Here is a 51,019-nt window from a genome sequence, read left to right on the forward strand (position 1 = left end):
CTATGGACTCTGTACGGTAAGAGCAGTGAGACTATGGACTCTGTACGGTAAGAGCAGTGAGACTATGGAACCCTTTGCCCGAGGAGGTGACAGTAATATTACAGGTCCCCTCTACCTCACTGGGTATTTTGCCTTACCCTGGATCTGTGTTGCAGAACAGGATGGGCGGAGGGCTGTATCCAACTACATTACTGTGTTAACCCGTCAGGACTCTGCTTTCATCTTCCAAGGGGACAATGAAAACCGAGAGGTGGACGCGATATACGTCTCGCCTCCTGCCAGCGCAGCCCGATGGGAGGAGACGCCCCCTGATTAACGCCCACAATACCCCATCCCCAGATATTTCACCAAAAGTGTTTTTTTGTTAAACATTTTATTATAAAAACATAGATAGCAGCAGCGTGGGGACAGACGGATGGCGGCAGGGGAGAGGCTTATTCCAGCTCCTTGTAGCGCTCCAGGATTCGCCTCTTCATGTTATCCCGGTACGATGCTCCCGCTTGCTTCTTCACTTTAGGCTCGCTGTAATGGAAGCAGAAGAGACTGTGGGAAGTGAGGCAAGTGCAGGCGGAGCTAGAGCCCCGGCGCTCCAGCAGTCATCACACCGCCATAGATTAACCCCCGCCCTGCTGGTCTGCAACGCTGAGCTTCTGAAGCCCTGTGATGGATATGGGGTATTGGGGGGGTGTAGGACCCCAGTAGCAACCAATCATTTCTTGCTGCATGGAGACTGTGACTGAGCGATTCCTGTTTTGGCAGCCAGGCGGCCATATCGGACACATCGGACGACCTCTCTTGTGCTCATGAAGAGCTTTAGAGAAGTGGGGACGACTGAGTTTCCGTTTCGTACAGTTTACAAGATCTCTGCTTGCAGTTACTGATTGTTAAAGTTAAACCAGTCCTGACCTAGTCTTGCTCACAGCTGAGGATTTGTTACAATGCAGCCAGCTAAACACAGCAGCAGCACAAATCTGTTGGGCCCCCGTCACACGAGCGATGCAGACTGTCAGGATCCATTCAAGTCGAGTCAGTTTTTTCCACGACTGCGTTCAGCGTGTGCGTTTTTCCATCCGGATTGCTATTCTTCACACGTGTGACAAACCTGTGCAATCTCCTAGCACCCATCAGTGTAAAACGCATGGCATCTGGACACCTTCCGTTTTTTCACACAACCTCATTCACTTCTATGGAGTCAGAGCTGTGTGAACAACGCCCAATCTAGAAGCTGCGGCGATTTCTCCTGGACGCAGAGATGATGCGCACAGGACCATTGAAATGAATGGTCAGGATTCCGTCTGGACGCCATGCGTTCTCACATCTCATCCACACGGAAACCTCGCTTCTGTGAAAGAGGCCTTAAAGTATCGGCCTGAATATTGTCCACACATTGTAACAACCCCTCAGCTGTGAGCAGTGCCCGGTCTGTATGGGGATCTTGAAAGCAGCGAGGAAAGAAGGCTTCAGTACTGGGTGGGGGAGGTGGCACTGTACCCGCTATGTGGTAGGCAATCGCTTTACCTGCCGGGATCAGAACCTTTCGGTTTCTTGTTTCCAGGAGCTTGGAGCTCGGAGTCCAGACCTTCCCTTTCCTGTCAGAGAGTAAAGGGACAGACAGGTGTGTATCTCCACAGCTGCGGTGGAAGTGATGGGGGAGGGCGCATGCAGGGCTGGGTATGAGCTAGGGGCATGCAGCTGTGTGCGCGCGGTGTTCCAGGACTGCACCTGCTGCGCGCCTTCCTCCTGTCGCTCCAGCTTCTCCAGCTCTTTCCTGGCCTGCAGCAACCTCCGCTGTATGGACTGATTCTCCTGCCGATAACATCCACACTCAGTGGCAGCCAGGTAGGTAACACTCTGCCCTCCCTACCCACAATCCCCAGCGAAGCAGGCATCGGGCATGCAGAATGGGGTACACAGGGTATCACAAGGGAGCGATTTTTGCAGCCAGCAGTTCGGTTGTCAATTTATAACTCAGATTATTATTAAAGTTTTCTCAGTGCAGCCTGCAGTGTAAAGAATGGAGGTTTTATTCTGGTTGCATCCGGGGTCACGTGGATCTCCATCCGCCTCAGATAAACCAATATACATAGGAAGCATAAAGACGCTTGAGGGAGTGCCGACAACGACAACCTCCCAACGTGCGCTCCATGAGGCCAAGCAATCGTCAGGATTCCCACCTCTGTCCACCTGACATTTCCCTCCAACGGACAGTGCATTCCGCTGGCGAGCGCCATCCTGATTACATCCGATTGTGGGGTCTCTGCACCTCCAGCGCTCATTTTATAATTAAAGGAGGCCCCTTCACAGGTGATTCGGACAAGTCGGGGGGGCACCACCTATAGGGGTCAGAACTGGGCTCAGCGACAAATGGGAAGAGATTTACAGCAAAGGTCGCTCCTGCTGGTGCTTAACTACAACTCTCAACGTGCCCTGACAGCTGCAGGCTGAGAGCTGTAGTTTGGGGCGGGTGATCATGGTGGCAGAGTAGATAAGGGCCCCTACCTCTTGCTCCTTCAGGTAAGCCAGCTCCTTCCGAGACTTCCTGGCCTTCTCCTGGATGGCAAGGTTTTGCTGTTGGAGGGCAGAGGTGACAGAAGGTTATACACAGGATCGGGGCGGGGGTTGGGGGCATATTCTGGGGTACAAGTCATTACCTTGTGCAGATCCGATAACTTCTGATGCCGGATTAACGCGTCCTTATTGGGGAACTGTCGCCGACACAACAGGCAAATCATCTTCTTCCAATCCGTTAACTTTTCTTCATGGGCGGCGACGGGGCTGGAGGTGGGCGCAGCTGGTTTAGGAGCAGGGGCCGGAAGCGGTGGGGGCGGAGCGGGCCTTTTCTTTATTGGAGGCAGGAACTCTTCCTCCTCCTCCTCCTCCTCACTGTCATCTCCATATTCTCCAAGCAGCTTAATCAGAGGGTTGTGCTTTGGCTAAGGAGAAATACCACGGTGATGGTCTGCAGCACAACTACACCTCCCAGCATTACCTGGCGGCTGAAGGTTGTCTGGACATGCTGGGATTTGTAGTTTGCAACAGATGGAGATGCACAGGTTGGAGAAGATTCCGTTAGCAAGGATGTTCCCATACACAACCCCAGGAATTACCTCCAGAGGCGGCTCCTCCTTCTTGGTCAATGGAGGGGGCAACGGTCTCTTAAAGGGTTCCTTATCTGAATCCTTCACCTGAGAATAAAAGCGCCCATGAGGAAGTGCCCACCGAGTCAGAACGGGGGAGGGGGTGGGCTGGCGTCCTCTCACCTTGTCCTCGGTGAAGCCCCTCCGCGGCTGGCTGGAAGGCTCCTTCTTCCCACCGCCTGCAGCTTGATCGTCCTTCTTGCGCTGACGAGAGACATAACAGATATCAGACGGGCGGCGGCCGGTGCTGCGCTCGTCTGCAGAGGTTACTCCGTTTTGTTTTTTGCCGCCCTTTACTAGAGTTCTCAGCCTCTAAGGAGTACATCTGGTATAAGCCCCATTAACAGAACTAAGGTTCAACTGTGACAGAAGAGGCGTAAATGACCAAAACATCACATTCTTGTGCAAAAATACTGCAAACGTGTAACTTTTCTGTCTGCCAGAATTCAGACAAATGCCCCCGAGTTTATGAACCACCGCGTCACTGTATAGGTATATTTTATACACCAGAGCTGCACTCACAATTCTGCTGCAGTTGGAAACAGTCAGCAGGCTTGTGGACTGACAACCCCGCTAACAGCTTAGCCAAGACCCTAGAATGCGGGGTGTAAAGATGAAATGACAGCGTCTGAGCTGGAAATGCCCTGAAGGGGTAATTAAAGGGGTTTTCATACCGATGACCTATTCTCGGCGGCCGTGCTTAACATTGCGCTCCGCCTCGTAGAAGTGAATGGGGCCGAGCATGACACCAAGCACGGCCGCCATACATTGTACAGCGCTGCGCTTGGTAAGCTCATAGGAACATCGATGCCTTCTGAAACAGACAATCGTCGGGGGGCCTGGTGTCGGACCCCCCACTGATCATATTCTCAGTATAGGTAATCCGTATAAAAAACCTGGAAAACCCCTTCAATATGAGGTGCAGAGGCGGCATACCTGGTTTCTGTTTCCACTGTAGACCGTATTGGTCAGGGGGTCCACATACGTGCCAGTTTTGGGGTTATAGACATAACTTGGACCGGGCGCTGCAGAACATAAGAATGACAGTAATGAACACCAGCGAGGGGCACCAGTGAGGGCACAGCTTGGGGGGCTTCCTGCTCACCTTTGAATCCGGGATACGTGATGGATCTTCTCTGTGCTCGGCGGTTCCGGCTCTGTAATCAGACAGACAGCGGTCAGGGGTGGTGGGGGTTGCAGGACTCGAGGGGACGAAGGTGAACTCACCTTTGCTGAACTTCTATTGCGTTTCTGAGTCTTTCTCTGTTCGCTCCTGTGGAGATGGGACGGGAACATTTAACAGAAAGGTTTGGTTTGTGCTTGCTCTGGGGTTACCATGGTAGCAGGCTTCTGATGTAAGCGATGTAAATGCACCGGTCTCCTCTAGAGATCAGCAGATTGCCGGGAAGGAACGCTCCCCTCCTGACAATCTTCTGTAATATGGTCCCATGTAAAGGGACGATCACAATGGAATTAGTCTGTTGGCGCTACCATGGCAACCCCAGAGCAAGCACACGCTTAACGTCTCGCTTGCCATGCCTGATGCTCCCGACATGGTGGGACAAGCTTTTCCATGACACGGGCAGGATGACATGATATACTAGCTCACCTCCTCTCCCCGACAGCCAGGTCCACGGTGATCGGTTTCCCATCAATGGTGAGCGGAGGTTTGAGTTCACGAACCAACACTGTCAGACGGATCGCCTCCTAGAGTAACGGGGGAAAAGAATATACATGAAGGACAGCACGGGAGATGTACAGAGGAGGGGTAGCCACGCGGGTCAGCACAGAGGAGGGGGAGGGGTAGTCATGCGGGTCAGCACAGAGGAGGAGGAGGGGTAGTCATGCGGGTCAGCACGGAGGAGGAGGGGTAGCCACGCGGGTCAGCACAGAGGAGGAGGAGGAGGGGTAGCCACGCGGGTCAGCACAGAGGAGGAGGAGGAGGGGTAGCCACGCGGGTCAGCACAGAGGAGGAGGAGGAGGGGTAGCCACACAGGTCAGCACAGAGGAGGAGGAGGAGGGGTAGCCACACAGGTCAGCACAGAGGAGGAGGAGGGGGACCCCCGCAGGTCAGCACAGAGGAGGAGGAGGGGGACCCCCGCAGGTCAGCACAGAGGAGGAGGAGGGGGACCCCCGCAGGTCAGCACAGAGGAGGAGGAGGGGTAGCCACGCGGGTCAGCACAGAGGAGGGGGAGGGGTAGTCATGAGGGTCAGCACAGAGGAGGAGGAGGGGTAGCCACACGGGTCAGCACAGAGGAGGAGGAGGAGGAGGAGGAGGGGTAGCCACACAGGTCAGCACAGAGGAGGAGGAGGGGTAGCCACACAGGTCAGCACAGAGGAGGAGGAGGAGGAGGGGTAGCCACACAGGTCAGCACAGAGGAGGAGGAGGAGGGGTAGCCACACAGGTCAGCACAGAGGGGGGGGGTTACCCACGCAGGTCAGCACAGAGGAGATGTACAGGTGAGGGGTATACACGTAGGTCAGCGCGGAGGCAGATATGTACAGGTGAGGGGGCAGGGGGTTTGGAGATGTACATGTAAGCGGTATATATGTAGGGGGAGGGGGGCTGGAAGTAATTATAATCCCACAGTCGCCCCTCCATGCCCACTCTATTCCGCTACCTTGTGATTCCTCAGGTCAATGAAGCCAAATCCCCGATGGTCGCTCTTGCGGTTTTTCATGATGCGGATGCTGCGTACAGAAAGCTGCACGTAAGGCTGAAGCGCTTTCACCACACTATTTGGGGTCGTGTTCACGCCGATTCCCCTGATGATGACGGCTGTGGGTGGACAAGATGGAGAGTCTTGATGAAAAGAGAACAGAGATGTGAAACTCGCCCTTAACGACCCGCACGCTGCCACGGCTCATAGTGCCGCCACGTCCCACTGCACGTACAAGAAAACCTCTGAAACTAACATTCACATGAATCTGTGGACTATGCCGATACACTGTAACAAGGTCATCAGCTGTGCATGCAGAATGTTCTACAAGCTAAAAGTAAGCAGAGATCTTGCTTTAGTTATTACACAAACCATCTAAAGTACAACTCCCAGCATCCCTCCCCGTGTGGATTTAGGAGACTATGGCTCTCACCGTCCACTAGGCGTTACTCACTTGCACTCTCGGCCTTGGCAGGCTTTCCCCCTTTTTTGCCCTTCGGCGGGGGGCTCCGCCTTCTCTTGCTGTCATTTCTGCTGGGGGTGGGGGGGCTCAGCTTGGCATTGCGCTTTTTGGCACGTCGTGAAGTAGGGAGGGTTGGCGTCTTGGCGTCTTTTAGGGCTTCTCGGACAGGCAGGTGGTCAGACCCTGCACGGAACAGAAGGAGGCTTTATGGCAGCACAATGTACTCCTGGTGTCAGCTCTTCGAGGAGTGCCCCTTTATATAGCCCGCTGTAGTAACAGTCCTTATTGCCGTACACTCCAGTCACCCCCAAAGCTGCTCTCGGTTATCGCTCACACCTCCCTGAGCAGTGTATGTGTCGTGCCGGGGTGGAGAGGGATTGCACCATTACTACCTGCAGATCTGGATGGCACTAGAGTAACATGAGGTATGAGGAGTACCTACGTCAGGACCTACCTGCCCGGAGCGCACTGCACTGCCAGCATCTTTCCTTAGATAAGACGTTCACCCCCTTGCACTGCAGGAGACACAAGCAGAAGAGGGTTAGAGGCGGCGCGGCGTCCCGCAGCGCAGCGCCTGGGCGCGGACTCACCTGCTGGCAGCTCCACCGGTCTGAATTGGGAATATACTTCAGACTGATCTTTTTTCCTCTAAAATTGAGGACGCCCTAAAAACAAGACAAGAAGAACTGAAAGGCAGCAGACGACAGCGAGAAGAGCGAGTGCGAGCGCAGGACAGCGCTCCGCCGGAACATATTCCTTGTGCAGAAACCGATCAAGTGGACAGAAGGCGGCAGGAGCCGGGAAGGGACCCCAAAGATGGACCTAACCCCTAACCTACTGCCTCCGGGGCCGCTCACAGGCGATGGATGGTGCTAAGAATGTCTAATAGTCCCTTGTATTATTACCACTGCTTTCAGTCAGCAAATGGAAGCACTCTTGTTTAGCTCCTAACCTAGTCTTCCTAGCACAGTGGAGGGATTGTTACAGTGTATCAGTGTGAGCTGAACACAAGTCCTGCACTCTGGGCTGATACACTGTACCAAGTCCACATCTGTGTGAGACAGCAGAAGGACTGAAGTCCCCAGCGATCACCTCCTGTGAACATCTCCATGTCACTCGACGCGGCCGCTCTCGGGGGAGACGGAAAATCGACGACGTGCAGGACAAAGAGCCATAAGGTGTCGGCTCAGCAGCGGGCGCCACGTAACGGCCCGCTATCAGGCGGCTGTCAGATTCCAGTGGGTGATGAGGAGACGCAGCAGATAACGGACACTCAGCGCAGTCACACCATTATTTACAAGGGCGCACTCTGGCCGCGAGATGTAAATGACGACTTGTGCCACTTTCCCAGACTTTAGGGGGTAGTAAGCGACTGGCCCCATTTTCCTGGCATACATTTTGGGGCCACGTCTGCAGCACAACACAGAACTTTTTACTTCACTCGTTACTTTTGCAAAGTGCCAAGAAAATGGGGCCACAGTCGGACAGATTTACTATACTCCGCGGCAGCAAGTGGTTCACAGCGCACAGCCATGCCACCCGCATCTCAGCACCTTCTTACATTTGCCTCTTTTTATTCCTCACCGTTTTCCAGAACTCTACTTGCTGTCAGTGAACAGGACCACCACTCACAGCTGTCACTTTGCTACCATGGTATCCAGTCCTGATGCATCACTCCGGGCTGTCAGTCTACCTCACGGAGGACTATCCTGGCTGCATACAATGTAACAAACCCTCTACTGTAAAAACTATCAGGTCAGGAGCAGCTTTCAAGGACGTTTGGATTCATTGACAGCAAGAAGAGGAGAAAATGATGAGGAAGGTGCAGAAGGTGGGGGTCTGATCCTTCTCTTTCCATACAGTCTCATGCAGACACCCAAGCGAGGATCACTGCAGGCCACGATTATGGGATGGAATAACCAACACAGACTCATAACGTGCATACCGATTAGGCTCCATTCACACGTCCGTAAATGGGTCCGCAATTTTGTGTAACAGGTGCGGACCCATTCATTCTCTATGGGGACAGAAAAGATGCAGACAGCACACAGTGTGGAAAACATGCCGCCTAATGGACACAGCAAACAGCAGCAGGGCGTTAGGACTTCAGGGCTGCGGCCGCCATGTGCACTAGGCTTAAAGGGGTTCTCCACTTCTAGTTCACAGGCTCCCTAGGGGCTGATTCACATGACCACAGTCCATGTGCTGCCTGCATCTCCCGGGATGCCCGCGGCTCCACAGCGATTTATGGTACAGTCAATCGGATGGCGGGTCTATGGTATACATGATGAGGCGAGTACAGTACAATAGACCCGCCATCAGACTGTACCATAAATTACTATGCCCGTCAGATACAGAGCACTGGCCCCGCTACATCTCCTCGGACACTCGCCATCCACATGTAGCTTTCATTCACTATTATTCCGTCCTGGTCGCATTGTAGAGCGCAGCTAGTGTCCGGTCAAATAACATGCAAAGAGAAAAGACCGTAACCGCGGCGAGAGGGAACACACAGAAATAGAGCGCGCCAACAGACTGCGATTCTGTGAGAAGACACAGAAGGTAAGGGTCAACAGGACGTGACCAGGGGGCGCCATGTCAAACCCAGAGGAGCGCAGCCTCCAATGTTTCTAGAAGGCATGGCGCCGTACACAGGAGAGAAAGGCGCGGCATAGGACCCCCCCCCCCCCCCCTGCAGGGAGTCCCTTAGATTGAGTGGGGGGTCTACAGTGAGAAGCCCGTTCTGGACCGTTTCATCAGCGTAGAGGGCGATGACGGGTGGAGGATCTGACGCTGCTCGGGCAGGCACCCCTTCCTCCCCCCCTCTGTACGGGATATTCTGGGAGGTCATGCTGACCAGCCTGCCCCTTTATCAGCTCTGCGCCTCTGCCTTTCCAATTAACTGCCGCGATGATGAGGAGGGAGCAGCCATCATGCTGGGAGAAGCTGAGGACGGGCGGCATGTCACTGTCCTGCTGCATTTCATGCCGTAACTCATACACTTTAACCCTTTGCATTCCCTGCCTGATGACATGTAAAGGCTGCACCTCGGCTTGGCTGCACACACTGGTCATAGCAGATGTTCCCCTAGTGTGTCAGGGGCAGGTAAAAGGCTGCACCCCACAAACTGGCGGAATGTCTGCTGGAGCTGCAGGAGACTCGCTAGGGTTTCCCCGTCTCCTCTCCATCCTTCCAGAGCACCGCTGAACAGGTGGACAAGTAACCTTGTTGGCTTCCATGCATCCGACGGCCTCTTCCACGAGGGAAAACTCCACGCAGACAGAGCCGAAGCTGTAACCTGGGGACAGCATGTGATAGACGGGGATGTCAGTTAGTATTGGAGCAAGAGAAATGGCATTTACTTACAGCTCCCCTCCCCCCACACAGCTTTATTATGACCCAGTACATTCACCAACACCAGAGAACGCAGGCAGTACAGGACTAAAGCACCGACATGGAAGGAGCCGGGAACAGAAGACGTCACTGCCGTCCCCACGGCTCAGGCCGTATAACAGGATGGAGCAACCTCTGCATCTTCCCAGTTCCTTCAGGTGGGTGGTATCTGGGGGGCTGGCATTAGTAGTGAGGAGCCAGGTCCGGCATCAGGTGGGTCCAACACAGGGATTTCTCTCTACTAGGGCCACCCATGGGACAGCACAAGGACCAGACCCACCTTTTGTTATAACAATCCTATGACAAACCTGCAGGGAAATCCCCCCCCCACGACACTATTCTTATAAGACATTACAGCGGAGTCAGGAGGACCATGGGCCCGTGTTCTGCCACATCAGAATCTGCACAAGGAACGATTCCAGCCACAAGTCACGGCTGGGAATAGCGACAATCCACTACATGAGCTGCCCGCGATACCGGAGACAGTCTGCATGGGTGGGGACCAGGGACATGGGGGGCCGTGTACATGAGGACGCAGAGCCTCCACATCTGCACGTCTCATCTATGGTTTCCTACAGGCAGGAGGTCTGAGCATTCCTAACTTTCTACAGAGCTGCCTGTTGTCAGATTTGCAGCAGTGGGAGTCGTGACACGGGATGTGGGGGTCATTCAAAAAACACCGACATCAGCACCCACCTGGAATGTATCCGATGAGGTTCACTCCATCTTTGGGCAGGGGGCGCGCTGCGCCGAGCGCAGAGAGGATCTGTGGAGCAGAGACACAATGAGAGGATGAAGAAACAGCCGGGCCTCATCCACAGCGCCGCCTCAAAGTTTGTAAACTAAATAAAAACATACTAAAACTTTGAACAGAATAAATGTAACCTAAATCTGCACCTAAAAGTAGATAAAGAACCAAAAATCTGACCTGGAAGAAAAATGCTCCAATATAACAAGTCTGAGTGGTAAAAGTATGTGAACCCCTGCTTTCAGTATCCGGTGTGGCCCTTGTTTCTGGTACCTCAGCTCTGCTATGGTGGTGGTTTCCTCCACGATCTGCTCGCTTCAGCTCCTTACAGGATTAAGGTAGAAGGAGTTCTGAGCTTTGGGTCGTTGTCTTCCTGAGATTCAGCTCATGGACGTTGTCCTTTAGGCCCAGACCATGATCCTACCAGGGGATGAGGTCTTTGTGCGGGGTTCCTCCAGATGCTTCTCATTTACACAGACAGAACCTTGTCCAATATCCTTCTGTACTCTCCAGGTGATCTTTACAAACTGAAGACGAGCAGCAATGTTCTTTGTGGAGAGCATCCGCTTTCTCCTCGCACCATTGTTGGTCAGTGTACTCCTGATGGTGCTTAGAGGTTACCCTGGGTTCCTTTGTGAGCTTGCAGACCATTACATGCCTTGGCATGATCCTGTGGAGGGCAATAATGGCCCGGAGTCTCCGCCATTTGTATAGAATCTGATGTACTGTGGATTAGTGGAGTCCAGACTTTTTACAGATGGTTTTAGAGACTTTTCCAGCCTGATGAGCATTAACAACTCTGCTTCTGAGGTCCCCCGGAATCTCCTTTTTTTCTGCCATGATGCAATTCCACAGATATGTGAAGATCAGACTTGGATCTTTAGAAAAAACTGTTCGCCCGCTCACACACGTCACCCCATTGATGAAAAACATCTTCAATCCTAAGGGTTCACATACTTTTACCGCTCAACGACACGTTATATTGGAGCATTTTCCTCCAGGTCTGGTTTGTGGCTCATTTGTTTTATTTGATCTACTTTATGGACTTGTGTGAAAATGTGATTGAGTGTTCCGTCAGTGACCCCTCACCTACATGGACCCCCCCCCCCCGTCAGTGACGCCTCACCTACATGGACCCCCCCCCCCCCCCCCCCGTCAGTGACCCCTCACCTACATGGACCCCCCGTCAGTGAGCCCTCACCTACATGGACCCCCCCGTCAGTGACGCCTCACCTACATGGACCCCCCCCCCCCCCCCCCGTCAGTGACGCCTCACCTACATGGACCCCCCCCCCCCCGTCAGTGACGCCTCACCTACATGGACCCCCCCCCCCGTCAGTGACGCCTCACCTACATGGACCCCCCCCCCCGTCAGTGACGCCTCACCTACATGGACCCCCCCCCCCCCCGTCAGTGACCCCTCACCTACATGGACCCGTCCCCGTCAGTGACCCCTCACCTACATGGACCCGTCCCCGTCAGTGACCCCTCACCTACATGGACCCGCCCCCGTCAGTGACCCCTCACCTACATGGACCCGCCCCCGTCAGTGACCCCTCACCTACATGGACCCCCCCCGTCAGTGACCCCTCACCTACATGGACCCCCCCCCGTCAGTGACCCCTCACCTACATGGACCCGCCCCCGTCAGTGACGCCTTACCTACATGGACCCCCCCCCCCCCCCCCCGTCAGTGACCCCTCACCTACATGGACCCCCCGTCAGTGACGCCTCACCTACATGGACCCCCCCCGTCAGTGACGCCTCACCTACATGGACCCCCCCCCCCCCAGTGACCCCTCACCTACATGGACCCCCCCCGTCAGTGACCCCTCACCTACATGGACCCCCCGTCAGTGACCCCTCACCTACATGGACCCCCCGTCAGTGACCCCTCACCTACATGGACCCCCCGTCAGTGACCCCTCACCTACAATGGTCTGTGCCTCCTGTCAGTCACACGGGCCTGCTGGGGGGCAGATATGCCACGAGTCTGTACACAGATTTCTAATCTCAGGGCGTCGCTGCCCCCACCATTATGCTGGGGTTGTGGAGGAGCGATCCACTGGTCTGCGCCAGAGAAACGTGCAACGTGACAGAGCTGCTGCACCGACTGATCAGACACAGGCTCCATACTGCGCCTGGAGTGGGTACTAGGTCAAAAGTACCTGCCCGCTGAGAGGGCACCTCTGTGCAGTGTGGCTCACCAGAAGCAAGAATGCCCAGAACCCACCAACGTGCCACGTTCTGCCTCCTGTGTAAAAAGTTAATGTAAAATACGATTGACCATATCCAGAATCCTGGAGCCTCAGATGGACCTACCTACCCCAAACCCCGATACGGATGCTAAGCATGCTGCACCGCGCACAGGGTGGCCCTGAGTCATCATGGTGCGCCAGCTTCGAGGACATCGGCAGCACTGGCCTGTTAGCCCCTGTGCCCAACCACCAGACTGTTCCGCCTTATGCTAGATTATCAGGTAACAGAGACCAGTTTCCATTGAGAAGAGATGGTACCAGATGCCGTATAACATGTCTATAAGAAGAGCAGCTAGCGTAGCGCCAACCTCCGCCTGCTGACGGGATGGCGGTACTGCAGTGTCCTGTGCTCCCACCTGTGACACACGTCACTCGCATTCAGGAGCCATTACCCGGGAACAGCGCGGTTCACTGCACGCTATCAGAAGTCGCTCTCCTGCTACCAATTTAGTTTTGGAAGTTCTTCAGCTCTTCTCTATATGGACACAGCTGTCCGTCCCTCACACTTTATACTGCAGCTCTGCTTGCAAGGACAGAAGATCAGTGGACATACCCTAATCCTGCAATGCCTGTCCTCTATACCCTCCCTTGTCTCGCTTTATAAGACCAATCAGACCTAGACACCAGGGGAGCCTCAAAAGAGGACCCAAGTATATAAAAAACACAGGTGCCTATAATACACAACAGGGAACACATGAAAATAAACGCCAAGGTACGTCGCAGTATAGAGCGAAATATAAAATGCACGTATGAACTGGCAAAGACCAACATCCAGATCAGGAGTATGGCGGCAAGAAGGGGGAAGATAATCGCCACGTGGTTAACCTCCCTAACAAAGTACGGAGCCGATTGATGGCACCGCCACAAACCCCGACACCCGTTTCACCTCGGCTCCCTCAAGGGAAATGAGCTGAAGGGACAAAGAGCCCGTCTACACACAAAGGGTCAATAAACCAGTTAATTGATCACATCTGATACATAGATGAGGTTAATGAACATCCATAGCGCTCACCATTATACCCCCAGCCACCTCATGTGCGCGGACTGGGAGTCAGCCGATATGTCACGTGATATGAAGCCACCAGACATGAAGGGCCACCTACATACCGCTCATTTATAATAGTGGGTATAAAAAAATATAAATATATACATACCTCCGTATCCGACACACATGTATTAAAGGGGTTATCCAATTTCTCAACCCCCCACATGTGCCGGGCCCCTCACCGGTAATATACTTACCCCTGGTCCTCACACATAGATGAAAACATCCAATGCCGGGGTGGGACAACAGCCAATGGCGGACGGGGAGGAGCCTCCCTAGCATGGCGGGTGACGCTAGACGCTGGTCCCCATCCCCGCCTGCCATTGGCTGCGTGTGCGTGGTCACTATGGGGTTAATATGTGTGTGTCGGATACGGTGGTATGATATTTTTTTTATGACCACCATTATAAATAAAGGTATGGGGTGGCCCTTTATGTCTGGTGCACGCATCACATGATCTATCATACGACTCCCAGTCAGTGCACGTGACTGGTGCCGGCGCGTTCCGGATTGGAGGTGGCATAATGGTAAGCGCTACGGATGTTCATTAACCTTATTATTTATATATCAGATGTGATCAATTAACTGGTTTATTGACCCGGGATATGTAGACCCTTGTGATACAGCACACGGCAGAGGTCTGGTGGTGGGGGGGATCTCACCCGGTGGGTCAGAGGCATAGCTTGCTGGAGATTGTTTTCTTTATAGTTGTATGGGCTGGATTTCTTTGGACTGGGAGACAGGTTGGTAGTGGGAGTTTCCCAGTCCACACCCCGGGTCCCTTACAGGCTTTCCCTTTAGCTGAGGAGATCACAGGTCAGCTGGGCTGTAATCGAGGAGGGATAAGACGACCCCCTGTGTATGACTGGGAGGAGGAAGTGACCCTACAGAGAGGGTTGGAGCCGGAGACCCCCTGTGTATGACTGGGAGGAGGAAGTGACCCTACAGAGAGGGTTGGAGCCGGAGACCCCCTGTGTATGACTGGGAGGAGGAAGTGACCATACAGAGAGGGTTGGAGCCGGAGACCCCCTGAGTGTGTATGACTGGGAGGAGGAAGTGACCCTACAGAGAGGGTTGGAGCCGGAGACCCCCTGTGTATGACTGGGAGGAGGAAGTGACCCTACAGAGAGGGTTGGAGCCGGAGACCCCCTGTGTATGACTGGGAGGAGGAAGTGACCCTACAGAGAGGGTTGGAGCCGGAGACCCCCTGTGTATGACTGGGAGGAGGAAGTGACCATACAGAGAGGGTTGGAGCCGGAGACCCCCTGAGTGTGTATGACTGGGAGGAGGAAGTGACCATACAGAGAGGGTTGGAGCCGGAGACCCCCTGTGTATGACTGGGAGGAGGAAGTGACCATACAGAGAGGGTTGGAGCCGGAGACCCCCTGTGTATGACTGGGAGGAGGAAGTGACCCTACAGAGAGGGTTGGAGCCGGAGACCCCCTGTGTATGACTGGGAGGAGGAAGTGACCCTACAGAGAGGGTTGGAGCCGGAGACCCCCTGTGTATGACTGGGAGGAGGAAGTGACCATACAGAGAGGGTTGGAGCCGGAGACCCCCTGAGTGTGTATGACTGGGAGGAGGAAGTGACCCTACAGAGAGGGTTGGAGCCGGAGACCCCCTGTGTATGACTGGGAGGAGGAAGTGACCCTACAGAGAGGGTTGGAGCCGGAGACCCCCTGTGTATGACTGGGAGGAGGAAGTGACCCTACAGAGAGGGTTGGAGCCGGAGACCCCCTGTGTATGACTGGGAGGAGGAAGTGACCATACAGAGAGGGTTGGAGCCGGAGACCCCCTGAGTGTGTATGACTGGGAGGAGGAAGTGACCATACAGAGAGGGTTGGAGCCGGAGACCCCCTGTGTATGACTGGGAGGAGGAAGTGACCCTACAGAGAGGGTTGGAGCCGGAGACCCCCTGTGTATGACTGGGAGGAGGAAGTGACCCTACAGAGAGGGTTGGAGCCGGAGACCCCCTGTGTATGACTGGGAGGAGGAAGTGACCATACAGAGAGGGTTGGAGCCGGAGACCCCCTGAGTGTGTATGACTGGGAGGAGGAAGTGACCCTACAGAGAGGGTTGGAGCCGGAGACCCCCTGTGTATGACTGGGAGGAGGAAGTGACCCTACAGAGAGGGTTGGAGCCGGAGACCCCCTGTGTATGACTGGGAGGAGGAAGTGACCCTACAGAGAGGGTTGGAGCCGGAGACCCCCTGTGTATGACTGGGAGGAGGAAGTGACCATACAGAGAGGGTTGGAGCCGGAGACCCCCTGAGTGTGTATGACTGGGAGGAGGAAGTGACCATACAGAGAGGGTTGGAGCCGGAGACCCCCTGTGTATGACTGGGAGGAGGAAGTGACCCTACAGAGAGGGTTGGAGCCGGAGACCCCCTGTGTATGACTGGGAGGAGGAAGTGACCATACAGAGAGGGTTGGAGCCGGAGACCCCCTGAGTGTGTATGACTGGGAGGAGGAAGTGACCATACAGAGAGGGTTGGAGCCGGAGACCCCCTGAGTGTGTATGACTGGGAGGAGGAAGTGACCATACAGAGAGGGTTGGAGCCGGAGACCCCCTGTGTATGACTGGGAGGAGGAAGTGACCCTACAGAGAGGGTTGGAGCCGGAGACCCCCTGTGTATGACTGGGAGGAGGAAGTGACCCTACAGAGAGGGTTGGAGCCGGAGACCCCCTGTGTGTGTATGACTGGGAGGAGGAAGTGACCCTACAGAGAGGGTTGGAGCCGGAGACCCCCTGTGTATGACTGGGAGGAGGAAGTGACCCTACAGAGAGGGTTGGAGCCGGAGACCCCCTGAGTGTGTATGACTGGGAGGAGGAAGTGACCATACAGAGAGGGTTGGAGCCGGAGACCCCCTGTGTATGACTGGGAGGAGGAAGTGACCCTACAGAGAGGGTTGGAGCCGGAGACCCCCTGTGTATGACTGGGAGGAGGAAGTGACCCTACAGAGAGGGTTGGAGCCGGAGACCCCCTGTGTATGACTGGGAGGAGGAAGTGACCCTACAGAGAGGGTTGGAGCCGGAGACCCCCTGTGTATGACTGGGAGGAGGAAGTGACCCTACAGAGAGGGTTGGAACCGGAGACCCTGTGTATGACTGGGAGGAGGAAGTGACCCTACAGAGAGGGTTGGAGCCGGAGACCCCCTTTATATGACTGTGAGGAGGAAGTGACCCTACAGAGAGGGTTGGAGCCGGAGACCCCCTGTGTATGACTGGGAGGAGGAAGTGACCCTACAGAGAGGGTTGGAGCCGGAGACCCCCTGTGTATGACTGGGAGGAGGAAGTGACCCTACAGAGAGGGTTGGAGCCGGAGACCCCCTGTGTATGACTGGGAGGAGGAAGTGACCCTACAGAGAGGGTTGGAGCCGGAGACCCCCTGTGTATGACTGGGAGGAGGAAGTGACCCTACAGAGAGGGTTGGAGCCGGAGACCCCCTGTGTATGACTGGGAGGAGGAAGTGACCCTACAGAGAGGGTTGGAGCCGGAGACCCCCTGTGTATGACTGGGAGGAGGAAGTGACCCTACAGAGAGGGTTGGAACCGGAGACCCTGTGTATGACTGGGAGGAGGAAGTGACCCTACAGAGAGGGTTGGAGCCGGAGACCCCCTTTATATGACTGTGAGGAGGAAGTGACCCTACAGAGAGGGTTGGAGCCGGAGACCCCCTGTGTGTGTATGACTGGGAGGAGGAAGTGACCCTACAGAGAGGGTTGGAGCCGGAGACCTTGTGTGTAAACTGCGTTTTTTGAGGTGAGCTAGGGATAAGATCTCTGTATTAGGGCTCATTCAGACGGCCGCATGCTGTCCGCAAAAACGCAGATTTTTTTAGCGGATTAGATGCTGTCCCATTCATTTCTATGGGGCCCTTTTCTTCCATTGCACGGCTCAGCAATCTGTTTTTTTGAGGACATGCTGAACGGTCTGCATTAAAAACGGATCCAGCATACAGCCGTCTGAATGAGCCCTTAGGCAGAGCCCAGACGGGCAGGTGTTTATTTTTATGATGTGCTGAAGAGCCAGAATAAAGCACCATTTGGACTTGAACCCCGTTGTCAGAGGAGAGATCTGTGATTGCGACCCCCTGCGAGAGCGATCCCTTACACCCTTCAGGTCATTTCCCTTGAGGAAGCTGAGGTAAAACGGGTGTCGGGGTTTGTGGCGGTGCCATCAATCGGCTCCGTACTATGTGTCTTTGATGGTTTCCTTTTGTTAGGGAGGTTAACCACGTGGCGATTATCTTCACCCCCTTCTTGCCGCCATACTCCTGATCTGGATGTTGGTCTTTGCCAGTTCATACGTGTATTTTATATTTCGCTCTATACTGCGACGTACCTTGGCGCTTATTTTCATGTGTTCCCTGTTAGGAGTTGTAGCTTTCTAAGACGTAACATGGATAAAACAGAATTTATCAACAGACCCATCCATCGTAGTCAATGGCTGCCCACTCTCCCCGATCCCACAAATCTGCTGCCTTGGGGTAACCTTTCCTTCTGCTCGGTCCTTCAAACCACACATCCAAGCCCTTTATACCGCCAACTGAAAAACCTCTCTCGGATCCGCCCATTCCTCAATCCAGAGAGGGCAAAAATGCTTGTACATGCCCTCATCATCTCCCGTCTAGACTACTGCAACATCCTCCTCTGTGGACTCCCATCTAGTACCATCCCTCCCATCTATCCTCAGCTCTGCCGCCCGACTAACCACCTCTCACCCCGTTACTCTCCCGTCTCTTCACCGACTCGCCACAACCCAAAGAATCCGGTACAGAACACAGACATCCAACCGGCCCCCTCCATATCTCTGACCTCCAATACATCCCCTCCTGTAATCTCCGATCCTCAATAGACCTCCATCTCTCCTCTTCCCACAATCGCCTCCAGGATTCCTCCCGTGCATCCCCCATACTCTGGAACTCTCTACCCCAACATATCAGACTCTCACCGACAGTGGAGACCATGAAAAGAAACCTGAAACCCACCTCTTCAGACAAGCCTACAACCAGTGACCCTGCTGCCTCTATACCGCCATGACCAGCTTCACCCGCACCTACTGTGTCCTTCTCCCATACCATGTAGATTGTAAGCTCCCGTGGGCAGGGCCCTCTCTCCTTCTGTACCAGTCCGTAACTCGTCTGGTTTGTGCTCAGTGCAGCTGTTCTGTTATGTATGTGCCCCCTCCTCATATGTACAGCGCCAGGGAATGAATGGTGTGTAATAATAACAACGGGCACTTACATCTTCTCTAGAGCCTCCGGTCGGGAGACCATCCAGCCATACAATCCTGGTGGCTCCGTCAGGGATAGTAGTCCTCCTGTAGTCTTTATCCTGGAGAGGGACACACAATGTATTAGAGAAACCTACTGCTTCTATGAAGGCCTTCACTGTCAGCCATTACACTGGTTACCTGTCCCTCCACCATGCTCTCCCTTTCTTCATCTCTCATTTACAAGCCAAACCTACAATAACTCTGCTTTATACAAGTGGACCGCAGATACTGGACAGAATCACTACTTCTCCCATCATTCCCTGTAATGGTCTTAATTTTCCTGCTTCTCCTGATTACGTGCTGTGATATAGAATAAACCATACTGATGGTCAGCCATTCTGGAGCAGAGCCCCCCGGTCTTGGCCCCCACCGGCCTCTCCCCCTGTACCTGCGTCTTGAATACCTTACTCCTATACTGATGGTCAGCCATTCTGGAGCAGAGCCCCCCGGTCTTGGCCCCCACCGGCCTCTCCACTTGTACCAGCGTCTTGAATACCTTACTCCTATACTGATGGTCAGCCATTCTGGAGCAGAGCCCCCCGGTCTTGGCCCCCCACCCGCCTCTCCACCTGTACCAGCGTCTTAAATACCTTACTCCTATACTGATGGTCAGCCATTCTGGAGCAGAGCCCCCCGGTCTTGGCCCCCACCGGCCTCTCCCCCTGTACCTGCGTCTTGAATACCTTACTCCTATACTGATGGTCAGCCATTCTGGAGCAGAGCCCCCCGGTCTTGGCCCCCACCGGCCTCTCCCCCTGTACCAGCGTCTTGAATACCTTACTCCTATACTGATGGTCAGCCATTCTGGAGCAGAGCCCCCCGGTCTTGGCCCCCCACCCGCCTCTCCACCTGTACCAGAGTCTTGAATACCTTACTCCTATACTGATGGTCAGCCATTCTGGAGCAGAGCCCCCCGGTCTTGGCCCCCCACCCGCCTATCCACCTGTACCAGCGTCTTGAATACCTTACTCCTATACTGATGGTCAGCCATTCTGGAGCAGAGCCCCCCGGTCTTGGCCCCCCACCCGCCTCTCCACCTGTACCAGAGTCTTGAATACCTTACTCCCAGGCTGATGGTCAGCCATTCTGGAGCGGAGCCCCCCGGTCTTGGCCCCCACCGGCCTCTCCCCCTGTACCAGCGTCTTGAATACCTTACTCCCAGGCTGATGGTCAGCCATTCTGGAGCAGAGCCCCCCGGTCTTGGCCCCCCACCCGCCTCTCCACCTGTACCAGAGTCTTGAATACCTTACTCCTATACTGATGGTCAGCCATTCTGGAGCAGAGCCCCCCGGTCTTGGCCCCCCACCCGCCTCTCCACCTGTACCAGAGTCTTGAATACCTTACTCCCAGGCTGATGGTCAGCCATTCTGGAGCAGAGCCCCCCGGTCTTGGCCCCCCACCCGCCTCTCCCCCTGTACCAGCGTCTTGAATACCTTACTCCCAGGCTGATGGTCATGAGATTTTTTGTCTGCGCCAGAAGCAACTCTTAAGTCCACATCCATGTAGTCCTTGTTCCTGTAGTCCGCATCCTGTCTGCCCAGAAACTCAACCCCAGGGGACGGTCCTGCTGCTGACTTCGTGGTGCTGGAGGCTGGGTGAGATGTTCTGGCCGTTGCGGGTTTCTCCGGGATGTGAACGGCCGCCTGCCCCTCAGCAACTTTTTCTTTCTGCTGCTTTAACTCTTTCGCTGCCAGCGTTAAGAAGTCATAGAGCAGGGAGCTCTGGCTGAGGGGGTCTGCTGGACCCTGCTCTTTCCCGGCTCGGAGGTCCTCATCCTTCTTCTGCACATATTCACTGGTTCGGAAGTCCTGATCGCCTCCCCCTTGAGCTGGTTCCTTACTTCGCAGGTCTTGGTCACTGGGGCAGAGCTCCTTGCCGCCTGCGGAGAACCTTGTGATTTTGTTCCCTGCTTCTTTGGTTTCCTGGTGAAGTTCAGGTTTGGGATGATCTCTGAAGTCGACGTCTAGTTTTCCTGGGAAGCTGCACTTGTCGCTCTTCACGCCTCCCTTAGGTGCGGACAGCGCCCCCTCCTGGCGAAGAGCCTCGCTATTTATCTTGGAGATGGGAGACACCTGCGGTTTGTCATAAGACAAGAAGGGGATCCTTTGCTCTGTACCGGAGAGGGGCTTTGGCACCAGATCTGGTGCAGTTATCACAGCCTTCAGCTCTTTAGGATTTTTCACTGGCTTCGAAGCGTTGTCTTTTGCCTCCATTGTGTTTGCGCTCTTTTTCATGCCGTTATCGGCATGCTTGCGGTAATCTGCGTCTGCCCTCTCTCTTTCCCGATAGTCTGAGTCGGCGCTCTCTTTGTCCCGATAATCTGAGTCGACAGCCTCCATTTCTCGGTAATCGGAATCTGTGTTATCTCTGTAGTCTGAATCGGAGGTCTCTTTTCCTCGGTAATCAGAGTCTGCGCTCTCTTTCTCCCGATAGTCTGAGTCTATCCCTGGAATCTCTATGTTCCTCTTCTTATAGGGGGGCTCTAGTGCATCGGCAGACTTCAGGTCCCTGCGGGTTATGCCAGCCGCCCCCTTTGGGATCACATTGCTCTGCGATTTCAGACTGGCTTTATACTCGCTCTCGGTGTAGTCGGGGCCCTCGGTCTCACTGTACATCATGGTTTCACTATGCGAGTAGTCGATGACCATCCTCTCTCTGTAGTCTAGTGCTCGGTCTTGGTCCAGGAAGTTTACATCCACGTCCGGCTCCCTGAACCTTAGGTCCAGGTCTGCAGACTCCCGGAAATGTGCAGGAATCGCCCTCTCATTGTAACCTAATGCAGAGCGCTCCCTCATGTCCGTGACCTCCCTGTCCCTGGACAGCAACTCTGCAGATTCTCGCTGTCTCAGGACGATTTCTTGCAGAGCATCCAGGCGACGCTTGTACTCCAGCTCCTCCATTTCCCTCTCGGAGTAATCCAGCGGGGTGGCGGTTCTCTGCCGAAGCTGCTCCGCCGCCTGCAGCCGCCGCCTGTACTCCAGGCTCTCTCTTTCTCTAAAGATAGAAGGGGGCGGAAGTCTCTCTCTGTACACAATGGCTGGTTCTTCCTCATGTCTGTAATCCGCATCAGGTATCCCTCTCTGGCTCAAAATGGAGGCTTCCCTCTCTCTGTAGTCCATATCTGGGGCTAAGCGGGCCCTAAGCTCATTCTCAGGGCCCCCCATGTCCCCATAGTGCATGTCCATCAATTCCTCTTCTCTAAAAGCCCTATAGTTCACGTTTGGCCTCGGCCTCCTGGCGAGGCGCAGCTGTTCCTCCGGCAGCACTCTGCCCTCATCCCAATGTCCATCCATGGACACGTCCATGTTTCTGTTAATGAAGGGAGCAACTCCGGGGCCCCCAAAATGAGGGCTAGAAACCCTTGGTCCCTCCCGGAAGGGGAAAGGAGGTCGTCCTCGCATTCTTGGATAGGAGCCTGGGGGTATTCTAGGTGGAAACGGTTCTCCAGGATGGCCCCTGAGAAGAGAACAAGAGACAAAACCTGCATTAATCCAGGGCATTAAAGGGCCACTCCAGTCACCAAACAACTCCGACACCTTCTTCCAAAAGAAGATAAGTGACAACTTCAGAAATAACCTCCCCGACTAGCGAATCAGTCAGCAAGAGTTCTTCACCTTTGGGGGGCCGTCCCTGCAGTAGAAGCAGCGCCCACCAGACATCTTGCTTGGACCCAACAGTCTTGTGCGCTGGTAGCCGGAAGTGCAAAGGGACAAGATGGCCAGGGCCAGGCGTCTACAGGGACACACCGAGCCCCCGTCCACATTTGTATTAAGGGGTTCATTCTATGCATTGGTGGCACAGTGGCCTCCTCAGTACTCTCTCCGTCTCCACTGTGCCGACTGGCGGGCACACTGCTCTGTAATATGCGCCCGATGTTTTAGAGGCAGGCAGCTCTCTCAAACTGCGACTGTCCCTATGACATCACTAAAATACCGCCACAATTAAACAGTGGTATTGCCGTTTCGTGATACTGCGGTATATCATTAATAACGGTATACGGCCCAGCCCTAGGCAGGGAGGGGGAGGGTATTATTCAGTTGAGCAGTCGTCGGTTATTCTTAGACATGTGACCGGCGGCTCTAGTCACAACTGGCGCAAAATTTGCACATTCTATGGGCAGCGCGGTGGCTCAGTGGTTAGCCCTGGTGCCTGCAGCGCTGGGGTCCTAGGTTCGAATCCGACCAAGGACAACATCTGCATGGAGTTTGTATGTTCTCCCCGTGGGTTTCCTCCCACATTCCAGACAGACTGATTGTGAGCTCCTGGGGACAGCTGGATGCTAATGACTGTAAAGTGCGGCGGAATATAGTAGCGCTATATCAGTGCATAAAATAAATCATTTTATACTGTTTTTCTTTCGACCTCAAACACTCACCGAAAGCCAGGAAGCAGTTGTCGGGGGGGATTCCACATGTTCACCGCTCGGGGGTCACTGCACCTAAAGATGACCCTGCGGAAGAGAAGACGGAGCGGTCACAATCTGCGCAGTGAATAGAACCCAAGCCACGTCTCAGGACTGCGGAAGACAACCGTGTCATGCTCCACCCCTCAAGCCACGGCAGGGGGGAGCGATACCGAAGCAGAGGCGCCACGTCCGCACTAGGGTTGTTTCGGGTATCGAACTTTCGATACTTTTATGCCAGTATTGATTCGGTATCAGGATGTTAATTCTTTTGAAACAAGACTCTCGTCTTTTGGCGCTTGGTGCGCAGACAGTGGAGAAGGAGGGAGCCCCTCCCTCCTATGACGCGGCTGCGCTGAGCCCAATGAAGTGAGCGGGCTCTGAAGCTGCTGGCACCACTGCCACCAATTAATGTGCCGCTAATACTTAAAGCGGGAGGCGGGACGGGGGAGGGAATACACTGCTGCGCCGTCTGAGCAAGTGAGCTCGGCGAACGGCAGCGGCCTCCTGAGAGTCAAGCAGCCGGCAGGTGCCTGGTCACTGCGCCACCAATGATACACAGATACAGGAGGTGGAGGCCGGAGGGACCTGCCTCCTGTATCTGTATGAAAGGTTAATCATCACTGGTGGCGCAGTGCGCCCCCCAGTATAAAAATAATTGGTGGCAGTTGTGATCGGAGCCCCAGCAGGGTATTCCTGGGGCTCCGATCGGTTACCATGAAGCCGTCCATGGTAATCTCCCTGCTGCTGTGTGTACCGAGCCGTCACCACAATGGAGATCCATCAGGGAGAAGAGGTCCAGGTTCTGCCCACTAAGGGGGAACCGTTATTAAATAAAAAAGTAAAAAAAAACTGCTAAATTAATTAAATCGCCCGCTTTCCCAATTTTACATATAAAATATATAAACATATTACATATCACCGCGTCTAAAGAGTCCAAACGATTAGGCTCCATTCACACGTCCGCAATTCTATTCTTGTCTGCAATTGCGGACAAGAACATGCATTTCTATTAAGTGCCAGCGACGTGCGGTCTGCAAAATGCGGAACACACATTGCCGCTGTCCGTGTTTTGTGGATCCATAAAACACACACGGACGTGTGAATGGACCCTAAGATATAAAAAAACTCCTATGCGGAGAACAGAAAAAATAAATAAAACCACACAATTCACACTTTTTTGTCACCTTGTCCCAAAAACACGATCGGACTCTTCAATTACGGGCCGGACGTTCCATAAAATGCGGAATGCACGCGGCTTTTTCTGCGTTTTATTTTTTCCGCGCGGTATCGAGTATCGCAATACTTTTTTATGGTATTGACCCGCGGTCAGGACAGCGGAGAAGAATGTGGCGAAAAAGATGGCGGCTGAGTGGGCATACATGAAGAGGGCGGAGCCACTGAGGCCAGAAATCAGTCATATCAATGGGGGATAGACACTACAACGCCCAGCAACACCAGGGAGAGGACTCCCAGCATGCTCTGCACCCTGATGTGCGCTTTAGAAGTAAGCGGCCCTCAGGCCTATACCCTGTGGAACCACAACCCCCAGCCCGCCCTATCATGACTCACTGTGATTTTATTTGGACGAACTACAAGCCCCAGCGGGACTCCAGGGACGCTCCTCGCCGCACCGCGGCCTCCGGTACCAGTCAGCGCGCCTCAGCTCCGAATGCTCTCCTCTCACAGACGGGCGCCAGAGACTTCCGCCCTAGACCGGAAACACGTCACTCGCACCTGCGCGCAGCATCTCGGGAGTTGAAGTACCTGCGCGGCAGGCTGTGCGGAAATATCGTGATGTGAACTACAAATCCCAGCAGCCAAAGAGCTCGGAGGAGCGGGCGATGCCGGGAAGTGTAGTCTCTGCGGAAATGAGCGGCTCGGGAAGCGGGTGAAGGCCGCGCGCGGCATGCTGGGAGTTATAGTCCACTTTTGCGAGGAATAAGGTGTGTCGCACGCGTTATAGTCTGGCCCTGACGTCATATGGGGGGTCTCTGGATAGGGCTGTGTCAAGCAGTTGTGGTACCACAAGTCCCAGCCGGCCTTCCACAAAGCAGGTCAAGGCCTGAGGTTCTGCTGGGGCTTGTAGTGACCCTGATATTGGGGCCCCTAGCGCTGACCCTGTGACCTCTCACTAGGACTGGTTTCTTCTCCAGAGCACTACAACCCCCAGAATGCGCCGGGGAAGGCTCTGACCTCCGGTGGAGCGCGCGGGGCACGCTGGGAGTTGTTGTCCTACTGCTGTCACAGCCTTTGTGCCTCGTTCACACAGAGCTCATGGCGTCAGATGTGGATAACGGCGAGACGGCGGCTTCAGCCCTGTCCGTAGAAGAAGGCGGTGACCGGTGTGAGAGCCCCGCGCTGACCCAGGGGACGGAGCCCGGTGAGTGTCAGCTCTGCAGCCCAGGCCCTGCCTCTTGGGCCCTCTGACGCGTCTGCTTCTCTCCGCAGGGGCCAGTCAGGATGAAGCCATGTTTGTCCACGCTCAGTCATACGAGGACCTGACTGGAGAAGTGGAGGGCCCCGGGCCCCAGGGTGAGAACATGGAGGAGATCACTCAGGACTTCAGTAAGCTCAGCACTCAGCTGAGTGTAAGCTCCACCCACAGCGACGAGCAGATCCGGGAGGCGACCCCGGAGTGTGCGGACCCTGCGCCGCCGCAGGAGGAGGAGGAAGGGCCGCTGGATGACTGGTACCGGCAGCAGAAGCACGTGTTTGTGCTGAGCGAGGCGGGGAAGCCGGTGTATTCTCGCTACCGCTCAGAGGAGGCGCTGTCCAGCACCGCCGGAGTCATGATGGCGCTTGTGTCCTTTCTGGAGACGGAAAAAAACGCCATCCGGTCGATCCATGCAGGTACCGCACTCCTCCGACTGATATCTGCATCTGGGAAAGCTGGGTGGCATCCTCTGTCCGGGCCCCTGATTATACCCCGACATCCCCCACCCCTCTGTCCGGGCCCCTGATTATACCCTGACACCCCTAGTCCTCTGTGCCGGGCCCCTGATTATACCCTGACACCCCCTAGTCCTCTGGGCCAGGCCCCTGATTATACCCTGACACCCCCTAGTCCTCTGTGCCAGGCCCCTGATTATACCCTGACACCCCCTAGTCCTCTGTGCCAGGCCCCTGATTATACCCTAACACCTCCCAGTCCGGGCCTCTGATTATACCCTGACACCCCTAGTCCTCTGTGCCGGGCCCCTGATTATACCCTGACACCCCCTAGTCCTCTGTGCCAGGCCCCTGATTATACCCTGACACCCCCTAGTCCTCTGTGCCAGGCCCCTGATTATACCCTGACACCCCCTAGTCCTCTGTGCCAGGCCCCTGATTATACCCTAACACCTCCCAGTCCGGGCCCCTGATTATACCCTGACACCCCCTAGTCCTCTGGGCCAGGCCCCTGATTATACCCTGACACCCCCTAGTCCTCTGTGCCAGGCCCCTGATTATACCCTGACACCCCTAGTCCTCTGTGCCAGGCCCCTGATTATACCCTAACACCTCCCAGTCCGGGCCCCTGATTATACCCTGACACCCCCTAGTCCTCTGTGCCAGGCCCCTGATTATACCCTGACACCCCCTAGTCCTCTGTGCCAGGCCCCTGATTATACCCTGACACCTCCTAGTCTTCTGTGCCGGGCCTCTGATTATACCCTGACACCCCTAGTCCTCTGTGCCAGGCCCCTGATTATACCCTGACACCTCCTAGTCTTCTGTGCCGGGCCCCTGATTATACCCTGACACCCCCTAGTCCTCTGTGCCGGGCCCCTGATTATACCCTGACACCTCCTAGTCTTCTGTGCCGGGCCCCTGATTATACCCTGACACCCCTAGTCCTCTGTGCCGGGCCCCTGATTATACCCTGACACCCCCTAGTCCTCTGTGCCGGGCCCCTGATTATACCCTGACACCCCCTAGTCCTCTGTGCCAGGCCCCTGATTATACCCTGACACCCCCTAGTCCTCTGTGCCAGGCCCCTGATTATACCCTGACACCCCCTAGTCCTCTGTCCGGGCCCCTGATTATACCCTAACACCTCCCAGTCCGGGCCCCTGATTATACCCTGACACCCCCCAGTCCTCTGTCCGGGCCCCTGATTATACCCCGACACCCCCCACTTCTCTGTCCGGGCCCCTGATTATACCCCGACACCCCCCACTTCTCTGTCCGGGCCCCTGGTGCCTGATTATACCCTGACACCCCCTAGTCCTCTGTGCCGGGCCCCTGATTATACCCTGACACCTCCTAGTCTTCTGTGCCGGGCCCCTGATTATACCCTGACACCCCCTAGTCCTCTGTGCCGGGCCCCTGATTATACCCTGACACCCCCTAGTCCTCTGTGCCGGGCCCCTGATTATACCCTGACACCCCCTAGTCCTCTGTGCCAGGCCCCTGATTATACCCTGACACCCCCTAGTCCTCTGTGCCAGGCCCCTGATTATACCCTGACACCCCCTAGTCCTCTGTCCGGGCCCCTGATTATACCCTAACACCTCCCAGTCCGGGCCCCTGATTATACCCTGACACCCCCCAGTCCTCTGTCCGGGCCCCTGATTATACCCCGACACCCCCCAGTCCTCTGTCCGGGCCCCTGATTATACCCCGACACCCCCCACTTCTCTGTCCGGGCCCCTGATTATACCCCGACACCCCCCACTTCTCTGTCCGGGCCCCTGGTGCCTGATTATACCCTGACACCCCTAGTCCTCTGTTCGGACCCCTGTGCCTGATTAAACCCTGACACCCCCTAGTCCTCTGTGCCGGGCCCCTGATTATACCCTAACACCTCCCAGTCCTCTGTCCGGGCCCCTGATTATACCCTGACACCTCCCAGTCCTCTGTCCGGGCCCCTGATTATTCCCCGACACCCCCCACTTCTCTGTCCGGGCCCCTGGTGCCTGATTATACCCTGACACCCCTAGTCCTCTGTTCGGGCCCCTGTGCCTGATTAAACCCTGACACTCCCAGTCCTCTGTTCGGGCCCCTGTGCCTGATTAAACCCTACCCCCCCAGTGTAAGTGTCTCCATGATCTCTCCCTTCCTCTGGCAGACGGCTACACGGTGGTGTTTGTGCGGCGCTCCCCGCTGGTGCTGGTCTCCGTGTCGCACACCCGGCAGTCGGAGCAGGAGATTGCGCAGGAGCTGCGGTACGTCTACTACCAGATCGTCAGCCTGGTCACCGGGGCTCAGCTCCACCACCTGTTCCAGCAGCGGCCCAGCTACGACCTGAGGCGACTACTCACCGGCTCTGAGCGCATCACTGACAACCTGCTGGACTCCATGGACTCTGACCCCAGCTTCCTCCTGGCCGCCGTCCGCTGTCTGCCTCTAACCCCAGGACTGCGGGACGCTGCCACGTACTGTCTCCAGCAGGCCAAGGCCAAGAGTTTGGTCTTTTCCATTCTGATGTCCAGGCAGCAGCTGGTCACTCTGGTCAGGAGAAAGGACCAGTATCTGCACCCCATCGACATCCACCTGCTCTTCAACCTGGTGACCTCGTCCAGCTCCTTCCGGGAGGGCGAGGCCTGGACGCCCGTATGTCTCCCGAAGTTCAACCCGTCCGGCTTCTTCCATACCCACATCTCGTACCTGAGCCACCAGCCCGAGCTGCTCCTACTGATGGTGGCCACGGACCGTGAGGACTTCTTCACTGTGTCCAACTGCAAGAGGAAGATAATGGAGCGCCTGGAGAAGCGAGGGACGTGGGCGCCACTGAAGGAGGCTCTGTGGGGCGTGCCCTATGACGTGGCACAAGCTGGCATCCCAGAACTGAGACATTTCCTGTACAAGTCCAAGAGCTCTGGACTCTTCACCAGGTGAGCGGGAGAAGTAGGCGGAGGTTGGCGGTGCCACCGCTTGTGTGAGAGCCTGATGAGACGTTCTAAACTCACCATCTCTGCTTGCTGCGAACGTTCATTGTTATTAACAGAAAACCTGAATAAGTCTGACTCGCAGCAGAGGGTTTGTTACAGTGGTATCCAGGCTGGAATGCAGGGGACTGTTGGACAACAGTGTGAGCAGGACTCTGTCCTCTGGATGTAAACAATGAATGTTTTAGTTCCGTGACAGCAAGCAGAGAGTGAGACATAAAGGGGCAATAAAATTTGGCATCTACAGAAATTGAAATGTACGCCGCCTGTGAAAAGCCGCAAAATATGGCGCAAACGTGGCCTGAAACATGATAAATATCCCTCAGTGTCGTGCACAGCCCAACAATGAGGCCCAGAAGATCTGAGGGCACTGCTCCCATAGGGGCAGGAGGAGGGATGGGCACAGAGATGGCGGGAATGGGTGAGTGGCAGGAGGAGTGATGGGCACAGAGATGGCGGGAATGGGTGAGGAGCAGGAGGAGGAATGGGCACAGAGATGGCGGGAATGGATGATTGGCACAAAGATGGCAGGAATGGATGAGGGGCAGCAGGAGGGATGGGCACAAAGATGGCGGGAATGGAAGAGGGCATCTTGTGGTCGCTCTGATCCTGCTGACCCTCCTCCAGGGGCGTCTTTTCTGTAAACACGTGGCGTTTCCTTGCGCCATGTGGCGGCGCGCCTAACAAAGGTTAAGAAATGACAAGCTCGGAGTCTTGTCTACAAATGCTCGCAGTTTAGGGAATAAGATCAATGAACTTGAGGCTATAATGGCATCTGAGAATATAGATGTAGTGGCTGTTACTGAGACGTGGTTCAATGGGAGTAATGACAGCTATAACAATACCAGGGTTCTCTCTATACAGGAAAGACAGAGAAGGCAAGAAGGGGGAGGGGTGGCCCTGTATGTGAAAGATGGCATAAAATCTAATCTAATACAAGTTAGCGAGAACAATTTGGAGTCAGTTTGGGTTACCTTGCAGCTTGATAATCATAAGGTAACTCGTGTAGGTGTGATATATAGACCACCTGGCCAAGTCAAAGAATTAGATGATCTACTAGTTGAGGAAATAGCTACAATGACCTTGAAGGGGGAAGTTATCATTATGGGAGACTTCAATCTTCCTGATGTAAACTGGAAAACCACAATAGCTAGTTCTGCCAGGAGTACAGATATTCTAAACTCCCTACTGGGATTATCTCTACAGCCAGTAGTGGAGGAGCCAACCTGGAAGGAGGCCATTTTAGATTTAGTATTCACAAATGGGAATTTGGTATCTGATATTACTGTAGGGGAAAGCTTGGGATCTAGTGATCACCAGTCAGTGTGGTTTACTATAAGTACAGTGACTGAGTCACACCACACAAAAACAAAAGTTTTAGATTTTAGAAAAACTGACTTTTCTAAAATTAGATTAGTGGTACACGAGTCCCTATCAGACTGGAACAGTTTCATTGGAGTCCAGGAGAAATGGGACTACTTAAAAGTGGCACTATTGAAGGCAACAGAAAATTGCATTAGACTCGTCAGTAAAAGCAAAAAGAGGAAGAGACCACTGTGGTACTCAGCAGAAGTGGCCAAATCATTAAAAACAAAAAGATAGCATTTAGGAATTATGTAAAAAAAAAAAAAAACGAGGATGACAGGGAAATTTATAAGATTAGGCAGAGAGAGGCCAAACAGGTTATAAGAGCTTCTAAAGCCCAGGCAGAAGAGGAATGAGCTCAGTCAGTGAAAAAAGGCGATAAGGCATTCTTCAGATACATAAATGGAAACTAAAACAAGGAATTACCAAATTAGAAACAAAAGAAGGAAGGTATATGGAAGAAGATAAAGAACTAGCTGACTGCCTCAATGAATACTTCTGTTCAGTTCTTACAAAGGAAAGTGAAGGAGAAGGACCTCAGTTAGGAAGGAAGACTAATGAATCTTTTGATGCATGTGTCTTTACAGAGGAAGAGGTTCTACGTCAGCTGTCTAAAATTACTACAAATAAGTCCCAGGGGCCTGATGGGATACACCCAAAGCTATTAAAAGAGCTCAGCGGTGACCTAGCAAAACCATTAACAGATTTATTTAACCAATCACTGGCAACAGGAGTCGTCCCAGAAGATTGGAAATTAGCAAATGTTGTGCCCATTCACAAGAAAGGTAGTAGCGAGGAATCGGGCAACTATAGGCCAGTAAGCCTGACCTCAATAGTGGGGAAATGAATGGAAACCCTATTAAAGGAGAGGATTGTGGAACATCTGGACTTTAGTAAGGCTTTCGATACTGTCCCACATAGAAGGCTTATCAGTAAACTGCAGTCTTTGGGCTTGGACTCCCATATTGCTGAATGGATTAGGCAGTGGCTGAGGGACAGACAACAGAGGGTTGTAGTCCATGGAGTATATTCAGACCATGGTCTTGTTACCAGTGGGGACCTCAGGGATCTGTTCTGGGACCCAGATTGTCTAATATCTTTATCAGTGACATTGCAGAAGGCCTCGATGGTAAGGTGGGTCTTTTTGCTGACGACACAAAGATGTGTAACAGGGTTGATGTTCCTGGAGGGATACACCGAATGGAAAAGGACTTAGGAAAACTAGAGGAATGGTCAGAAATCTGGCAACTAAAATGTAATGTTGATAAGTGCGAGATAATGCACCTGGGGCGTAAATACCCAAGAGCAGAACATACAATCAGCGATACAGTCCTAACCTCAGTGTCTGAGGAAAGGGGTTTAGGGGTCAGTATTTCAGAAGACTTAAAGGTAGGCAGACCATGTCATAGAGCAGCAGGAGATGCCAGCAGAATGCTGGGGTGTATAGGGAGAGGCATTACCAGTAGACAGAGGGGGCGCTCATGCCACTCTACAGAGCACTAGTGAGACCTCATCTGGAGTATTGTGCTCAGTACTGGAGGCCATATCTCCAGAAGGATACTAATACTTTGGAGAGAGTTCAGGGAAGAGCTACTAAACTGGTCCATGGATTGCAGGATAAAACTGACCAGGAAGATGAAAGGACCTTAAAGGGACTCTGTCACCAGTTTCTAACCCCCCCTTTTAAAACTATTGTTCTCTCCATGGTGCCCTTGTCATTACAAAGCTGTTGTTATAAGATAAATCCGCCGTCTAGTTTTGATAAAAATCGCTTTTATCTAACCTGTCAATCTTCTGGATAAGGTGCCCAGGGCGTTTCTGAAGGTCTGAATCCGCCGCCGTTGGTGCCCAGCTCCTCCCATGATCCTTTCAGCGCCGCCTGGATGTAAAAGAAATCCGCCTCCGGCTCTCCTCAGTGCGCGCTTGATCCCGCGCGCGCGCTTCGCTCAACGAGGCAGAATCTAAAAGTCCGCACGGGCGCATCAGGCACAGGCCTGTGCGCACGCGCGGGATCTTTGAAAAGGAGGAGGGGGCACTGAGGAGAGCCGGAGGCGGATTTCTTTTACATCCAGGCGGCGCTGAAAGGATCATGGGAGGAGCTGGGCACCAACGGCGGCGGATTCAGACCTTCAGAAACGCCCTGGGCACCTTATCCAGAAGATTGACAGGTTAGATAAAAGCGATTTTTATCAAAACTAGACGGCGGATTTATCTTATAACAACAGCTTTGTAATGACAAGGGCACCATGGAGAGAACAATAGTTTTAAAAGGGGGGGTTAGAAACTGGTGACAGAGTCCCTTTAACATGTAGAGCTTGGAGGAAAGACGAGACGGAGGGGAGATGAGAGAGACGGCTAAATACATAAAGGGAGTCAACAAGGGAAAAGAGGAGAGAAGATTTACAGGAAGGAAAACTGCTACAAGAGGACACAGTGTTACATTAGAGGGGCAAAGGGTTAACAGGAATATCAGGAAGTATTACTTTACTGAGAGAGTAGTGGATGCAGGGAATAGCCTTCCTGCAGAAGTGGCAGCTGCAGATACAGTGGAGGAGGTTAAGCATGCATGGGATAGGCATAAGGCCATCCTCCATATAAGATAGGGCCGGGGCTATCCATAGTCCTTATCTGCCGGCACATTCTAGGCTTCTATGATGATCATGTGATGTCTCCACAGTCCGGCGATGGCCGCTCCTTACAACACGGAGGGAGAAGAGAAGCGCCTGGTGTCGCTGTACCAGTATCTGCACGGCCGGGCACACTGCAGCGCACACCCGCTCACAAGCATCTACCACGTGGGGCCCCAGGAGAACACCGTGGCCTGGGTGAGTAGCAGAAACGCCCTGCATGAAGGGCCCCTTCAACTGCCAATACAGCCTCATCCTACTTCTGCAGCTTTCTAATAGACTTTGGGGCAGTTTCTAACCATATCCAAAACCTCTGCTTGCTGTCAATACATGTGAACATTGTAGTTTACATCTGGAAGTTGTCTGACTGGTGCAAGGGAAAGAGATGATGCACTGTAGCGGTAAACATTCGATGACAGCAAGCAGAGATCTTGGAAATGGAGAGGAGTGCTAACATGGAGCCGTATAGCCGCCATGACCCCTCCCGCCCAGCTTTCCTAGAGTCCTGATTTGAGCAGTGTGTGACGCCCCTCCCGCTTCTCGCGCTCTGCAGGTCACCGAGGCTTTTGAGCTCTACGTCTGTTTCAGCCCCTTAGTGACGAAGTCTTCAGCTGTGACCGGTGTCTCCCGTCTTCTGCGCTGGATCCGCAAGGAGGAGGAGAAGCTGTTCATCCTGAGCTCCCCCACCTACTGATCGCGACCAAAGAAGATGGCGTCCAGCGCCGGGCCCCGCACAGCGTGTTTCTCCTGGATGCACAGACTTTATAATGAACACTGTATTACGCGGGTGCAGCGCCGCTCCTCACATGTTCTCCGAGCAGCCGCTGGCGGCCATGTTGTCTGTACACGGCTCATCCCGTATCACAGGATCTGTCATTGTAATTCATATAACAAGATCTGAACATGAAAGCAGCAGCGCCACGGTCATTTCACATCATGCCTTATGCTCTAGTCACAGCCAGAGCTGCGGTCACAGGTCTACAGTTATATCATGTCCTATTCTCCAGTCACAGCCAGAGCTGCAGTGACCCCACCTCGTACTGTGCTGCCCTGTGTTCTGAGACCAGCAGAGTAGTGAGTGCAGCTCTGGGTGTGACTGGAATAGAGAGATGCCTACATGACAGGCGGCTAGTGATCCCGGGACCGCCGCCCGAGTCTGCCCTCCCTCCACACAGTCCTTCTCCATGGCTTCTGCTGGAGCGCGAAGGTCCGAGGACGTCTGTGGATGATCCAGTGCGGACCCCAGCCGCCGGCAGCGCAATTCTGTCTGGAATACAACACTGCCACCCCAAGAGGAGACAGGAGGCCTCATTCTCTGGTCAAATGAAAGCTGAGCTCTGATTGGCTGCTGTGAAGGCAAGTGCGGACCCACTGCGTGACCAAGTAACTACAGTCAGGTCCATAAATATTGGGACATGGACACAATTGGAACATGTTTGGCTCTATACAGCATCACAATGGAGGTGAGATGAAGCGGCTGTACCCGCAGACTGTCGGCTGTACCCGCAGACTGTCGGCTGTACCCGCAGACTGTCGGCTGTACCCGCAGACTGTCGGCTGTACCCGCAGACTGTCGGCTGTACCCGCAGACTGTCGGCTGTACCCGCAGACTGTCGGCTGTACCCGCAGACTGTCGGCTGTACCCGCAGACTGTCGGCTGTACCCGCAGACCGTCGGCTGTACCCGCAGACCGTCGGCTGTACCCGCAGACCGTCGGCTGTACCCGCAGACCGTCGGCTGTACCCGCAGACCGTCGGCTGTACCCGCAGACCGTCGGCTGTACCCGCAGACCGTCGGCTGTACCCGCCGACCGTCGGCTGTACCCGCCGACCGTCGGCTGTACCCGCCGACCGTCGGCTGTACCCGCCGACCGTCGGCTGTAATCTGAGGGATTTACATCCAAATCAGGTGAACAGTGCAGGAATTACAGCAGTTTGCATCTGTGCCTCCCACTTGTTAATGGGACAATTGTCTTCTCGGGTGTCCCACGGCCGGTCTGTGTTATTCCCTCATTATCCCAATTACAATGAGCAGATACAAGGTCCAGGTGTCATTTCCAGTCTGATATCTGCATCTGGAATCTGTTGCTGTCACCTCTCAAGATGAGATCCAAAGAGCGGTCACTATCAGTGAAGCCATCATTAGGCTGAAAACACCACAAACCCATCAGAGAGATAGCAAAAACATCAGGCGCGGCCAAAACAACTGTCTGGAACATCCTTTAAAAGAAGGAACGCACCGGTGAGCTCAGCAACACCAAAAGACCCGGAAGACCACGGAAAACAGCTGTGGTGGATGAGCGAACAATTCTTTCCCTGGTGAAGAAAACGCCCTTCACCACAGTTGGCCAGATCAAGAACCTCTCCAGGAGGTAGGTGTATGTGTGTCAGAGTCAACAATCAGGAGAAGACTTCACCAGAGTGAATACAGAGGGTTCCCCACAAGATGGAAACCATTGGTGAGCCTCAAAACCAGGAAGGCCAGATTAGAGTTTGCCAAACGACATCTAGAAAAGCCTCCACAGTTCTGGAACAACATCCTATGGACGGATGAGACCAAGATCAACTTGTACCAGAGTGATGGGAAGAGAAGAGTATGGAGAAGGAAAGGAGCTGCTCATGATCCTAAGCATATCCCCTCATCAGTGAAGCATGGTGGTGGTAGTGTCATGGCGTGGGCATGTATGGCGGCCAATGGAACTGCTTCTCTTGTATTTATTGATGATGTGACTGCTGACAGAAGCAGCAGGATGAATTCTGAAGGGTTTCGGCCAGTATTATCTGCTCATATTCAGCCCAATGCTTCAGAACTCATTGGACGGCGCTTCACAGGGCAGATGGACAATGACCCAAAGCAGACTCTCACCTACAGTGGAATCCTTCAAAAGAAACTTGAAAACCCACCTCTTCAGACAAGCCGACAACCAGTGACCCTGCTGCCTCTATACCGCCACGACCTGCTTCACCCGCACCTACTGTGTCCTCCCATACCATGTAGATTGTAAGCCCTCGCGGGCAGGGCCCTCTCTCCTTCTGTACCAGTCTGTAACTCGTCTTGTTTATGATTAGTGCAATTGTCTGTATTATGTGTGTGCACCGCTTATCACATGTACAGCGCTATGGCATGAATGGTGCTTTAATAATAAATAATAATACTGCAAAAGCAACCAAAGCGTTTAAGGGAAAGAAGTGGAAGGTTCTGCAATGGCCGAGTCAATCCCCGGACCTGAATCCGGTTGAGCATTTCACTTGCTGAAGACAAAACTGAAGGGAAATTGCCCCAAAAACAAGTAGGAACTGAAGACAGTGGCAGTAGAGGCCGGGCCGAGCGTCACCAGGGATGAGACCAGCGTCTGGGGATGTCTATGCGTTCCAGACTTCAGGCTGTAACTGACGGCAAAGGATTTGCAACCAAGTATTAAAAAGTGACAGTTTGATTTATGATTATTATTCTGTCCCATTACTTCTGGTCCCTTCACAAGTGGGAGGCACAGATGCAACTGCTGTAATTCCTGCACCGTTCACCTGATCTGGATGTAAATCCCTCAGATTACAGCTGACAGTCTGCAGGTGAAGCTGACAGTCTGCAGGTAAAGCTGACAGTCTGCAGGTGAAGCTGACAGTCTGCAGGTAGAGCTGACAGTCTGCAGGTGAAGCTGACAGTCTGCAGGTGAAGCTGACAGTCTGCAGGTGAAGCTGACAGTCTGCAGGTGAAGCTGACAGTCTGGAGGTAAAGCACATCTTGTCCGCTTCATTTCACATCCATTGTGGTGGTGTATAGAGACAGAAATGTTAGAATGATGTTGATGGCCCAATATTTATGGACCTGACTGTGCCTGCTCTTTACTAGGGTAATTACCAGGGGCCACTGCAGAGCAGTCCCCGGGTCAGTGGCAGCTGCCCAGGGGCTCAGAGATACTGGCGTAAGCACAGAGGGGAAGGTACACTTCCTGCTGCTTGCGCTTGTCAGTATAGTGCGCAGGAGGAGGGAACGAAGGAGCCAGGCGCATGTGTCTAGGACCAGCAGTGCAAGCATGGAGCGCTGGCCTCTGACTGGCCGCTGTGAAAGCTGGCCTCTGACTGGCCGCTGTGAAAGCTGGGCTCTGACTGGCCGCTGTGAAAGCTGGGCTCTGACTGGCCGCTGTGAAAGCTGGCCTCTGACTGGCCGCTGTGAAAGCTGGCCTCTGACTGGCCGCTGTGAAAGCTGGGCTCTGACTGGCCGCTGTGAAAGCTGGGCTCTGACTGGCCGCTGTGAAAGCTGGGCTCTGACTGGCGGCTGTGAAAGCTGGGCTCTGACTGGCGGCTGTGAAAGCTGGCCTCTGACTGGCCGCTGTGAAAGCTGGGCTCTGACTGGCGGCTGTGAAAGCTGGGCTCTGACTGGCGGCTGTGAAAGCTGGCCTCTGACTGGCCGCTGTGAAAGCTGGGCTCTGACTGGCGGCTGTGAAAGCTGGGCTCTGACTGGCCGCTGTGAAAGCTGGGCTCTGACTGGCGGCTGTGAAAGCTGGGCTCTGACTGGCCGCTGTGAAAGCTGGGCTCTGACTGGCGGCTGTGAAAGCTGGCCGCTGTGAAAGCTGGCCTCTAACTGTCCGCTGTGAAAGCTGGGCTCTGACTGGCTGCTGTGAAAGCTGGCCGCTGTGAAAGCTGGGCTCTGACTGGCTGCTGTGAAAGCTGGGCTCTGACTGGCCGCTGTGAAAGCTGGGCTCTGACTGGCCGCTGTGAAAGCTGGCCTCTGACTGGCCGCTGTGAAAGCTGGGCTCTGACTGGCCGCTGTGAAAGCTGGCCTCTGACTGGCCGCTGTGAAAGCTGGGCTCTGACTGGCGGCTGTGAAAGCTGGGCTCTGACTGGCCGCTGTGAAAGCTGGGCTCTGACTGGCCGCTGTGAAAGCTGGCCTCTGACTGGCCGCTGTGAAAGCTGGGCTCTGACTGGCCGCTGTGAAAGCTGGGCTCTGACTGGCCGCTGTGAAAGCTGGCCTCTGACTGGCTGCTGTGAAAGCTGGCCGCTGTGAAAGCTGGCCTCTGACTGGCCGCTGTGAAAGCTGGGCTCTGACTGGCCGCTGTGAAAGCTGGGCTCTGACTGGCCGCTGTGAAAGCTGGCCTCTGACTGGCCGCTGTGAAAGCTGGCCTCTGACTGGTCGCTGTGAAAGCTGGGCTCTGACTGGCTGCTGTGAAAGCTGGGCTCTGACTGGCCGCTGTGAAAGCTTGCCTCTGACTGGCCGCTGTGAAAGCTGGGCTCTGACTGGCGGCTTTGAAAGCTGGCCTCTGACTGGCGGCTGTGAAAGCTGGCCTCTGACTGGCGGCTGTGAAAGCTGGCCTCTGACTGGCGGCTGTGAAAGCTGGGCTCTGACTGGCGGCTGTGAAAGCTGGCCTCTGACTGGCGGCTGTGAAAGCTGGCCTCTGACTGGCGGCTGTGAAAGCTGGCCTCTGACTGGCGGCTGTGAAAGCTGGGCTCTGACTGGCGGCTGTGAAAGCTGGCCTCTGACTGGCGGCTGTGAAAGCTGGCCTCTGACTGGCGGCTGTGAAAGCTGGCCTCTGACTGGCGGCTGTGAAAGCTGGCCTCTGACTGGCGGCTTTGAAAGCTGGCCTCTGACTGGCGGCTTTGAAAGCTGGCCTCTGACTGGCGGCTGTGAAAGCTGGCCTCTGACTGGCGGCTGTGAAAGCTGGGCTCTGACTGGCGGCTGTGAAAGCTGGCCTCTGACTGGCGGCTGTGAAAGCTGGCCTCTGACTGGCGGCTGTGAAAGCTGGCCTCTGACTGGCGGCTGTGAAAGCTGGCCTCTGACTGGCGGCTGTGAAAGCTGGCCTCTGACTGGCCGCTGTGAAAGCTGGCCTCTGACTGGCCGCTGTGAAAGCTGGCCGCTGTGAAAGCTGGGCTCTGACTGGCCGCTGTGAAAGCTGGGCTCTGACTGGCCGCTGTGAAAGCTGGCCTCTGACTGGCTGCTGTGAAAGCTGGCCTCTGACTGGCCGCTGTGAAAGCTGGGCTCTGACTGGCCGCTGTGAAAGCTGGGCTCTGACTGGCCGCTGTGAAAGCTGGCCTCTGACTGGCCGCTGTGAAAGCTGGCCTCTGACTGGCGGCTGTGAAAGCTGGGCTCTGACTGGCGGCTGTGAAAGCTGGGCCTCTGACTGGCGGCTGTGAAAGCTGGCCTCTGACTGGCGGCTGTGAAAGCTGGCCTCTGACTGGCGGCTGTGAAAGCTGGCCTCTGACTGGCGGCTGTGAAAGCTGGCCTCTGACTGGCGGCTGTGAAAGCTGGCCTCTGACTGGCCGCTGTGAAAGCTGGCCTCTGACTGGCCGCTGTGAAAGCTGGCCGCTGTGAAAGCTGGGCTCTGACTGGCCGCTGTGAAAGCTGGGCTCTGACTGGCCGCTGTGAAAGCTGGCCTCTGACTGGCTGCTGTGAAAGCTGGCCGCTGTGAAAGCTGGCCTCTGACTGGCCGCTGTGAAAGCTGGGCTCTGACTGGCGGCTGTGAAAGCTGGCCTCTGACTGGCTGCTGTGAAAGCTGGGCTCTGACTGGCGGCTGTGAAAGCTGGCCTCTGACTGGCGGCTGTGAAAGCTGGCCTCTGACTGGCGGCTGTGAAAGCTGGCCTCTGACTGGCGGCTGTGAAAGCTGGCCTCTGACTGGCGGCTGTGAAAGCTGGCCTCTGACTGGCGGCTTTGAAAGCTGGCCTCTGACTGGCGGCTTTGAAAGCTGGCCTCTGACTGGCGGCTGTGAAAGCTGGCCTCTGACTGGCGGCTGTGAAAGCTGGGCTCTGACTGGCGGCTGTGAAAGCTGGGCTCTGACTGGCGGCTGTGAAAGCTGGCCTCTGACTGGCGGCTGTGAAAGCTGGCCTCTGACTGGCCGCTGTGAAAGCTGGCCTCTGACTGGCCGCTGTGAAAGCTGGCCTCTGACTGGCCGCTGTGAAAGCTGGCCGCTGTGAAAGCTGGGCTCTGACTGGCCGCTGTGAAAGCTGGGCTCTGACTGGCCGCTGTGAAAGCTGGCCTCTGACTGGCTGCTGTGAAAGCTGGCCTCTGACTGGCGGCTGTGAAAGCTGGGCTCTGACTGGCGGCTGTGAAAGCTGGGCTCTGACTGGCGGCTGTGAAAGCTGGCCTCTGACTGGCGGCTGTGAAAGCTGGGCTCTGACTGGCGGCTGTGAAAGCTGGCCTCTGACTGGCGGCTGTGAAAGCTGGCCTCTGACTGGCGGCTGTGAAAGCTGGCCTCTGACTGGCCGCTGTGAAAGCTGGCCTCTGACTGGCCGCTGTGAAAGCTGGCCTCTGACTGGCCGCTGTGAAAGCTGGCCTCTGACTGGCCGCTGTGAAAGCTGGCCTCTGACTGGCCGCTGTGAAAACTGGCCGCTGTGAAAGCTGGCCGCTGTGAAAGCTGGCCGCTGTGAAAGCTGGGCTCTGACTGGCCGCTGTGAAAGCTGGGCTCTGACTGGCCGCTGTGAAAGCTGGCCTCTGACTGGCTGCTGTGAAAGCTGGCCGATGTGAAAGCTGGCCTCTGACTGGCCGCTGTGAAAGCTGGGCTCTGACTGGCCGCTGTGAAAGCTGGGCTCTGACTGGCCGCTGTGAAAGCTGGCCTCTGACTGGTCGCTGTGAAAGCTGGGCTCTGACTGGCCGCTGTGAAAGCTGGGCTCTGACTGGCCGCTGTGAAAGCTTGCCTCTGACTGGCCGCTGTGAAAGCTGGGCTCTGACTGGCCGCTGTGAAAGCTGGGCTCTGACTGGCGGCTTTGAAAGCTGGCCTCTGACTGGCGGCTGTGAAAGCTGGCCTCTGACTGGCGGCTGTGAAAGCTGGCCTCTGACTGGCGGCTTTGAAAGCTGGCCTCTGACTGGCGGCTTTGAAAGCTGGCCTCTGACTGGCGGCTGTGAAAGCTGGCCTCTGACTGGCCGCTGTGAAAGCTGGCCTCTGACTGGCCGCTGTGAAAGCTGGGCTCTGACTGGCCGCTGTGAAAGCTGGCCTCTGACTGGCCGCTGTGAAAGCTGGCCTCTGACTGGCCGCTGTGAAAGCTGGCCTCTGACTGGCCGCTGTGAAAACTGGCCGCTGTGAAAGCTGGCCGCTGTGAAAGCTGGCCGCTGTGAAAGCTGGGCTCTGACTGGCCGCTGTGAAAGCTGGGCTCTGACTGGCCGCTGTGAAAGCTGGGCTCTGACTGGCCGCTGTGAAAGCTGGCCTCTGACTGGCCGCTGTGAAAGCTGGCCGCTGTGAAAGCTGGCCTCTGACTGGCCGCTGTGAAAGCTGGGCTCTGACTGGCCGCTGTGAAAGCTGGGCTCTGACTGGCCGCTGTGAAAGCTGGCCTCTGACTGGTCGCTGTGAAAGCTGGGCTCTGACTGGCCGCTGTGAAAGCTGGGCTCTGACTGGCCGCTGTGAAAGCTTGCCTCTGACTGGCCGCTGTGAAAGCTGGGCTCTGACTGGCCGCTGTGAAAGCTGGGCTCTGACTGGCGGCTTTGAAAGCTGGCCTCTGACTGGCGGCTGTGAAAGCTGGCCTCTGACTGGCGGCTGTGAAAGCTGGCCTCTGACTGGCGGCTTTGAAAGCTGGCCTCTGACTGGCGGCTTTGAAAGCTGGCCTCTGACTGGCGGCTGTGAAAGCTGGCCTCTGACTGGCCGCTGTGAAAGCTGGCCTCTGACTGGCCGCTGTGAAAGCTGGGCTCTGACTGGCCGCTGTGAAAGCTGGGCTCTGACTGGCCGCTGTGAAAGCTGGCCTCTGACTGGCCGCTGTGAAAGCTGGCCTCTGACTGGCCGCTGTGAAAGCTGGCCTCTGACTGGCCGCTGTGAAAGCTGGCCGCTGTGAAAGCTGGCCGCTGTGAAAGCTGGCCGCTGTGAAAGCTGGCCTCTGACTGGCCGCTGTGAAAGCTGGCCTCTGACTGGCCGCTGTGAAAGCTGGCCTCTGACTGGCCGCTGTGAAAGCTGGCCTCTGACTGGCCGCTGTGAAAGCTGGCCTCTGACTGGCCGCTGTGAAAGCTGGCCTCTGACTGGCCGCTGTGAAAGCTGGCCTCTGACTGGCCGCTGTGAAAGCTGGCCTCTGACTGGCCGCTGTGAAAGCTGGGCTCTGACTGGCCGCTGTGAAAGCTGGCCTCTGACTGGCCGCTGTGAAAGCTGGCCGCTGTGAAAGCTGGCCTCTGACTGGCCGCTGTGAAAGCTGGCCTCTGACTGGCCGCTGTGAAAGCTGGCCTCTGACTGGCCGCTGTGAAAGCTGGCCTCTGACTGGCGGCTGTGAAAGCTGGCCTCTGACTGGCGGCTGTGAAAGCTGGCCTCTGACTGGCGGCTTTGAAAGCTGGCCTCTGACTGGCGGCTGTGAAAGCTGGCCTCTGACTGGCGGCTGTGAAAGCTGGGCTCTGACTGGCGGCTGTGAAAGCTGGCCTCTGACTGGCGGCTGTGAAAGCTGGCCTCTGACTGGCGGCTGTGAAAGCTGGCCTCTGACTGGCGGCTGTGAAAGCTGGCCTCTGACTGGCGGCTTTGAAAGCTGGCCTCTGACTGGCGGCTTTGAAAGCTGGCCTCTGACTGGCGGCTGTGAAAGCTGGCCTCTGACTGGCGGCTGTGAAAGCTGGCCTCTGACTGGCGGCTGTGAAAGCTGGCCTCTGACTGGCGGCTGTGAAAGCTGGCCTCTGACTGGCGGCTGTGAAAGCTGGCCTCTGACTGGCCGCTGTGAAAGCTGGCCTTTGACTGGCGGCTGTGAAAGCTGGCCTCTGACTGGCGGCTGTGAAAGCTGGCCTCTGACTGGCGGCTGTGAAAGCTGGCCTCTGACTGGCCGCTGTGAAAGCTGGCCTCTGACTGGCCGCTGTGAAAGCTGGCCTCTGACTGGCCGCTGTGAAAGCTGGCCTCTGACTGGCCGCTGTGAAAGCTGGCCTCTGACTGGCCGCTGTGAAAGCTGGCCTCTGACTGGCCGCTGTGAAAGCTGGCCTCTGACTGGCCGCTGTGAAAGCTGGCCTCTGACTGGCCGCTGTGAAAGCTGGCCTCTGACTGGCCGCTGTGAAAGCTGGCCTCTGACTGGCGGCTGTGAAAGCTGGCCTCTGACTGGCGGCTGTGAAAGCTGGCCTCTGACTGGCGGCTGTGAAAGCTGGCCTCTGACTGGCGGCTGTGAAAGCTGGCCTCTGACTGGCGGCTTTGAAAGCTGGCCTCTGACTGGCGGCTGTGAAAGCTGGCCTCTGACTGGCGGCTGTGAAAGCTGGGCTCTGACTGGCGGCTGTGAAAGCTGGCCTCTGACTGGCGGCTGTGAAAGCTGGCCTCTGACTGGCGGCTGTGAAAGCTGGCCTCTGACTGGCGGCTGTGAAAGCTGGCCTCTGACTGGCGGCTGTGAAAGCTGGCCTCTGACTGGCGGCTTTGAAAGCTGGCCTCTGACTGGCGGCTTTGAAAGCTGGCCTCTGACTGGCGGCTGTGAAAGCTGGCCTCTGACTGGCGGCTGTGAAAGCTGGCCTCTGACTGGCGGCTGTGAAAGCTGGCCTCTGACTGGCGGCTGTGAAAGCTGGCCTCTGACTGGCGGCTGTGAAAGCTGGCCTCTGACTGGCGGCTGTGAAAGCTGGCCTCTGACTGGCGGCTGTGAAAGCTGGCCTTGACTGGCGGCTGTGAAAGCTGGCCTCTGACTGGCGGCTGTGAAAGCTGGCCTCTGACTGGCGGCTGTGAAAGCTGGGCTCTGACTGGCCGCTGTGAAAGCTGGGCTCTGACTGGCCGCTGTGAAAGCTGGGCTCTGACTGGCCGCTGTGAAAGCTGGCCTTTGACTGGCGGCTGTGAAAGCTGGCCTCTGACTGGCGGCTGTGAAAGCTGGCCTCTGACTGGCGGCTGTGAAAGCTGGCCTCTGACTGGCGGCTGTGAAAGCTGGCCTCTGACTGGCGGCTGTGAAAGCTGGCCTCTGACTGGCGGCTGTGAAAGCTGGGCTCTGACTGGCCGCTGTGAAAGCTGGGCTCTGACTGGCCGCTGTGAAAGCTGGCCTCTGACTGGCCGCTGTGAAAGCTGGCCTCTGACTGGCCGCTGTGAAAGCTGGCCGCTGTGAAAGCTGGGCTCTGACTGGCCGCTGTGAAAGCTGGACTCTGACTGGCCGCTGTGAAAGCTGGCCTCTGACTGGCCGCTGTGAAAGCTGGCCTCTGACTGGCCGCTGTGAAAGCTGGCCTCTGACTGGCCGCTGTGAAAGCTGGCCTCTGACTGGCCGCTGTGAAAGCTGGCCGCTGTGAAAGCTGGGCTCTGACTGGCCGCTGTGAAAGCTGGGCTCTGACTGGCCGCTGTGAAAGCTGGCCTTTGACTGGCGGCTGTGAAAGCTGGCCTCTGACTGGCGGCTGTGAAAGCTGGCCTCTGACTGGCGGCTGTGAAAGCTGGCCTCTGACTGGCGGCTGTGAAAGCTGGCCTCTGACTGGCGGCTGTGAAAGCTGGCCTCTGACTGGCGGCTGTGAAAGCTGGCCTCTGACTGGCGGCTGTGAAAGCTGGGCTCTGACTGGCCGCTGTGAAAGCTGGGCTCTGACTGGCCGCTGTGAAAGCTGGGCTCTGACTGGCCGCTGTGAAAGCTGGGCTCTGACTGGCCGCTGTGAAAGCTGGCCTCTGACTGGCCGCTGTGAAAGCTGGCCTCTGACTGGCCGCTGTGAAAGCTGGCCTCTGACTGGCTGCTATAGGCAGCAGAGCCAGTTTTTCTGATAAGCATTATCCAGGGCAAAAGTGAGGTCTGCCCTGTAGAAGCCCCCCATACACTGGGCGTTCACATGTCTATGATGTTGCTATGGGTGGGAGCCTGGAGGAGGAGTGTTTGATATTGTCCCTCGTGCTGGAACCCGTCAGCATGCAGTGCAGTATGCAGCAGGAGGCGCACGCCCAGTGTATGCCTGCTCCCCTCCACATTTACTTACTGAGGCCAGGGGTGCACACTGTTCTTTGGACGCAATGTGAGTGATGCGCCAATCCTGCCGTGCCCCGCTCGTTTCAGCTGTGTTTTAGGCCGGGATCTCGGACCTGCAGCAGAGCGCGCCCCAACGGCTCATGTAGCTGCGAACCTGTGGAGGGTCCCAGTAGCCGCCAGTCCTCGGGGAGTGCTCACACATTGCCGATTTCTTCTCAAATGTGGATTAGAGGAAAACTGGGATGTTCTAACCCGCAGCACATTCTACAGAAATGGTACCAATCTCATTCATTGTAGAGTGAAATCTGCGGCTGAATCCAGTAATGAGCTGTCAGCCCTGCCATGAGAGGGACACATGTGGTGGCAGGATGTCCTGCACATATCACTGAGTGTCCTCGTATCTCTACTAGGGGTGACCGGCTGTCATATGTAATGGCTTCCCCGATCATCACACCAGCAGTTGTCAGCCCTGCCATGAGAGGAACACATGTGGTGTCAGGATGTCCTGCACATATCACTGAGTGTCCTCGTATCTCTACTAGGGGTGACCGGCTGTCATATGTAATGGCTTCCCCGATCATCACACCAGCAGTCTTCAGCCCTGCCATGAGAGGAACACATGTGGTGGCAGGATGTCCTGCACATATCACTGAGCTGTTAGTGTCCTTGTATCACTACTAGGGGTGACCGACTGTATGTAATGGCTTCCCCGATCATCACACCAGCAGTTGTCATCCCTGCCATGAGAGGAACACATGTGGCGGCAGGATGTCCTGCACATATCACTGAGTGTCCTCGTATCACTACTATGGGTGACCGGCTGTCATATGTAATGGCTCCCCGATCATCACACCAGCAGTTGTCATCCCTGCCATGAGAGGAACACATGTGGCGGCAGGATGTCCTGCACATATCACTGAGTGTCCTCATATCACTACTAGGGGTGACCGACTGTATGTAATGGCTTCCCCGATCATCACACCAGCAGTTGTCAGCCCTGCCAGGAGAGGAACACATGTGGTGGCAGGATGTCCTGCACATATCACTGAGTGTCCTCGTATCTCTACTAGGGGTGACCGGCTGTCATATGCAATGGCTTCCCCGATCATCACACCAGCAGTTGTCATCCCTGCCATGAGAGGAACACATGTGGCGGCAGGATGTCCTGCACATATCACTGAGTGTCCTCATATCACTACTATGGGTGACCGGCTGTCATATGCAATGGCTCCCCGATCATCACACCAGCAGTTGTCAGCCCTGCCATGAGAGGAACACATGTGGCGGCAGGATGTCCTGCACATATCACTGAGTGTCCTCGTATCACTACTAGGGGTGACCGACTGTCATATCCGATGGCTTCCCCGATCATCACACCAGCAGTTGTCAGCCCTGCCATGAGAGGGACACATGTGGTGGCAGGATGTCCTGCACATATCACTGAGTGTCCTTGTATCTCTACTAGGGGTGACTGGCTGTCATATCCAATGGCTCCCCCGATCATCACACCAGCAGTTGTCAGCCCTGCCATGAGAGGAACACATGTGGTGGCAGGATGTCCTGCACATATCACTGAGTGTCCTCGTATCTCTACTAGGGGTGACCGGCTGTCATATGCAATGGCTTCCCCGATCATCACACCAGCAGTTGTCAGCCCTGCCAGGAGAGGAACACATGTGGTGGCAGGATGTCCTGCACATATCACTGAGTGTCCTCGTATCTCTACTAGGGGTGACCGGCTGTCATATGCAATGGCTTCCCCGATCATCACACCAGCAGTTGTCATCCCTGCCATGAGAGGAACACATGTGGCGGCAGGATGTCCTGCACATATCACTGAGTGTCCTCATATCACTACTATGGGTGACCGGCTGTCATATGCAATGGCTCCCCGATCATCACACCAGCAGTTGTCAGCCCTGCCATGAGAGGAGCACATGTGGCGGCAGGATGTCCTGCACATATCACTGAGTGTCCTCGTATCTCTACTAGGGGTGACTGGCTGTCATATCCGATGGCTTCCCCGATCATCACACCAGCAGTTGTCAGCCCTGCCATGAGAGGAACACATGTGGTGGCAGGATGTCCTGCACATATCACTGAGTGTCCTCGTATCTCTACTAGGGGTGACCGGCTGTCATATCCGATGGCTTCCCCGATCATCACACCAGCAGTTGTCAGCCCTGCCATGAGAGGGACACATGTGGTGGCAGGATGTCCTGCACATATCACTGAGTGTCCTCGTATCTCTTCTAGAGGTGACCGGCTGTCATATGCGATGGCTCCCCCGATCATCACACCAGCAGTTGTCAGCCCTGCCATGAGAGGAACACATGTGGTGGCAGGATGTCCTGCACATATCACTGAGTGTCCTCGTATCTCTACTAGGGGTGACCGGCTGTCATATGTAATGGCTTCCCCGATCATCACACCAGCAGTTGTCAGCCCTGCCATGAGAGGGACACATGTGGTGGCAGGATGTCCTGCACATATCACTGAGTGTCCTCGTATCTCTACTAGGGGTGACCGACTGTCATATGCAATGGCTCCCCCGATCATCACACCAGCAGTTGTCAGCCCTGCCATGAGAGGAACACATGTGGTGGCAGGATGTCCTGCACATATCACTGAGCTGTCAGTGTCCTCGTATCACTACTAGGGGTGACCGACTGTCATATCCGATGGCTTCCCCGATCATCACACCAGCAGTTGGGGCAGTGTGTCGCTCCACAGGCAGCATTGAAGCTCTCACCACAAGGTCTCCAACCCGACCATTGTAGGATCTCAAACAGAACTTGGATTCATCACTAAAGACAATACGGTTCCCGTCCGTAGCAGTCCAGGTTTCTCATTCACAAGACCACTGTAAATGAAGGCGACGTGGATGGCTGTCAGTGGCATCTCATGTAATGGGAGCCATGACACCTAATTTCCTCCTGCTAAGTGCCTGGAAATGGTCTGGAGGGAGAGAGGCTGCCTGTGTCTGGATGGTGGACGACGGAACAGTGGGAGCTGCTGGTGCTTGGCTGTTGGTCACACGATCCTCTCTACTGGTGTCTGGCTGGAGCCTGTTCAGCGCCTGTGCGCCCCACCACTGCCCCCAACATCTCCGACCAGTGAGGTCAGAACAGTCTAGTTGGCAGCAATTCATCTACACGACCATCCTGCCTCTGTCAGTCCAATGAGGCGGCTCCACTCAAAGTCTGACAACTGGACAGAATGTCTTCTAGTGCGTGATAGAGGCAAGTCTAGTAGTCAGCGATCTCTCACCAAGAGGTACACTGCACAAAAGTAGCTTCTGAGAGCCTTTGTAACGGGCGGCTCCCTCTTGTGGCAGAACCCAGAGTCTGATCAGACCACTCCTGTAATCATTACATGTTTGTGAGATCCGTTCAGGGCTCAGCGTCCAAAACGGATCAGTTCTGCCCTAATGCATTCTGAATGGAAGAGGATCCGCTCAGGATGCGTCAGTTCCCCTCCGTTTCGCTCTGGAGGCTGCATGACGATGCGGAGGCAAACGGATCCGTCCTGACGCACAATCTAAGTCAATGGGGACGGATCCGTTTTCACTGACACAATAGAAAACGGATCCGTTCACTTTCAATAGTGTTCAAGATGGATCCGTCTTGGCTATGCGAGGGTCCATTCACACGTCCGTGCAATATCCGTTACGGGTGCGGACCCCTTCATTCTCAATGGGGCAGGAATGGATGCGGAGAGCCCGATCTTCCGGTCCGCAGCTCTGGGAAACAATAGAACATGTCTTATTCTTGTCTGCAATCGCGGACAATAGGCAGTTCTATGGGGGCGCCGGCCGGGTGTGGGAATGGACCCATAAAGGTAATACAAACGGATCCCTTCTGAACGGATCCGCACAAAACGCGAGTGTGAAAGTCGCCTCAGCCTGTTGTGTAATAGCTGTGCCCGGGGCGGGGGGCGGAGTGCTCTGCTCCTCCCAGCGACTCCTTCCAGCAGCCGCCTCCTGCTCAGACCAGAACTTCCAGCTGCCCCCAGACACATTCCTCAGCTGCGGCCAGGTAAGACCCGGGATCGCGCTCCGCTGCCGTCTCTCCTCTGGGATCTTTTGTGGCTGGAGAACGTTCCTGCTGAGCTGTGATCATTGGTCGGGGGCACTACCTGTGATAAGCGGCGCCCTGTGCTTCCGTGGACCTCACCTGACAAGCGGCCAGATTACTGGGTGGACTCTGCACCGGGCAACGTCCCGAGCCCTTGCATCGGTGAGATTGTCACTTTTAGCGGTTCTTGGACCCCGCGCCCAGTGGTGAAGGTCCGATAATGTGGGCAGACAGCGGTGGCGTATAAGGTGAGCCGCCATGCTGGTGTCCGCTTGGACTTGGTCACGTATTTTAGTCGGCTGCTTCTCCTCCGGTTGTGGATTTCTGGCGATCGGTTCTGCATTTGGCAGATTGTGTGGCGGCGGGCAGTAGCGCTCCAGCCATGGCGGTTTGCACCTGCGGTCACTGCGATGACTGCACGGACACAGAACCCTCGGAGAAACCTTCCTGGAAAAGGACTTCTGGTACATCTGTTTCTGGAAAAGCTGGGTGCAGAGCGATATGGCCGCCATTCCAGCTGCCGCAGCCACGCTCCTGGGCGATGCGGCCTCTGTACAAGTTCCCACTCAGCTTTCCCAGATACAGATATAAGTATGTGCCCCCTCCCCGCGTTGTCACTGCCTTGGTTGATAGTAGAGTGTAAGCTCCCGGGGTGCAGTGTCCTGCGGCTCCACGGTGTGAGGTGAGACCATGCAGCTGTGTAACCTCCTTTTCTGCTAGGAAATGCTGAGACTTGTAGTCCTGCACTGGCGGGGGATGGGGCGGTGGGATCGGTCGTGTCTGGGGATTTCGGCGGCGCTCCTTTGTTTACTCGCTCTCCTCATCATTTCCTGTGTCTCGGGGATTACGTCGTTAAAATGACGGCGCCTTCTATAACGTTACAGCAGCCGAGGACGGACATGCTGGGCCTTGTAGTTCTTGAAAGAGTATGTGGGGAGTTGTGGTCCTACAGGATCTGTATACCTAGGAGGATGTGTCAGGAGCAGGTGCACCGGGGGGTGAAATTCCATAGGATGGGTGGGTTATGCTGAGAGTTGTAGTCCTCCAGGTCTGGCCATGTGCCCAGAGTATGTTGTGATCCTGCAGCGTCACCGCTGGAAAATGTCTGGAGGAAGGAAACGGAGGAAGGGCAGCGGGTCACGGGCAAGCGGCAGGGTACAAGAGCTGACAATCTACTGACCGCAGGATCTACACATCACAAGAGCCGGTCCGCAAAACACGGATACCGGCCGGTGGCTGCCCCCTAACGGAAGAGTCCGTAATGCGGACAATAATAGGATATCCGGACCTAAGAGATGACGGCCAGAGGATTAGATACACCTGTCCGACCGTATCACACCTGATGGTGTGCAGTCTCAGTGATGGCACCGCTGATCTCTAGTGATGGATAGGCGGCATTCTCAGTGATGTCACCGCTGATCTCTAGTGATGGATAGGCGGCATTCTCAGTGATGTCACCGCTGATCTCTAAGATGGATAGGCGGCATTCTCAGTGATGTCACCGCTGATCTCTAGTGATGGATAGGCGGCATTCTCAGTGATGTCACCGCTGATCTCTAAGATGGATAGGCGGCATTCTCAGTGATGGCACCGCTGATCTCTAGTGATGGATAGGTGGCAGTCTCATTGATGGCACCGCGTATCTCTAGTGATGGATAGGTGGCAGTCTCATTGATGTCACCGCTGATCTCTAGTGATGGATAGGCGGCATTCTCAGTGATGTCACCGCTGATCTCTAAGATGGATAGGCGGCATTCTCAGTGATGGCACCGCTGATCTTTAATGATGGATAGGTGGCAGTCTCATTGATGGCACCGCGGATCTCTAGTGATGGATAGGCGGCATTCTCAGTGATGTCACCGCTGATCTCTAGTGATGGATAGGCGGCATTCTCAGTGATGTCACCGCTGATCTCTAGTG

General features: G+C 55.3%; 3 protein-coding genes across 9 annotated transcripts in view; 2 read left to right on the top strand and 1 right to left on the bottom strand.

The window, feature by feature from the left end:
- Positions 1-363: 363 nt before the first annotated feature.
- Positions 364-25,099, bottom strand: RBM6 (RNA binding motif protein 6). Of its 4 annotated transcripts, XM_044273333.1 has the most exons (21): positions 24,954-25,099; positions 23,355-23,429; positions 20,413-22,435; positions 18,949-19,038; positions 10,350-10,419; positions 9,485-9,558; positions 6,851-6,925; positions 6,715-6,775; positions 6,252-6,443; positions 5,759-5,916; positions 4,747-4,844; positions 4,365-4,410; positions 4,243-4,294; positions 4,074-4,162; positions 3,261-3,341; positions 3,108-3,185; positions 2,652-2,933; positions 2,500-2,568; positions 1,723-1,806; positions 1,519-1,589; positions 364-522 (listed from the first exon to the last, which is right to left on the bottom strand). In XM_044273333.1, the coding sequence occupies exons 2-21, from the start codon at positions 23,390-23,392 to the stop codon at positions 435-437; spliced, it is 3,819 nt and encodes a 1,272-aa protein (XP_044129268.1). In that variant the 5' UTR covers positions 23,393-23,429; positions 24,954-25,099; the 3' UTR covers positions 364-434. The 4 variants fall into 4 exon arrangements, with proteins under 4 accessions (XP_044129268.1, XP_044129269.1, XP_044129270.1 ...); XM_044273334.1 differs by lacking the exon at positions 1,723-1,806; XM_044273332.1 differs by having other exon boundaries at positions 391-522; positions 1,519-1,806.
- Positions 25,100-25,139: 40 nt separating this feature from the next.
- Positions 25,140-34,158, top strand: MON1A (MON1 homolog A, secretory trafficking associated). Of its 2 annotated transcripts, none has more exons than XM_044273360.1 (6): positions 25,140-25,327; positions 25,654-25,764; positions 25,833-26,234; positions 28,435-29,200; positions 33,297-33,444; positions 33,800-34,158. In XM_044273360.1, the coding sequence occupies exons 2-6, from the start codon at positions 25,659-25,661 to the stop codon at positions 33,938-33,940; spliced, it is 1,563 nt and encodes a 520-aa protein (XP_044129295.1). In that variant the 5' UTR covers positions 25,140-25,327; positions 25,654-25,658; the 3' UTR covers positions 33,941-34,158. The 2 variants fall into 2 exon arrangements, with proteins under 2 accessions (XP_044129295.1, XP_044129294.1); XM_044273359.1 differs by having other exon boundaries at positions 33,835-34,158.
- A 14,545-nt stretch (positions 34,159-48,703) lies between these two features.
- Positions 48,704-51,019, top strand: part of MST1R (macrophage stimulating 1 receptor) — a 26,137-nt gene continuing 23,821 nt past the window's right edge. The window contains exon 1 of one of the 3 annotated variants that reach the window (XM_044273341.1): positions 48,704-49,060. In XM_044273341.1, coding sequence (XP_044129276.1) covers positions 48,719-49,060 — 342 coding nt within the window. In that variant the 5' untranslated portion in view covers positions 48,704-48,718. The other 2 variants (XM_044273343.1, XM_044273342.1) reach the window with 2 other exon arrangements.

The sequence above is a fragment of the Bufo gargarizans genome, unplaced genomic scaffold (genome assembly GCF_014858855.1).
Source record: "Bufo gargarizans isolate SCDJY-AF-19 unplaced genomic scaffold, ASM1485885v1 fragScaff_scaffold_587_pilon, whole genome shotgun sequence".
In the NCBI taxonomy this organism is placed as follows: domain Eukaryota; kingdom Metazoa; phylum Chordata; class Amphibia; order Anura; family Bufonidae; genus Bufo; species Bufo gargarizans.

What these genes read in the sequence shown, in the direction of transcription:
- RBM6 (XM_044273332.1), bottom strand. Translation starts at nt 23,392, where the DNA reads ATGTGGAATCCCCCCCGACAACTGCTTCCTGGCTTTCG. An exon ending in CAACTGCTTCCTGGCTTTCG is followed by an intron (nt 22,436 to 23,354) that starts GTGAGTGTTTGA and finishes TTCTCTTCTCAG; the next exon opens with GGGCCATCCTGGAGAACCGT. An exon ending in GATGCATGGAAGCCAACAAG is followed by an intron (nt 6,926 to 9,484) that starts GTTACTTGTCCA and finishes TCTTGTTTTTAG; the next exon opens with GGCGTCCTCAATTTTAGAGG.
- MON1A (XM_044273359.1), top strand. Translation starts at nt 25,659, where the DNA reads ATGGCGTCAGATGTGGATAACGGCGAGACGGCGGCTTCAGCCCTGTCC. An exon ending in GACCCAGGGGACGGAGCCCG is followed by an intron (nt 25,765 to 25,832) that starts GTGAGTGTCAGC and finishes TTCTCTCCGCAG; the next exon opens with GGGCCAGTCAGGATGAAGCC. An exon ending in CATCCGGTCGATCCATGCAG is followed by an intron (nt 26,235 to 28,434) that starts GTACCGCACTCC and finishes TTCCTCTGGCAG; the next exon opens with ACGGCTACACGGTGGTGTTT.